Source organism: Lemur catta, chromosome 1, assembly GCF_020740605.2.
Source record: "Lemur catta isolate mLemCat1 chromosome 1, mLemCat1.pri, whole genome shotgun sequence".
NCBI classification, from domain to species: Eukaryota; Metazoa; Chordata; class Mammalia; order Primates; family Lemuridae; genus Lemur; species Lemur catta.
The window spans coordinates 248,538,500-248,603,660 of NC_059128.1; the positions used below are offsets into that span (position 1 = coordinate 248,538,500).

A 65,161-nucleotide genomic window follows, 5' to 3' on the forward strand; every position below is an offset into this window, starting at 1 on the left:
TTTCATGTGTTTATTGACTGTTTCTATATCTTCTTTGGGAAAATGTCTATTCAGATCCTTTGTCTAACTGTTCATGGGATGATTTGTCTTTTTAGTATTGAGTTGTAACAGTTCTTTATAAATTCTGTATATAAGTCCATCATCAGATATATGATTTGCAAATATATCCTCCCATTCTTCCAGTTGTTGATTCACTTGCCTGGTGGTATTGTTTGCAACACATTTTTTTTATTTTGATTAATTCCAATGTATATATTTATTTTCTTTTGTCACTCATGCCATTGGTGTCATATGTAAGAAAGTATTGTGTAACCCAAAGACATAAAGATTAGTCTGTGATCCATTTTGAGTTAGTTTTTGTGTATGATGTAAGACAGGATTCTAAAGTCATTGTTTTACAGGTAAATACCCGGTTGTACCAGTATCATTTGTTGAAAGACTTTTCTTTCCCACATTACATTGACCATGGTCAAAAATCAATTGGCCAAAATGTGTTGGTTTATTTCTGCACTCTCAATTCCATTCCACTAATACATATGTCTATTCTTATACCAGTTGCAGACTGTACTGAGCATTGCAGCTTTGTAGTAAGCTTTGAAATTAGAAGTATGAGTTCTTAAACTTCGTTATTCTTTTGCAAGATTGTTTGTGCTATTCTGGGTCTCTTACATCTCCACAGTAATTTTAGGATTAGCTTGTCAATTTTGTAAGGAAGTCAGATGGAATTTTGATAAAGGATTGTACTGAATTTGTAAATCAACTTGTGGAATATTACCATTTTAAAAATATTAAGTCTTATATGCACTAGAATGTTTATAGCAACACAATTTGCGATTGCAAAGATGTGGAAACAACCCAAGTGTCCATCAATACATGAGTGGATTAATAAAATGTGATATATGCATACCATGGAGTTCTACTCAGCTACAAAAAGCAATGGTGATCTAGCATCTCTTGTATTATTCCGGGTAGAGCTGAAGCCCATTCTACTAAGTGAAGTATCACAAGAATAGAAAAACAAACATCGCATGTATTTGCCATCAAATTGGTATTAATTGATCAACACTTAAGTGCACATATAGTAGTAACATTCATGGGGTGTCAGGCAGATGGGAGGGGGGAGGAGGGGACAGTTATATACACACCTAATGGGTGCGGTGGGCACCATCTGGGGCATGGACATGCTTGAAGCTCTGACTCGGGTGGGGTAAAGGCATTATATGTAACCTAAACATTTGTACCCCTGTAATATACTGAAATAAAAAAAAATTTAAACATATCTATGTGAAGTATGCATTTTATAATGAAAGTAGGATCATATTGTGATATAGTTTTGCAACTCTCTGTTCTCCTTACAAGTTTAGACTGAGCCTATATTATTTTTTGCATTTCTACTTTCTTTCTTTTCTTTTTTTTTTTTTTGGTGATTGCTGTCCCTTCATGCACCATGAAACCTTCTGAGGGAGGGATTTTTTCTTATGACTAGCCTTACTCTTAACTTTCAGAGGGGGTAAATAAAATCTGAGAATGTGAAAAAAAAATATTAAGTCTTCTAATATATTAACATGTGATATCTTCCTATTATTTAGTTCTTTAATGTCTTTCAATTATGTGTTTTAGGTTTCAGTGTACAAGCCTTGTACTCCTTTTGTTAAATTTATTTCTTAGTATTTTATTCTTTTTGATGCTATTATCAATAAAATTATTTTCCTAATTTCATCTCCAGATTGACCATTACAAGTGTATATAAGTATAATTGATTTTTGTATATTGATCTAGCATTCTGAAACTTCGCTGGACTCATTTATTAGTCCTAATACTTTTAGTTTTGGTGAATTTCTTAGGGCTTTCTATATAAAAGATCATGTCATCTGCAAATAGGAATAGTTTTACTTCTTTCTTTCCAATCTGGCTGTCTTTTTTCTCTTTTTCTTGCCTAACTGCCCTGGCTGGAACCACTACACAATGCTGAGTAGAATGACATAGTATTCTAAAATCAAGAAATTTCACACACAAAAGAATCTAAATATATTCTTTTGGGAAATCAGAAGTCTGGAAATATTGGACTTAACAGGAGCTGAGTAGTCACTGTGCATTTAGGTGGGACAGGTGCTCTTCACTTAATTCCCACTATTCTCAACAGCATAATACTTGGCCAGCTTCACTAATCTGTTCACTGCCTGATTTTGTGGGCATTTAAGTTTGCAAATTCTGCATTATAGAGATTAACATAGCAACTTATTCGTATTAAACAGTGTATATTTAGTAACTGATACACAGAATGACTGTCACTAATGAATGAACAACTGAACAAATGAATTTTTACATCTGAGCTCAAGAAGTCCTATTTCCCCTAACTGCAGGCTCCTGAGCAACTAGATCCCATCATAATTCTGCATTTCTCTTCTACCACCCATCTCTTATCAGATTCATAAATTAGTGTCATTCTGTTATGACAGTTTTCATTTGTATCTTCTCTTTGTTTTTATTATTAGCAAATTTACTGACACAATATCTCTCTTTTAATATAGTTCCTTTTATTTTGAAATTGAAACAGTGGAATAAAGTGGTTTACAGTTGAGACCACCTTCCTGGGAAAGAAACTAGAGTGCTCATCTATCAAAAGAATAAACCCCAAAGTCTGGACTAGACAAAGAAAAGAAGAGATTAAAGGGTGAGAGGAAGTATAAAATTAAAATCGGAGTGGTAGTGGCTGGCAGATTTCTAGTAAAGTACAATTTTCACAGCTGCCACAATTAAAGGATAGGGTAGCACTTGATTTTTAAAACAATCACAAGCAGGGATACCCCCTGCAGCCCTTACCCTGATTTGTATTCATAAAAATTAATTTTTACCTCCCCTGAGTAAGTGATGTGTCAGGACTGGAAACCAATCCACTTTGCTTCAGGGAAGGGGTCTCTTTTGATTTATTCTGGTTTCTGGGGCCAGAATCAAGATTCTAGAGAAAGGGGGAAATCCCAGTTGTGATAGAGGATGTTTATTCATTATGCTAACTCATTACCTGCTGAAATTCATTTGGAATACCTTTACATAGCAGTGGGTTACATAAAATTTGCACGGAAATGTTACAAGTGGCTCCCCAACCCCCACTTGAGAAAATGGCGAGTCAAGATTTAAGCACCCCTAACACACACAAAACCTTTGTTCTTGGTGGGGGTGAGGCAGGCCAGAGGGCAGACTGCTAAAGCTGTACCTGTTGGAATAGTTAGCGTGTTATCTTAAACTAGTGAAGAAAATCACCAAAGTGTGAAGCTTATTTACGAGGGGAAAAAAACTAAGGTTTGGGAAATTAAAATAATCCAAGGGGTCACTGGAAAATGTCTCCATCTCTTTAAAATTTTAGTTTGTTTCTTTTTTTTTTTTTTAAGAGACAGGGTCTTGGTCTGTCACCCAGGCTAGAGTGCAGTGGTGATCACAGCTCTGTGCAACCTCAAATTCCTGCCCTCAAGTGATCCTTCCACCTCAGCCTCCCAAAGTGCTGGAATTACAGGCATGAGCTACCATTTTTAAAGTATTTTTAAGGTAATTTTTTTTTTTCTTTCAGAAAAAGAAATCTTTTTCCCCACCTAACCTGGCAAATGGAATTGCCACCACCCAACTTGTCTCTGTTGTTTTGTTAAGAGATAGATAAGACAAAAGTGGAACTGGGCTCCTACAAGGAGGTCTACTAGAGGGTGGGCAGCAGCTGGGATCACCCAGTGGAACGCCTCAGCTACAAAGATGGCTTGAGTGAGTCTAGAGGACCAGTCCCTCCACTCTCTCAGGGCAAAGGATCCTGCCCTACCTCTTCTCCTTCTATGGCCAGCTGTCCCCTGAAGACTGAGAAGAGGGTACATTGAGACAGAATATCTCAAACAAATCCAGGTGAAGAGGTCTCAGTGCTGGCTTCCCCAGGCTTCTTGACTTTGGGTCTGAGTAGCAGGTTCTGGGTCAAGCCAAGATCTCAGCTCCAGCCAGCCCCCTCTACAGAAGGGAGGAGGCAATTCCTTTCCTCACCATCTGGTCTACCAAAGTTATAGCAGGTGAGAGAAGGACAAACTGGAGGGAAGGGGGTGAAACATGGGACCTCAGGGCAAGAACAGCAAAAAGGGGAGACCTAATGTCCAGCCCTCCCAACCCAACCTATATGAGTGGGGAATTTCATCAGATCTGCCTGTCCCCAAGGACAAACCTTTTGTGGCACAAGCATCAACTCACTTCTCCTGGCTAGGCTTCACACCCTTATGCACCAGTCCCTGCCCTTGATTCCAATCTTCTTGTAAGAATTGAAGTAGTTAATCCATCTATGCTCGTAGCATCTCTCATCTGTAGTTACTTAAAACACATGCCCCTGAGGACCTTTTTGCTCTTTTATTTCAGAAAAAAAAATATCTTTTCTTTTGTCTTGTCTTTCTGGATTCAATCATACTAAGGTGCCAGTAGTAGCACCATCAGACTCTGCCCCAAGGAGGTGCACAGAACCTTCTTGTCAGGGTTTTCTCCAGTTCATTCTCCACACTGTTGCCAGAGTGATAATTTTAAAAGTCTGGATTTTCTCCTTTTTAAGTTTTAGGTTTCCAGCCCCATTTTCCACAGTACTCTCAGCCTGCACAGGATAGTCCCTCAGAACAAGGAATTGTCCAGCCCCAAATGTCAATAGTGCTACTGTTGAGAAATTCTGCTTTAGAGTCTATCCAACACTGGCCGGGCTCATCATGCTTCAGATCCACCTTCAGTCATAAGGCCCCCTCTCTGTCCTGTGCCCAACATGGAAGTCTTACGCATCCAAAGAGAAGTTTTCAGCTGGTGTTATTTCAAGTCTGACTTGAAAGAGAAATGTTCTGCATCTAAATCATGGAAATATTTGGAAGGGAAATGGATTCTATGTCCCCTGGCTTTGATGAGGATTCTTCTTCAGTCTTCCTGCAATTACTGTGTCAAGCTGTGCTGTTTTCCTTCTACCAGTTTTCAACAAACAGGCACCATTGTGATTTGAATGTCAAAGCCACTAGACTCTCCCTATAAACACTTCAGGGGAAAGAAGGTCACCTATTCCTGGATAAGCAGTAGGAGGAAAGGGTTGACTGGAGGCACCAGATTCTCCAGTGAATCAGGAAGGTTCAAGTGGTCTTCCTGGGGCTCTGACAGGTAGGTCAGAACATGGCTGGTTCCCAGTTTAGCAGTGACTATGTCTGCGGTGGGAGGAAGAGAGGGCAATCTTGTGACCTGGTGGTTGCCTCTCCTCACTGGACAGTATCATTTTAAGTATCTAAGTAAAATCTTGCTGGTGAACTTGTTTTCTTAAACAAGCGCCAGTGGCAGTCTTCATATCGTCTTTACTGTCTAGTTACCCAAACACGTGCTTGAAATTATTGTTCCATTCCTCAGGGATAGGACAAATTGTTCACTGTAGATTAGATACTTGAAACACATTTGTTTTTACCTGAGTCACATCTTTATGAAAACTTTCACAGGATCAAATCTGCAAGAATCCATGACTGGCATTTATCATAGTTATTAAGCACAATGAAATCCAAACTGATTTGAGTTCATCTACTATATCAGCCTCAAGAGCTCCATTTTGTATTCTGAAGGTCTGAGTTGTGAATACTGCTTTTAGCTGAGACCCAGTTACTCTTAGTTAGAGATTTCAGTTGAGGAAAGTCAGTCTATTTAAAAGCCATTTTAAGTTCACTTGGTCAGTTTCTGCTTCATTTAAAATAATATTTCTTCAAAACTATTTTACTTTAAATCTTTAAAGATTTTACTTTCAAGAAGAAAACAGTCCAATGCTATATTTTTAGTAAAATTGTTGTCATTCTAAAATATAGTATTAAATAATTATATTTCATTCTTGAGGTATAATCCTATAAAGGAGCAGAAACCCAAAGATATGAGCCCAGCCAGTCTTACTATAGTCTAAAGCAGAATTTCTCAACAGTAGCACTTTTGACATTTGGGGCTGGACAATTCCTTGTTCTGAGGGACAATCTTGTGCAGGCTGAGAGTGTTGCAGAAAATGGGGCTGGAAACTTAAAAATTAAAAAAGAGAATATCCAGACTTTTAAAAATTATCACTCTAGCAACAGTGTGGAGAATGAACTGGAAAAAAATAAATTTGCTTTTGTAATGACCATGTTACTCACCTTCTTAAACAGAGTTCACCTAGGAGGATCTTGCAATGGGCAAATCAGAATTTCAGCAGCATCTAAATTGATACAATTTCTCATTTACACATAAAAGAGGTACCTGCACAACCTACTCTAATGGCACAAGCTAAGTGTAAGGATGGTGGCAATCAAGAAGATGATGAAGATGGTAACAGACAACATTTATTTAAACTCTCACTACATGCCAATCATTAATTCTCAATACTACTTAGAATTATTCACTACTTTACTCTCAGCACGACTAACTCACCTCACTCTCATGCGGTACATTGCAAAAGGGCCACAATTTCCACCCATCCTTGAACGTATGCTCATTTGCAATGTGAATTTGCACTCCTCCTATCAGAGGTGGAGACCGTTTATCCACATCTTCGATGTGGGCTTGATCATGGAACTTGCTTTAGTCAAACACACAGCAAACATAGTAAAATCAGAGGCTTGAAAATGGACTTGCTCTGTTTTGCTGCCCTGAGACGGGCATGTGAAGAAGCCTGGGCTAGCCTGTTGGATGGTGAGAGGTGCACTGCCCTCACTGCAGATGGTATCTGGCCGTTTGGCAGACATGGGAGTGAGGACCCTAAACCAATGCCTGCCAACCACCAGACATGTAAATAAAACCATCCTAAATCATCCATCCCAGCCAAGCCTTTCCAGATCAGAAGAACCTCCAAGCCAATCCATAGAGTTACGAGGAATAATAAATGTTTATTGTATAAAGATACTAGGTTTTCGGTAGCTTGTTATACAGCAGAAGCTTACTGATTACCCTCCCTGGAATCCTAGGATATGGGTACTAAAATAATTGTTATTTTAGGGAAAAGTTGAGATATGTAAAGGTTAAGTAACTTGCCCATGGCTATTAAGCTAATAAATGATGGAGACCAGGATTTAAAAGTAGGCTCTCAATTAGCATATATTTCTTTGCTGTTCAGTCTACTTGGCCAGAAAAAAAAATTGTGTAGTTTTTTTTTTTTTTTGAGAGTTTTAACAACTTTATTTGCAAATGGTACATATTAGTAGAATAGAAAACAAACCCTTTTCCTTCACAGACATAAGTTCAGAATCCAGGATTTATTCTGATGGGGCTGATGAAATTAAATGTAGAGTTGCTTGCCATAGGTTTTTTTTTTTTTTATTTCAGCATATTACAGGGTACAAATGTTTAGGCAATATATGCAGAGTTTTCTTAATCAAAGAAACAAATATCTTACTATGACTTTAAAAGAAAATGAGGGTGGGGAAGACAGACAAGAATAAGAAATCCCGGGAAAAATGTAATTAACCAGGTTTGTCACCAAGGAATATAAAAGTTGAAGAGAAGAATGACAACTGTATGGCAGTAATTGTCAAAAACATTAACTTACAGCCCATCAGTCAACTACAAGACTCAGTAGTCTGCAGGGGCTTCTAGGTGGTCCACCTGCCAGTTCCTAGCACTATCATGTATGATATTACAATCTGGCATGGATATATGTATTATATACCTCCACGAAGTGTTATCAAAATGCTTCATAGTTTTTCATATTTATTCTTTCTTTCTTTCTTATTTGGTTGTGGCAAGTGAGAAGGATTTATTACCATGCCATGGTCCCTAGGCCCAAAATATTTGAGACCCACGCAACCAAGCATTCAACAAAAGTTCTCCCAAAATATCCAACCTGTTGGAACAGGAAGCAAGAAGCTCCATGATAATTAAAAAGATAGCAGTGGGAATGTTGTAAAGCATAGGCATGACATAGAATTCAGAGTTATATTGTAAAGGTAAAAAGGAGTAAATTTTGATTTATTGAGCTGCAATTCCACTGAGGGTTTCTGGTGACTCCAGCTTCACACTGGTGGTTATAGTATTCCCAGAACCCCTCAATGGAGTGATTTCCTGAAATGAACAGCTGCCTCTTATTTATTTTATTAACTTTACATAAAAACCATGGGAGCACAGCTTTTACGGTATTTGACTATGATTGGCCTTGTCTTTTCAAGTTTGGGATGGAAGGGGGAAAAAAACATAAAATGCAATGAGAACAGCATTTAAAAACTAAAACTTTCAAAGCAGTGATAAGTAGAAAGACTTTTTGCTTGGGGTTATAATTTAGCAATGAAACTTCTTCAAACTAATCTATGATAATTGATTATATTTCAAAACAGATCAAAATCCAGATTTTATACCATGAAGGACAGTTGTACAATATGCAAACACCTAATCTAAAATACAGGGAAATTGCTGACCTTCTTGGTTATAACTTTCTTATTAATAAGGAGTAAGATAATTTAATTTGTTATAGAATCTATTATGGTCCATTCTTCATTTTTTTCAAGTGTCTAGATTACATCTAAAAAGATCCTTTGAAGTTATCATCATTATTCAAAAACATCACTGCAAAGACTATTATCTTTAAAGTATGTATAAGCTAGACTTCTGAGCCCATTCTCTGGAGCTAAAACAGGACACTAGAATGGAAAAATCAGTTCATTGAGAAGAGTAATAAGTTAAAAATGCATAACTGTTCACTAAACTAATGATACTTTTTTATGGTTTGGGGATAAATATGTATCTTTTAATAAATTCCTAGAGGAACTCTTGAATGAGTGTTTTAACAATTCAGTGTAATTACAAAATATTAGATGCCAATAAACCACAATATAATAGTAATGTCAAAACATTTTCTTACTCAGCTGAACAAGGATATGATCAGAAATTCCTCAGGAAGTCCAACATATGGAGTTTATAGCCCTTCAATTATGTCAACATTTATTAGTTAAATAGAAATCACAAATCTTCTTTAAGGAAGTGAACCCAGATGCCTGCAATTAATATTTCTCAGCCCCACAGAAGATACTATAACTTAATTCCCAATGTCGTTACTTTCAAGGGCTAAAATCTCACAAATAATGTCATTAGAAACAGCAATGGCTAACCAGAGGTTTGTTGTAATGTATTTTCGTTAGCTGAAGCTAATTGGAGCCAAATGAGTAGAACAATGTTCTAAGGGCATGTAGAGAAATACTGGGTCTTTAGGCACTGAAATAAATGAGGGTAATCAGCAGTGTATGCAGAATACACTGCATTCAATTAATATAAATAGGATGGCAGTCAGCTGCGAAGTGCCACAGATCATGGTGGGTTCTGGGGAACAGCAGATGTCATATAACACTGTACAAATACAAACAACATGCCAGACTGAACCAGATCAAATAACAAGGAAGCAGGGAATAAGGAGCTCAAATGAAGGGCTTTGCAAATTTTTCTAGTGCAATTTTACAGAGCATGGTCTGGTCCAGAGTGTCAATCTTTGTATTGAGTGGTAGGAGAGGGGCTGCACAGAGGTTCCCTTTTAAAAACAACATAAAGCTACTACTACATTTCAACCACAACAATTATTTTCACCCATACAGCTGTGTAATATGCATAAGAATTATTTCAACCTTGTATTTGATTTTTATGATAAATTTTGATCTAAAATATAGCAATTGCTGGCTCACGCATGTAATCCTAGCTCTCTGGGAGGCTGAGGCAGGAGAATTGCTTGAGCTTAGGAGTTCAAGAGCAGCCTGGCCGGGCGCGGTGGCTCACTCCTGTAATCCTAGCACTCTGGGAGGCCGAGGCGGGTGGATCGCTCGAGGTCAGGAGTTCGAGACCAGCCTGAGCAAGAGTGAGACCCCGTCTCTACCAAAAATAGAAAGAAATGATTTGGACAGCTAAAAATCTATATAGGAAAAAATTAGCTGGGCATGGTGGCGCAGGCCTGTAGTCCCAGCTACTCGGGAGGCTGAGGCAGGAGGATCGCTTAAGCCCAGGAGTTTGAGGTTGCTGTGAGCTAGGCTGACGCCACGGCACTCACTCCAGCCCACTCACTCCAGCCCGGGCGACAAAGCGAGACTCTGTCTCCAAAAAAAAAAAAAAAGAGCAGCCTGAGCAAGAGTGAGACCCCTTCTCTACTAAAAATAGAAAAAGTAGCCAAGTGTGATGGTACACATCTGTGGTCCCAGCTACTTGGGAGGCTGAGGCAGGAGAGTGGCTTGAGCCCAGGAGTTTGAGGTTGCTGTGAGCTAGGCTGACGCCATAGCACTCTAGTCTGGGCAACAGAGTGAGACTCTGTTTCAAAAAAATAAATAAAATAAAATATAACAATTGCTGAGAAGAATCTCTTGATATATTGACATTCCATTCTTAAAGGGTAAAATTTGAGCATGACTTGTCATGAAAATTCTCTTTTTGATGAATTTGCCTTTCAAAATGAAAAAACATGAAACTCACAATTTGAAAATATTTTGAGCACAGCATGCCTAAGTTTGTTATACTTATTTCAGGTTTTTTTGTTTTTTTTTACAGAACATTCTTACTCTTAAAATTTATGGTTTATCTAAAATAATGACCAGTGTCTAAATTACATACTTCTTTTCTGAATATTTCCTTGATGATATGGCTTCGATTAACAGCTTCTTATTTTACAGAATTTGCTCAAAAAATTCCTTGTAGTTAGACTCTATGTTCCATTTACAATATAACATACCTTCCACAGTGGTCACATCCAACTTCTTTCATTCTTTCATCAATTGAACAATCATTTATGAGAAAATGCATTTAAAACTAACCTTGTAAGCTAGGAATTAACAACTCTGGGACTTGCTCTTTTGCTGAAGGACATAATGGCATCTTTCATGACATAAATTGTATTATATTCTTTTTTTCTTGTTTTCAAAAAGTTTCTGTTATGAAGTGATGCTGAAATTTTTTTTATTTCAGCATATTACGGAGGTGTCATACTTATTTTGGAATTATGACTTTTTCTTCCTCTTTAAATATTCTGATTTATAGAAGCCAACCCTGTTGTCACTATTAAGCAAGTATGTATTAGGTATGTATGTTTTCCAACAGCTGCTGAAATGAAACAATGGCATTTCAAGCAAGTTTATATTGTAGTCATAAATGTCATTGTATAGTGAGAATCTCAGATTCACCACCAACTTTGTGACTTTGTATGTTGCCTTGATTTAGTGTCAGCCTCTCTGGGTTTCAGTTTACTCCCCTTAAGAGGAGAGACTGGTTTGGATAACCTCTAAGGTTTTCCCAGCTCTTGGAGTCTGTGTAAAGTGAGGGCCAGTCAAACTGTATGAAACCACTAATAAGTCAGGCAGAATGGCCCTTTTATTGGTAATTTTTAGAGCTAAGAATATTTTTGAGGCTTCTGAAGTTCTAATCATGAGTCATTACAGGAAGTCATGTAGGAGTCGTAGAGCAAGCCAAATTGCATGCAACTATTCTAAAAAAATTACAAAATACAGGCAAACAGAAAGGAGAAAGTATAAACCAGCCTTAATCTAAACTCCCAAGTATCATGATTCTTAAAATTTTAGTGAGTAGAAGAGAAGAAGACAGAAGAGTGATGGAAGAGATGGTGGAGAGTAGAAAAGAGGGATAGAGTGGGTGATAAAGCTAATAAATGATGTATGTAGCAGGTACAAATATAGACATAGACATGGTACATATTGACATAAATGATGTAAGGATGATGTAGATATAGTATTCTCATTTTTTGAACTTGATTTGCCACTTAAATATTTTTATGTTATTAAATATTTTTGAAAAGCAACATAAGGACTGCTATACATATAAATACTATATATATGTTACTTATATTCCATATGCATATAATATATATTGACTTTTAAAATTTATCTAAATTTTTATATGTACCCATAATTTTTAGGTTAAATTCTTAGACATAAAAAATAGTATGGAAATGCTATGTAAAATTTTAAGACATTAACATGAATTAATACTTTATCAAGAACCTGAAGCACAATTAGGATAAAGTTATGTTGTCTTTAGTACAAAAGGAAGGCAAAGGTGAGGAAGCCTCTTGTCCTATCTTGACCTTAATGGTTTTAAGATTAGAGGTTTGTCTCCAGGAGAAAGATTGGCCCTGCTAAGGTGTGGGAAGTCAGGACTGTTTGTAAAGTGTCCTGATATCAGGCAATAGCAGCTGCCATTCAACTCATCCCCATTCAGTTCTGGATGGAAGGAAGGGAGGCAGGACAAGTTAGCACAACAAAGACTGATCTTCAATATTGCTTTTAGAAGTTCTTCATTTCTCTCCAAAGAAGAAAGCAACAAAGGTAACATAAGCAAGGACTTGGCAAGAATGTAGACAGGCCTTTCAATCAATTCACAAAAAGAAGCTACACTCTTAATTTTTAATTGTCAGGTTCCCTGCCCCAGTTGTAAAATCAATAGCTTCTCACACTCAGCTCTTCAGTTTAGTGTTTCATCTTTGAAGACTCCTATGACTTTCAAAGAAATACATTCATTGACCTTTATTTTTCTGATTTTTAAAAATCAAATATCAAGACTTTTCTGATCAGAAGGTCATCAGTTGTGACAATTTTGCACTGCAGTGTTGGGAATGCAAATGTAAAAGACACCATTCACCTGAAAGGCGGCTTCTTGAAGGGTTTTGGTTTCTGGGATTCACAACTCCATGTTAAGGGGCTTCTTTCTCTCACATCCCACTAGATACCCAGGGTCTTACGTTCATTTTCTTAGACAAATAGGTGACCTAAAGCATTGCAGGAGAGGGCCACTGAAGGAGGGGTCAAAAAAAAAAAAAAAAGAAGCTCTATTTTTTTCTCTTTCTCCTGCCTTTCAAAGCTTACCTAACTTCTGAATCCTATTTCTTTTAAAGCAAACACCAAACAGCTAATTTTCTACATTAAAAGAGTCTGAACCTTCCTTTCCTGTGATTAAGGCAGTAAAGAACTTAAGTAGTACCCAAATTCCCTAGGTAGCTCCATAGAAAGTATGCACGTCATTATGCACTAGAATATGTACGCAGCGTGGAGGTATGTCTGTGAAGGCCACCAGGTCTGTCTAGGAAAAGATCCAGGGACACCTGTTCCCTTAAAGCCCAGAATAAAATCAGCAGGATTTTTTTTTCTTCTTTACTTTTTTTTCCTTTTCTTAATTCGTTTTTCCTTTTTTTTCTTTTTTTATTGTTTTTTAGAAGCGGCATTTTTGAAGGAGAGCAGAGTGAGCCACTCTGTGAAAAAGAGAAAAAATCCACAGACAAGATTCTGGCATTGATAGTAGATCAATAACCAAAGGTGTTATCCTAAGCAGGGGAGGGGGCTTAAGGAGGTAGATTGAGTGGGATGGGATGGGGTGAATTATTTTAACTCCTTTGTTTTTTCCACAGAAAGAATTGCAATTGTCAGCTCCAACAGGGAGGGGCTGGTAACACTTGGAGTGCTAGAAGCGTTTCTGGAGGAAATCACAGTGAAGTCACAGTAAGCAAAGGAAACTACAGTAACCGCACGTTGCAAACAAGGAGCACAGTGGCCATGTCCTGACAATATGATGAGCAGACCATACCTGTAAAAGCCATGTGGCAGGTTTCTCCTCTGTGGCTCACTCCACTGTGGGAAGATTTTCTTTTAATCAAGGTTGAAAATTAGAAGTACTTGTTATGGAACACAGATGGTATGAGACAATGGACTTTGGAGTGCTGTATTTCTTTTGTTTTCTTGTATGTGTATAGTATTAATTCTAAATACAGACTTTTATCGAAGCATCATGCCCAACTGTGTGGGTAGAAATTGGCTGAAGTGTCTATTTTCCAGGAGAAAGACCACACTAGATTTCTGATGAAGAACTGACATTTAAGAGGTATTTTATCCTCCAAAAAAGTAGCCCACAGGGTTTTCATGTCAATGGCTTTTTTTTTTTTTTGTCATTAAAAACTAGTAGAGGGGTGGGCGGAGGCGATGGGTGCATACCTACGTGATGAGTGCGATGAGCACTGTCTGGGGAATGGACATGCTTGAAGCTCAGACTCAAGGGGATGGGAGGGCACGGGCAATATATATAACCTGAACTTTTGTACCCCCATAATAAGCTGAAATAAAAAAAACTAGTAGAAATTCAACATAATCAGAAAGGAATACTAAACTGAAAAAATTAGAAAAATGCCATTGTAACTTTATGATATGAGGCACTTGACTCTGACAGTGAAAGGAAATAAGGATCGTGTGGGTTACAACGGTGAATTTGTTAAGCAAGGTAGGTGATACAACCTATCACGACTCAAAAGAGTGACAATGGATGCCATCACTTAGTCTTGCCAAGATACAATGTGACTGCTTTAAAAAAAAAATAGAGTAACAATGACTTTAAAAAAGGGAATATTATACAGGGTGCTCTGTGCTGCAAGTAAGTCCAAAGCCAACCAAAAGTAGCTTAAATACAAATGTACTTTTTCCCCACCTCACATCAGAAGTCTGTCGTAAGACCACTTCAGCATGCATCAAACCAAGAGCGTGAGGATATCATCAAAAACCCGGGCTCCTGCCATGTCTTTTGCCATGGACCCAAAATGACTGCGGAAGGTCCAAGGGCCACGTGTACCGCATGGACATTCGGGGGCAACAAAGAGCAGCATCCACTCGTTCCTTGCTTATTACTACCAACGAGATGCTTTCCCAGAAACCCCTGCAGCAGTCCGGATCTAATCAGGAGATAGGAACCACACGGAAACATGGGAAGTTTAAAATAAGTGTTATTAACCATAGTAAAAGTCACTATAAGATGGGAAAACTCAGGAGTCCAGGACTTGCTGGAAACCACGTGGCTCGGCCCCGGGCTGGCAGCAGGCGGCCCCTTTCCCGGCCCCGCAGCGCCCCCTGGTGCCGGGCAGAGGCCTTGAGGGCTTGCGGGCCGGTGGGGAGGACGGGGCTGTGCAGAGGGAGCGCTACCCTCTGTGCGGATCCCCCCCACAGCCCCAGGGAAGGGGGCCAACGGGAGTGCGGGGCTTAAGATGGTGAATGAGTGGGGTGGGATGGGGTGAATTATTTTAACGCCTTTGTTTTTCCCACAGAAAGAATTCCACAGACAACTGACTCCTTGGGTCACAGGCAGCTGCATTCAGGCCAGCCAGGGCATCGCCAGGCCAAGGCTACGAGGCCAAGGCTACAAGGTCACAGAGAGATCGCGCTCTGGGCCTGTGGCTCAGGCAGTGTCCACCCTGGGTCCCCCACGAGCACACGACTGATCCTCGCTCAGCTCAGGCTGCGACTGCGCGGGGCCTTTTCCTCCTGCGATATCTCTCCGGCGCCCTCTACTGAAAAGGTTTAGCATAGTCACTTTCGAGGGGAAACGGTTAAAGGAATTCCGTTATCGATCACAGGGCACATATCGAACGAAGGGTGCGTTCAGAGCTGAGAGGCAATAAATTAAGAGCTGACACAGCCCCAGATGATCTTCCCTTATAGCTCACTGGCCAGAAGTACATGACATGCACATGCCTAAACCAATAACTGGGTGGAGTTTATCACCGTAACTGGCTTAGATTCATCACGATTTATCCCCTAGGGCTGCAAAGGAGCTCTCTTTCAGGAGCGCAGGGCCCGCAAGGCCATTCAGGGCTCTTTCCTCTGGAAGAAGCCTGAGGATGAACATGGGTAGACGACCGGCAGCGGGTGCCACCCTGCGCCTTCTGTTTTAATGGTTTGGGATATCAAGAGCCAAAAAATGAATGGTTGAAACCTAGAGGCCACTTTCTCCTAAAAATAAGAAAATGATGTCTGAAACATAATAACTATAGCAAAAGTATCTAGAAGCTGATAATACCAGAGAGTAGACTCTTATAATATTTAAGGAGCTGAGGTTAGTCAGAAGACTCCATGGTAGGTTTTTTCATGCTGTGAAAATTATCACTGTCTGGAAACTAAAGCCTTCTTATAAGAAGGAAAAATGTTAATCTTTGTTTGGTATGAAAAGAGAGTGGGAGAAAAATTCAAGTACCCATCAATAAACATTTCTGTGAGCCTCACTTACAAAAGTCTCCAGAAACTATCTGGTCACCTAACCACCATCATCCCACCTGGCTTTTCCTTTTACCACTTGCTGATCTCCCTGTTGCACCTCTCCTCTGACCCCTGCAGCATACACACCTACATGCTTGTCTTGGATGGTCTCATCTTTCCTTTCATTGTCCTGCTTCCTTCATATGATAAATTCACATTTGCCCACATACACATTTACAGTGATACCTTCGTCTCCATTCCAAGGGGGAGTTATACTGAAGATATGCTTAAGAGGTAAGGATGTTGTTGATCACAAATGTTATTCTAGAAATTACATCTGCTTAATCTGAAACATTGTTTAACAAATGTGTAGAAGAACAGACACTGTATTCTGTATAAAATCCCATTTTTAAGATATTTTAATTTTATGTAGTATCACTTTCACTGGGATAAAGTCAACGTTACATTAAAAAAATTTACCAAGTTGCTTTTCCTGCTATAGAATTATATCCTGCCAACTCAATCAATAGTAACTTCTAACACATAAAGGATCTCCTAAAGGGAATAATCTATTTAGAGAAAGTTACAAGAATTCACCACTGAGAGTCATATTTCTGGGTAACACATAACAAAGCTTTGGTAGCAGTCCAGTGTCATTTCCTTGAAGGTTGATGTGGGACAATGTTGTTAAAGAATATTCCAGAGCTGCCAAGACCTTCCTGAAGAAAAGTATAGCACCTATATTTCAGTGATCATGCCTACTTTGGGAGGAGAGGTTGTATTCACCATAAAGTTGGCTGTGAATATTCAATTGTGTATATGTGAGACTGCAAAGCTTAAACTTAATTGTATTTGCATGTGTAACCTAACATTCAGACATCACGTAGCATAGCCAAAATGTATATGAAGCTCTAAGTAAAATGGGAATCAGAGATTTTATATTGGAGCAGATATGACATCTTAAACACATCCTAGAACTGACTCAGGCTCAGTATATCAATCATTTGAGCACTGGAGGGAGTGAGGGTCAGACCTGGGCTGAGACATGAAAGGGGAAGTTTCTTTGTGTTCATCCCTCTGAGCAACTACCTCCTTTCCCTTAGGCTTGCACATGCTTTCACTGTAATACCTAGCCTGGAAACTATCCCCAGTTCCAAAGCTGTCCTTTACTTTCCTCCCATCTTGCTAGTCAAGGACTCCAATCAACATACTATTTTGCAACCAGATGCTGAAGGGACCCAATCAACGTGTATGCATCGAGGACGGAAGGTTCCAGGACTGTCACCTAACAGGACAAGAAGCTCTGGAGCCCAAGCACCTGAATTCAAATTCCTGTTTGATCAACTATTAGCTGTACAACCTTGACAATATTATTTAGCTTCATAGTGCTTCAGTTTATTCTTCTGCAAAATGAAGATAAATATCAGGCCTACTTGACATGGTTGTTCTTAGGTTACATGATCTGATACACATGAAGCCTTTAAAATAATGCCTGGAACAAAGGAAGTGTATATCAAGTCAATACAGAATGTTTTTCACATTGAGGGTGATCAAAAAAAAGTTGCTTTAAATATACATACACTTTAAATAATTTGAGTGTAAATAATTTGTGAATATGAAAGTTTTTACTAATTCTGACTAGTAGGGCAAATGACCAAAGTATTGGAATCCTGAATTATATATTAAGAAATTTTTATTTTGCATATAATAAATGTCTAATTTAAGCATGTCCATCTGGAAAATTTTAAATAAATCAGATAAATTGCATTTTTGTGAAGCATACTGTTAAATTAAGTATTTATTGAATAGCTACTATGCATAAGGTCATTCCAGTTATCTATTATTGTGGAAAAAATTTCTTCAACACTTAATGACATAAACCAACACTATTTTATCATGTCCATTATATCACAAATCAGGAATTCAAGCAGAGCACAGTGGTAATGGTTTTTCTCTGCTCCAGAATAACTGAGGCTCCAGCAGGTTCAAGATGGTTGGAACAGCCCAACTGGGGCCATAAGTCTCAGCCTCATTTTGGGTGGTCAGCTGGGTTTCTTGATTCTTTGCATCCCATCTGCTGAGGCTGCAATGCTTGTGATGGTTTCTTCACTCAAAGCCCATTGCCTGCACTGGGATGGCTGGAACAGATGGCGCTGTCCAGGCATCTCTTTCTTTATGTAGCCTCTCCATGGGGCCAACTTGGTTTCCTTCGAACATGATCTCAGTTTTCAGACTTTTTACATGGTAGTTCATGGCTTCAAGAGCAAATATTCCAAGAAGCCCAAGCAGAAGCTGTAAGACTTTTAATGACTTGCCCTCACGGAAGTCCATGAGCTTCACTTTTGCCACATTCTATTGGTCAGTAAGTCACTAAGGCCAGTTCAAATCAAGGAGGCGATAACTAAAAACCACTTGTCAATGGGAGAAGGGTCCCTTAATCTACCTTTAAACCCAGCAAGTCCTTAACCGTATATTCTTTCCTAGTTACTGCCCTTGACAGTCAACCTTCTCAAAAGAATTGCTTATTCAGGCTGTCTCCACCCACTCCTTAACTGCTTTTAATCTGACTTTAGCTCTCATCGTTCCATTAAAACTCTTCTTGCAAAAGCCATTAATGACCTTCATGTTAGCAAATATAATGGAAAATGTTCAGTATCCTTTTTCTTGATCCCTAAGGAGTTTCTGAAACCACTGAACACTTTTTTTAAACACTCTCCCCTTAGGCTTTTTGACAGCATACTCTCCAGTTCTCTCCCTGCCTGTCTGGCTGTTTCTTCTTAGTCTTTTTGACTTTCTCCCTTTCTTCCACCCATGTCCCTCTTCCTCGTCACCACCACCATCCCCCACTTCCTCCGCAACACCAACATCCATTGTTACTTGTGTTTTAACTAGAACTCAAATTCAATCTTTATCTTTAGTTCTACTGCTACTAATCTAGTCAAAGCCAAAACTCTCTTGTACCTGATCTCCACAGTAGCACCCTAAATTTTCTTCCCCTATCCCCTTCTAATCTGTTCTTAAAATTACACCCTGAAAAATTATTTAGGATGAAAACCCTTGGGTTATTTTCCAATGATCTTAAAATAAAACTTAAATCTTACAAAGTCCTATCTCACCCAATTCCATGCCGTTCTCTTTGCCGACTTACTTTGGTTCTTCAACATACCATCCTCTTTCCACCTTAGGATCTTCCTCCATATTCATGTGTCCAGATGGAAAATCTGCCTCCCTTCCTCCCATTTTCGTCTGGCTTACTCTCACTCAACCTACTTAAAGTCTCAGCTGAAATATCATAGTCTCAGAGAAATCCAGACTTATCTCTCTACCTAAATGTCTCCCCACAATTATTTCTCATAGAAAATTGTCATTTTTCTTCTTAAAATATATTGCTAGTTGTAATTATACATATGTTTGTTTCTTTCTTTTATGCTGTCTCCATTGAGTAGAATGTACATTTAATGAGGGCAGGGATACTATTTTTTTTCTCTCACTGTTGCTAGTATGATGGTGAGAATTTTTGCCTCTAGAGTCAGACTATCCAGTATATATTCTGGATCTAGAAGTACTTGTGACCTTGGAAAGTTATTTAATATCTTATGTTTCAGTCTCCTTATCACAAAATAGTTTCCATTGGCATTTCTATTAAATTATTATTACTTCCTACACAGTACCTGGAACATAGTAAGTGCTGAATAAGTGTTTATTGATTTAAGTAATGAATGAATTATGAAAGTTTAATGTTGCTTTAGAGAAAGGTAATATATTTCTATGTGATGTTCTATATCTCATAAACATACTAGCTAGATATGTTTTAAAAGATAAAATAGTAGTACATGAAAGAACTAAGGAAAAATTATTCTTTTTATATCAGACTAAACATTTCCCTTGCCTCAATTCCTATTCTGTGTAAAAAAATTAAATGTCAATTATTTCTTAATAGGTCATAAAAAGATTAACTTTAGTTAGTCCAAGTTGAATATTTACACATTTTGAATTAATGACATTCTGATTAATGAGTTTTTCTGTATTTATAGTTTATTCTAAATTAGAATTAAATTATACATGCTAATAAATCATTAAATTTGATTCCTATAAGCATTTTTAAATGAGATAATTGAATGGAATTTCTCATGAATAAGAGTATATTTATGGTATAATATTTGACCTATGAATTTAAAAAAAAACATCTTTTTAAGAATAAAAAGAGGAAAAAAGGAAAAAAGGTTTTTTCCTCCTGGCATAATTAATGTCATGAATTTATAATATAATTTGGCTTTGTTTTTAATATTATAGGAAAAGAACCATAAATGATAATCAGACTGAATTTGTAGGAACCATAATAATAATAGTAGTAGATATTATAAAACAAAAAGTATCAGTGCTTATATAATATTCCTTAAAAATAATAAACTGAATCTAATTAAAATTAGTTTGTTTTACATTAGAATCACAGGTGACACAGGTTTATCAGGCTCATCCAATAATTCATAATTTCCCAGCTTTCCTTTTTAATAAATTTTTACTTTTTCTCTTACTAACAAATTTCTTATGAGAAATAAGAGATGGGAATTCACTCAGTTTCAGCTAAATATCTGTAAATTTTTAAAATCAATTATTTATCCATTGCTAAGCGGAAAAAAAACAAATCACGTTTACAGTTAAATCCAGAAACAGATTTACTCCCTTTCTTTTAGTAAATTTAATTTCATGTTCTCTCTCAGAATGGAACATCCATTAAATTCCCAAAGAACATATTCATGGGATCAAATCATTACGTGTGTGCATTTGAATGTGTTTTATATGGGATTTTGTTAAATTATAATGGTACATATAATTAACCATAATTTGCTCAAATATTTTTTGCAAAAATTTCTTCTTATGATAGTTTTTAAGAGTTCTTACATATTTAAGAACATGATGTGAGTGTTGGGTGGAAGGGGAGGCAAGGGTGGTATACATAAATCTTTATTTTTATTTTTTTAATTTTTTCATTAATACTATTCAGGTGATGAGTACAGCCATATATAAATCTTGCTGAGGAAATCTCAGAAAAGACCTAGAAATTTCATTAGGAAATGTTTTCTCAAGAAAGCAATATTTTCTAATTTTCTGTTTTCTTAAACCATGAAAAGTCATGGCAATCCAAGATTTCATTCTTATGCTTCTCCTTGAAAATATCTAAGAATGATAAATTATTTTATCTCACCACAGTCCTTTGTCCAACATGTATGCAATTTATCGGCATCGTGAAAATAGTTGTATAAAATGGTAACTTCATTGTCTTCAAATTTACCAAAAAAGATTAATAGTCATTTTTCAATTCTTTGAAAATTATTAATTCCTGCATTATCAACTTTCACTTAAAAAGGGCATTCTGCTTTTCAAAATAGAGTTTATTTTGGCTTTTTTTGCTGCAATTTGTTTTTTATTTAAATCAACTTAAAATGAAATGAGATTGTACTTACAGTCCCAACAGGAAGAACAATTCCATTCTGGCTGTCTTTCTTACTGGGTCATGTTGTGACTCACAATCACGTTCAAGTGTTGACAACACACAAGTGTGGTAGACAATATTTCCAAAATACCCCCCCCAGAATGGCTCCCCCAACTCCTGTAGCCTGTGAACATAATGTCATTCCTGTGATTATCGACCTTAAGATAAAGCGATTACCCAGTTGGGACTGATATGATCATGTGAGCCCTTAAAGGCAGAGAGCTTTCTCCAGCTGATGGCCAAAGGGGAAGTCAAACAGGTCTGAAGAAAGAGGACTTGATGATACACCACAGCTAGTTTGAGAATGGAGCAAGCCACTTAGGAAGAATGCAGATTGCCCTCAGGAGATAAGAACAGTCACCCACTGATGGCCCCCAAGGAAATGGGTACCTCTCTCTGACAACTGCAAGGAATTAAATTCTGGCAATTACAGAAAATATGGGGAGATGCCTGTGTGTTCTCCTGATGACAGCAGAGCTAGCTGATACCTTTCATTCCACTATGTGAAACAGGGAGCAGAGAATACAGCCATGCCATTCATGTATTTATGACTTACAGAACTAAGACAAAAAAAAAAAAATGGGTTTTGTTGGCTGGATGCAGTGGCTCACCCCTATAATCTAAGCACTTTGGGAGGCTAAGGTGGGAGGATCACTTGAGCCCTGGAGTTCGAAACCAGCCTGAGCAAGAGCGAGATCCCATCTCTACAAAAAATAGAAAAATTAGCCGGGCACAGTGGCATGTGCCTGTAATCCCAGCTACTTGGGAGGCTGTGGCAGGAAGATTTCTTGAGCCCAGGAATTTGAGGTTGCAGTGAGCTATGATGATGCCACTGCAATCAAGCCTGGGCAACAAAGCAAGACCCTGTCTCAAAAAAAAAATTAAAATTAAAAAATGGGTTTTGTTTTAAGCTGCTAAATTTGTAGTGATTTGTTATACAGCAACGTAAAACTAACACAACAGGGAACAATTCTAGCATCCATCAAATCACTGAACTTCCAGTTGTGACTTAGGTCTCAACAAAGTATTTAAATTTATCACGTGTTGATATCCAATCCACTGGCCCAGCATGCACATTAAGACAACTATAGATTGCCTTAGTCTTTTAAACTTTCTTTTTGATAATGATAAACATTTATCATTATTTGAAAAAAACCTTGAACAAAATTCCAACATTATATTCTAATAATGAAACAATATACTGATAATATGTTTGAAGGTTGAAGAAAAATTGATTGAAACTACTCTCCTAAAAGGGAGATTCATTTCCACCCCAGACGAATATTTGGAATCACTTTTTATAGTTTGATAATACTGCTTGTCAGCAGCAGTATACATTCTTGTTCTAAAATACACCGCTATCATCCAAAATATTATTCATGATTACCCACATATGCCTGCCACACATCTGTTTTTAGCTTTTCTCTCTTTACCCCTGGATTCCACTCTAACTTTTCAAGGCATTGATTTCTTAAAATTTCATCAACCACAAATGAACCACCCTACAACCCCCGGCTCCCATTTCCAAGGGATTATCCACACCTGAAGATTTTATAGCTTCATAGTATTTCTCTGCTTGCCTAGTATTTCTCTTAAGACTATTTTCAATAAACCCAACATGCTAAAACAATTTATTAAATAAACATGGATGTGAATGACTCATTAGCAATGGAATTGAAAGAAATTAACAATTGATCTAATATGGAAAGTGAATAGAGGGAGAAATAAAAAAACACCTAAGTTTCAAGATAAGGTGACTTGAAGGAAGAGGAAACCTGTAACAATGATAATAAAAATACAGAAGAATAAGTCAAATCTGGAAGGCGATGAGAAGTTGATCTTGGATATATTGAGATGTTTATTCAAATACTAACAGGAAAGATTTGTACCACAAGATTTAAAATGTAACCTTATTTTACAACTTTATACTCCATCCTAATCTCCTCTCCTGCATTTTGGATTCTTCAACCTGTATTGTTAAATAAGTCTATATTTTTTCTTTACACCTTGAAACTTATTTTTATTTGCATATACTACAACTATTCCTAATGTGAGTACAAGCCCATACTCTCATTTAAGAAATTATCTGTTATGTTTCTCTTTGTAGTTCAGGGAGTAAAAACCCTCTTGAGGGAATATTCTTCCAAACTTTATAGCTAGTTTGCTATTATGACCAAGCAAGGAAATTTCACTTCCAAGTGTAACCACAAACCCAGCTACTTTCCTCTGTAAACTATTGTTCCAACATATTTCAGCCTGAAATTTTCCAGCTGTGTTCAAGGGCTTCGCACAACCACATGGAAACTATTTCTTGGGGCTTATTTTTAATTATAGCCTTTATTCTCCTTTGGTTCTTCAGATATTCCTGCTCCCAAGGTTACATGATGCTCCAGAGACATAACATTTGTGACACCACCACTGTACGATATTCTACAATAATGAACATCACAGGACAGATGGAAGCATTACCATAGAATTTGGATTTGTTTTTGTAGTTTATTCAGAAAGACGATGTCCATACTACCATTAATGTGTGTGCTTTGAACTTATCAGATGTTATTCATCCAGTTAGATGCCCATAAATACCACACAACTAGGATCCCACAAAATGTCATGCTAAGCAAGATCCATACCCTTAATGACAGAAGTGGTAACATACATTACACATCCCCTTCCAGCAGGAAAACGTAGTAAAGAATATTGTGTGACTCATCTGTCTTTAAAAGCAACCTCCTAATGACTGATGTGTCTTACCAGCAAAGCTTTTATATAAACTTCCTAGTGAAGTCATGTTCACTTCTCATAAATGACCAAAAAATAAACCAGAAAGTCCAATAAGGTAGGTATAAATATTTTCAGTTCAGCCTGAAATAATCATGGTAGATATATTCATAATTCTGCCTCAAATTATTGGAATCTCAAAAGTTTTGGTTAACTTAAAGGTGAATTCAGAATTTGTGTATTCCACAACAAAGAATTTTTCACCCATCAGTATCATGGAGGTTGAGAAACCAGGCATTGTAGGATGAAGAATTCAAAGATTCCATAAATATTAAAAACAAAATGCATGATTGTCTATAGTATACTCTTCACTAAAAACATTTTTACCTGATTCAAGGGTTGGCAAAACTTTCTCTGCAAAGAGTGATATGGTGAATATTTTAGTCTTTTCAGACCATATGGTCTCTGTCCAGTTACACAACTCCACTGTTGAAGTGCAGAAGCAGTCACAGACAGTAAGTAAACAAATGAGCATTGATGTGTTCCAATAAAACTTTATTTACAAAAACTGACAGCTGGTGAAATTTGGCCTATAAACCATAGTTTGCCAACCCATGGAATAGATCATTCACTTGCTTAATATTGTTTAAGAGACATAGTTACAAGTACTGTGATGTTCAGAAGAGACATTATAGACAACAGAGAAGGCTTCACAGTGGAAGAAGCTTTTAAGCTGAGTCTTGAATGACAGAGGAAGAATATATTAACATTAGTAGAGAACTTAGCCTTATTTTATTGTTTGATTCTCACAATAGTCCTGTGGCATTAATAGAACAGCAGCTGGATAGGTTTGGGAGATAAAATTGATTAGACAGAATGGACAGGGAGGGGGACCATAAAAGAATCTGACTGCTACACGAAAACAAACAAATAAAAAAAAACTCTAGAACTTTTGAAAGATTGTAGGTAATGAAATATCCTGTTTCTATTTGTGATGATTCATAATCCTACAGGACTTGTTTCCTTATAAGAAAAAGAAAAGACATGAGAGAGACTTCACAAGAGTTTGTCTGTCTGTCTGTTCATGTTTCTCTCTGAGAACGCACAGAGAGAAGGCCATGTGAGAACATAGTGAGAAGGAGTCTGCAAGCCAGGAAGAAAGGCCTCACCAGAAACCAATGCTAGCAGCACCTAGATCTTGGACTTCCAGACTCCAGAACTGTAAGGAAATCAATCTCTGTTGTTTAAGCCACCTAGTCTGTGGTATTTTCAGGGCAGCCTGAGCAGACTGATACGCGGAGCATTCTGTAGAGTCCCCAGAAAATTCTTTATATTGGGGCTGTTCTCTATACTGGGGCTGAACCAGTCCTAGAGAATGACTACATTTACCCATCAAAATTTGGCTTAAAATCAAAATTTGGCTTAAAATCAAGACTGACCATATTTGTAAGTAATGTAACTGCCTGCCAGAACAAAGTACAGAACTTATTTGAGGAAGACAACAAAATCCAGCACTCAACAATAAGAAATTTACAATGTCTAGCTTTCAATAAAAAAAACTATTAAAAATGTCAGGAATCAAGAATATATAAACCTTAACCCAGAAAAAAATACTAATCAATATGAACAGACCAAGAAATGACAGAGATGATGAAATTACTAAACAAAAACTTTAAAACAACTATAATAACTATTGTAAATATGCTCTTAATTTAAAAGAAAACTCTAATGAGGAAAGGAATAAAAGATAAAAATAATCAAATGGAACTTATGGAAGTGAAAAATATAGTATCTGTAATGAAAATTTCACTGGGCAGGGTTGTCAGCAGATTAAACTGGGGGGAAAAAAATGAAGAGAGTCCTGTGGAACAACACCAAGCAGCCTAACCTATGTGTTATTGAAGTCTCAGAAAAAATAAAGGGTGAAGAGGAGGTGTGGAATGGAAATAATATTTAAAGAATAGAAATTTTCCCAAATTTGATAAAAACTGTGAACCCAGAGATTCAAGAAGCTTAACAAATACCGAATAAAATTTTAAAAAAGAAAAAAAGAAAATTGCACTGAGAACATCACAAATTACATTGCTGAAAACAAGAGATAAAGAGAAAATCTTAAAAGCAGCCAGAGGTGGGGGAAATATATTATGTTAGAGGGCAAAGATAAGAATGACTTCAGACTTCTCACTGTCAGAAATAAGAGAATGGAGCCACATCTTTAAAGTGCTGAAAGAAAAAAAAAATCAACCTAGAATTCTGTCCCAGCAAATAGCTTTGAAAACTGAAAGTGAAATGAAGAACATTTCAAACAAAAGTCGAGCAGACATGGAGTATATAAAAAAAAATGATAAAGGAAATTCTACAGGTGGGAGAAAAATAGTATCAAATGAAAATCTGAATCTACACTAAGGAAAGATGTGCATCAAAAATGTTAAATATGTGTGTAAATACAAAAAATCTTTACCTCAGATTTAATTTCTTTAAGAAGTATTTTTTTAAAACATTAAGCAAATTAATCTTTCCCAACCTGTTTGTTTTTTAAACAAATTTCTCATACATCTATTTCCATAAATTTTCTACTTTTTATCCTGACAGTAGATTGCAAGTGGAGTCAGTTTGAGAGAACTATATATCTTCATTGCATCCCTATAATTAATATCCACTCTCCATCATTCCCTTTCATTTCCCTTTATATTGAAGCTCTGCAGCTGATAAATGTGGATAGTATTTAACTCATTAAAACACATGTAGCCAATTTTGATGCACCCCAGTCACTTCAGCACATAACAATCACCCCCAAGGACACACTGTGTGGTAAGGAAAGTGCTAGAATTCTCAGAGAGTGCATAAGGATGGTAAATAGTCTGCAGAGAGTGAGATAGCAAATGCATTTGAGAGGGAAGGACTTAGGCTTCCTGACTGTGCCCAAAGACACTGGGTTTTGCTTAGAGTAACTACATTCCTTCCAATTACATATAGAACACAATGTCTGGGATTTTTTTTTTTTGCTTCCCCCCCCAAATAATAAAGCTCATGAATATTGGTAAAATATAGTTTAATAGTTAATAATCCATTATTTTTTCTAAATAAAGGTAAATAAATTCCTTTCAACTATGAAATTACACAAACTCATTGCTGATTGGAAAGTGATGTTGTAATATAAAAGTAGAATATTATAATCAGAATTAAACATTTTCAGAGATGTGTGTGTGTGCATGTTTAACCAAAAAGCTCTATGCCTTAAACTTCAAGCATCCCATCTCCAAGGGTTTTCCTGGGAAAGAAATATAAAACCAAAGAAAAAATAAAGCTAATAAAAAACAGTTTTTACGGTTTTTAATGCTCAGGGTGAAATTTACATAGAATATAGCAGGAAGCAAAAATCTAATCTTGCTCTCCTCTCATCAACCTTCCAATGGCTTCCCACATAACTTGGAATAAAATCTATAATCCTTGTCATTTCCCTCAGGGGCCTGAATGTTCTGGTCCCTGCTAACTGGGCGAGTCATCTTCCATTCACCCCACCCTTCTCAAGCCCTGTGAACTAGGTAACATTGCTTCAGTTTCTTGACCTTGTCAAACTTCTTTCCCCCTCAGGACCTTCTCAAATGCTGTTGCCTTTGCCTGGGTACCCTCTTTACCTGGTTAACTTCTTATCACCTCCCTCCCTCCTCTCTTCCCCTGTCAATAAGTTTATACCATTTCACTGTTTCTTCATTACGTTTATCTCACATAGTAATTATGTATTTGTAATTATATCTTTTTAATGTCACTCTTTTCCACTAGGCAAATATCAAGTCTATTTTGCTTCTCTCTGCATATCCGGAAAGAGTGCATGACACAAGAGTAGGCACTTCACATTTGTGTAATGAATGAACAGCTAGATTTGCACATGAATTCACGAGTGTCTTTTCATTCTTGGAAGAAACTCATGAACTGTGGTAGTATTTGCTATGTTTTATATGCTCTAATGGATCTTTCAAGAGCACTACATATTGAAATTGGGTTATTTAGCATTACATGGATTCCTGGTTGTAGTATGGAGGATTAAATAGTTAAAAGTATCATGTTACATGTGAGCATTTAGGAGTACCAGATGCATACAAATTCTAATGTTCCCTACCAAGAAAAGAAAGTGTGCCACACACATTTATGAAATTATACTAGAAAATGGAAGCTCTAGCTTATGGTAAGATATTGTAAAATAGAAAAGAAAATCAGGGCAGGCAGTGGAAATCCATGTTCCAGTATGAGAACTCAGCATTCCTTTGGCATTCCAAGGTGAATCTGTGTGGCAACATCTCCACACTGTGGCCAGATTCAGAATTGTTTACTACTATGTAGGAACATGATTTTCAGGTCCTATTGGTAGTGCACCCAAGCATTTATTCAATACTAAATGGAACTAATTTAAATAGTCTCCTGAAAATTAATTTTAGTCTAAAATTGTACTAGTATCCCTTAATCATGATTGCTTAATATAAAGTTAGCACAGTTTACTTGGTTTCTTTTCTAATGGTCCACATCTGCCTTTAATCTTGCACCTAACCAAAGTAATTTTTAAATTCAAATACATTATTTAAAGGGAAACTATACTATATTTCTCTTCCTCTATTCTCAGTAATTTCCTTTATTTACCATAATACCCCTCCCCAAAATTTATCTGATCTTCAATAGCCTGAGATGCTAGCCTGAGTTAAGCATACATTGTATATAGTTTTTTTTAACTTCATGCCATTAGATTGAATAGCTAAGATCTACTGTTTTCATATGCACTCACTTCAAAGTGCCTTTGTGCATAACCCTCTTTTTCTAGTATTGAGTGAGAATTAAAGAGATTTCCGAAATGAAGGGAAATAGGGGGAAAAAATCTTGCTAAATTTCCTAATCCTCTTCTCCAGCTTTTTTGACAATAAAATTATGTTGGTCCAGCACTTGATAAAGGATTTGATTGCTTTGTTTAAAAATATTAATCTGTAATGTCCCTTGATGGCTTATCTGTTACTAATTTTAACAGGTAATAAAGAAAAATTTTGTTGACTAAAATCATTTAATCATTCTTCCTTCTTCCAACACTGACAACTGTCTATATTAGATTCTATAGATGGCACAGCAAAGATTTTCCCCAAGTATTTACCTCCTAGCGAGAAGAACAATGTTATCTCCTGATGATGTTTCCTCATCAGTTCATAATATGGTTTGATGTCCATAATGGAAATCCGATACGTTTAGAATGACTGAAATAGGCAAGTAAGTTTTTAATCATTATATTATGTTTTATCTTTGAAGTTGTATAACATCGATTCATGTATGATATCTTAACATGCCATGTAACTTTTACCTTAGTCCCCTAGTTTTTCTGAGATTCTCATTCCTCATATGGCAAATGATGCAGGTTAATAGTCTCCAAAATCTCTTCTAGATTTAAGAGGTTATGATGATTCTGCACGTGAAAATAATAAATGAACAAATATAAATTTTCAAACCAAATGCTAAATATTTAAAATTGATTATGACTTTTTTCAAAGAAATACTCTAAGGAGAAAGCAACTATAACTCAAGACATGAATTAGATCTGTGGTTCCCATCCCTTGGGCAGTGGACCGGTACTGGCCCATGGCCTGTTAGGAACTAGGCCGCACAGCAGATGAGCAAGTAAAGCTTCATGTGTAGTTATAGCTATTCCCCATCGCTCCCGTGACTGCATAAGCTCTGTCAGATCGGCGGTGGCATTAGATTCTCATAGGAGCACGAATCCTACCATAAACTGTACATGTGAGGGATCTAGGTTGTGCGCTCCTTGTGAGAATCTAGTGGCTGATGATCTGAGGTGGAGCTGAGGCGGTGATCCTAGCGCTGGGGAGGGCTGCAAATACAGATTATCATTAGCAGAGAGGTTTGACTGCACAATAAATGTAATGCGCTTGAATCATCCCAAAACCAATGCCCCCACCCCCGGTCTGTGGAAAAATTGTTTCCTGTGAAACGTGTCCCTGGTGCCAAAAAGATTGGGGACCACTGAATTAGACCATACACATGTTCCAGAAAAAAGACATGAGTACATGGAATACCAAATGGTATTGTTCTATCTGAAGGACTACCTATGACATAGGCTTGACAGATTGATGACTCTAGTAAAAAATAAGAAACTAACTCCATTAATTTTATGGATGTAGCTAAAATAAGCAAACATAGTAGCCATTATCACTAAAATCACTGGAGCAAAGTCATTTCCAAAACCTTGGGGCTTTGGAAGATACTTCTGTCAATGGAAAAAATGAAGCTACAGTGTTTCACTATACTTCATTTGTCCTGTAACTATTTCTTGAAACTATTCTATGGTAAATGCCCAAGAGGTAAGAAAATCTCTGGAAGAGTGCTAACTAGGAAGGGAAGTAAGACAGAATCAGTCAAAAAATTGGAACCCAATGTCACAATTAAAATACTATCAGAAATTTTGCTTAGAAACTAAGTTACAACCAGAATTTAGAGGGTTTTTTTTTAACAATGTATTACATTTTTAGCCATTCTATTAAAACTGCTCCCTCAATAGGTATGAATGACCTATGAATCATTAAAATCAGTTTCACTTCCATTTCTCTGGATAACCTTAACTGATACAGTGACTATCTTTAAGAAATACTGTGTAAGAAATTCTTTCATTACTTTCTGGGAGGAATCGGTAATCTCTAAAATCACTCCAAACTCTAAACTACATAATTACATGATGAAATGCATTATTTATATTAAATGGGACTTTTAATTTAACATATTTAAATAACCAACATAATTTTCTCACTACACTCCAAATAGAAGAATATAAACAAATATATATTCATGCATAAACATTTGTTAAACATAATGACATTTAAAAAAGGTCTATCTCTATATATCACAATTATGATATTAGAAATACAGGTTTCAAATTATTAAATCAAATCTTACATATAATCACTATAATCACCATGGACGATTTGCTGCATTACTACTGATCTCCTAATACCAGAGGCACTATATATAAATATATCAAAATTACAAACCATAGCAGGCACCTCTCTTTCTAATGCCAATTGATTAGGAATGGTGCCTCACAAAATGTGTTCAAGAATGTGTGACCTCCTTTGAGCTCAGTGGGAAAGAATGGGAAGATTGATTACTGGTGTTTTCTATGGGTTGGGGGTGAAAGAGGGAGGAGTTGTTGTGGAATCAAGCATTTGCCAATCTTATTGCGGACTATTAAGCATCTGCATTCTACAAACCTTTCCGTCTACATTTCCACCACCTTGTCTAGCTATAAAATCTTTCCTCATTCATATATAAATTGCTAGCAGTTCTTCAAAATAATTTCTCTTCCAGCAAAGTAATGGTTACTTTTGGTGGGCAAAATCACTTTTTTTCAGATTTGCAAAAGACAGAGTGACATTCCAGAATTTCATTTCAGCAAGTAGCTATCATCCATCAACAGTATAATATTAATGAAGAGGGACTGCAAGGAGAATCCAGAGAACATCACTTTGGAAAACAGAAACAAGAATGATGTGGGTAACAGGGCCAAACAAAAAACAATTTCGAATTCGATGTCCCTCCGTCCCCCTGTCTGGGTCCAAAGGTGTGCCGTGACTATTACTGAGTCATGATTAAAATTCCCCTTGCTGCAGCCTTAGGCACAGCTGTTAACTCCCACTGCTGGCATCTGCCCCAGGACTAGTCTTCTGGTCGTCCCACAGCCAGCCCCTCCTGGCAGAGAGGACTTCCCTCATTACAGTCACAGTGGTCCCTGTGGGGGACCTTTCAGTCAAAAGAGAACGTGAGCAATCTGGTCTGGAAGGCAGAGAACTTCACAGAAAGATTTACCATTGTGCTTCTTTAAATAATAGACTTCTCTACTGAACTTGACATCTTATTTTATTTACCAAATGCTAAATATATATAATTCCCAGTTAGTTTGCTTGACTATAGTAACCATTTCACTATATATATGTATCTCAAAACATCATGTTGTACATCTTAAATATATACAATAAGTACATAAATGAATGAGTAGAAATAATAAATAAAACATATACAATGTCATTGAATCTATACCTACCACTATTTACAAACTCCTCTTTGCAACTAGAAATTTTACTTATACTCCTTTAGTTTGTACTTTTATTCCTGGTGCCTCATAGAATTTTATCACAATGTGACATATTTTGTGCTTAAAACACTTATTGATCACTGTACAATATTTGTATGCTGGCCAGGTGTGGTGGCTCACTCCTGTAATCCCAGCATTTTGTGAGGCCACGGAAGGAGGATTGCTTGAAGCCAAGAGTTCAAGACCAGTTTTGGCAATAGGAGACCTCCATCTCTACAAAGAAAATGTTTAAATTAGCTGGGCATGGTGACTGACTGAGGTGGAAAGATTGTTTGAGCCCAGGAGTTCGAGGTTACCATGGCCACTGCACTCTAGCCTGGGTGACAGAGCAAGGCCCTGTCTCTAAGAAAAAAAAAATATATATATATATATTTATTTATTTCTATGCAACAAAAATATGATCATAATTTTTTAAAACTTCCCCACAATAGTTTAAGAGGTAAAATATTTCCCCCAGGCTGGGTGCGGGAGCTCACCTCACACTTGTAATTTTGGGAGGCTGAGGTGGGAGAATTGCTTGAGCCCAGGAGTTTGAGACCAGCCTCAGCAAGAGTGAGACCCTCCCATCTCCACAAAAAATTGAAAAATTAGCCAGGCATGGTGGCACACTCCTGTAGTCCCAGCTCCTCTGAAGGCTGAGGCAGGAGGATCACTTGATCCCAAGAGCGTGAGGTTGGAGTGAGCTATGATGATGCCACTGTACTCTAACCGGGGTGACAGAGCAAGACCCTGTTTTAAAAAAAAAAAAAAGAAGAAGAAGAAAAGAAAAATAATTTCTTTTGGATTGAGTTATTATAACTGTTAGTATTATATAATTGAGCAAAATAACATAACTAGTTTACTCACTTTACTGGAAACCCATAGTTTCCTCAGCTGGTTTAATATTTTTATTGCTTAAATAAGTCAGGGTTTGTCATCAATTCTATTCTTATTTTTTCTTGGGTTTTTTTTTTTTGGTATAAACATGAGAAGTCATGCTTACATTAATAAGTAGAGAGGAATGAAATTATAACATCACCCAATATTTGAAAACATTCCTAATTAGGACTTGTACATTTTAATATGCAAATTTTAGATCAAAAGGAAAAACATCAAATAGTGATTTATTGCCAAAATTTCTTTTTAATGAGCAGTCTATCAGGTAGAAACTTAATTCAATTTTTCTTTAACTTTGTTGAAATTAAATGATTTTAAGGAAAGTTTAGCAACCATCTGACTTGCAAAATTTTTGTTGAATAATCATTGTAGTGATTCCTTTTCCCTACACAAACACTAATAATTCAAAATTCTCTTTGTTTAGCACCCAGAGGTTTTTATGCCACAGGACAAAGCACTATAGTGAGACTCAGGAGGGGTGAAAAGATCTTTCTTTTGTAAAATGAGAGAATGGTAATGGTTAAAAAAAAAAAAAAAGTTTGGGGAAGTGGTATAATGCCTGGGACCACAGGTGCAGTCCAGTCAGTTAAGGGAAGTGCAAAACACATTGAAGATTAGGAAATTGACTGCCTTAAAACTCTTTAGATCAGCTTAATTTTCCAGAAAGTCTCCAGGTACCCTCAGAAGTACATGTTTCCCAGTTGGAAGTCCACTACTATAAAGCCAAAACGATGATAGGCATAAAACACTCAGGGAAAAGTCTTGGCCACAAGATGTCACTAAATTCCCACATTCTACTTTAAAATGCTATTAAAGCTTTTCTTCAAAATAATCAGCAGCAGCATCTGGGTTCTGAACAAGAGGAGGATAAAGTGCTCTGATTTCTTTTTAATTTTAAAAGAAAAAAATTTGATAGAGAGGAAAGGATGATGAAGAAAGACAAAGTAGTTTTGCAATATTATCTCATGCTATCTGGGACTTAACAAATTTGTTTCCAGTAAAATGTAATCCAATAAACACGTTTTAATAAAAATAAAATTTAATAATTTAAAGTACATGCACTAAAATGGAAAAACTATTGTAAAAATGAGCCTTTTATTAAAATCCTCAGAAAATCAGTAACTTGTCTATAAAAACAAATCTATCCATTAGAGCAAATTTACCTTAGAAAATGAAGGTTTCTATTCGTCTACATAGCTCTATGAAGCCCCTAAAACTTTTTATTTTTCAAGTTTACTTAGTCCTGAAAATATTACCTATTGCTTAGTCATTCAAGAGTGCTATATATTACAGCATTATACTGTATATTGAAAAGTTGTTTGTTGGCATGTTGAATTTATTATTGGTGAAAGTTAAAAAGATTAATATGGATTAAAAGAAACAAAATTCCTCAAAGTTCTAAATTTTTAACATATGCAGTCTCATTCAAATTAAACATCAAGTTATGAATATTAGCTGTACTTCTTTCCTCAATTCTCAGAGCATTGTGTCATAAATGTTTCAAACGATATTGGTATGTATGTTAAGAGCATTTAACAAATCATTTCAACTCTGGGATAAGAAGACGCAAAATTAGCACCAGACTAAAATAATGTTCTGACAACTCCTGCCGGTAAAATATCATTTTACCAAAACATGAGCAAAATAATTTTTGTTGTTTTTTATTTCTTTCTTCCAACATTTTATTATAAAACCTTTCGAACATAAAGCAAAGGTGAAAGAATTTTAATTGAGTGCACATACATCTACCATAAGATTCTACTGTTAACATTTTAGTATGCTTGCTTTAGTATCATATCTATTCATGGATCCACCCCTTGATCCATTAATCTATCTTATTCAAACTGCAGATATCAGGCCCAGTGTGGTGGCTCACACCTGTAATCCTAGCTCTCTGGGAGGCCGAGGCGGGCGGATCATTTGAGCTCAGGAGTTCGAGACCAGCCTGAGCAAGAGCAAGACCCTGTCTCTACTAAAAATAGAAAGAAATTATATGGACAGCTAAAAATATATATAGAAAAAATTAGCCAGGCATGGTGGCGCATGCCTGTAGTCCCAGCTACTCGGGAGGCTGAGGCAGAAGGACTGCATGAGCCCAGGAGTTTGAGGTTGCTGTGAGCTAGGCTGACACCACGGCACTCTAGCCCTGCAACAGAGTGAGACTCTGCCTCAAAAAAAAAAAAAAAAAAAATTGCAGATATCACCACATTTCCTCCAAAATATTTCAGTATGCAAATTATTAAAATAATTAATTGGGAGGCCATTAGGTTGAGGTGACTCTAGCACCTTGAGTTCTTATGCAAGCAAACGAAACCCAATGCAGTGAGATCAGTCATATGGTAGAAAAACAAAACTTAAGCTTAACCAATCAGAAACTTCCAACTAACCGCTAACTAGGAAATTGACCAATCAGAAACCGTCAGCTAACTCATAAACTAGGGACTTTAAAGCTACTGCTCCACTTTAACCAGTCAAATGTTTTCTGTCCTGATTTTGTGAATACATAAAAATTCTCCCCTGGATCCCCTGTGGTGGAACCTATGGTTTGGCACTGCATGATTCATGAATTGCTGTTTGATCAAATAAACGCTAAAATTTTAATGGGCCTAAGTAATCTTTTAACAATATCATTAACTACAGTTCAATATTTATGTGTATGTTTATGTGAAATTTACATGCACTACAATGCACAACTCAAGTGTATATTCACTGAATTTTGACAAATACATGCATCTGCACTCGGTTAAACCCTTATCAAGATACAGAGCATGACCGTAACCTAAGAAAGTTCTCACACTCTTCACAGTCAATCCCTACCTCAACATTCCTCCAGAGGCAACCGACATTCTGATTCCCCCCTGCCAATAGATTAGTTGTGCTTGTTCTAGACTTTCTTATAAATGGAATCATAAAGTATGTACACTTTTGTATGAATCTTCTTTCATTCAATATCTATGTTGAATGCATGTGTAATTCACTTATTTTTATTGCTAAGGAGTATTCCACTATATAAATATGCTATAGTTTGTTTATTCAATCTCTGATTGATGAACATCTGAGCTGTTTCCAGTTTGGGGCTATTCTGAATAAAGGTGCTATGAACATTCTTGTACACATCTTTTTGTGAACACATGCTTTTATTTCTCTTTAGTAGATGCCTACCAGTAAAAATGCAGACCTTAGGGTATGGTTACCGTTAGTTTTAGCATTTAGCATTTAGTTGTAGCATTGTCCAATCATAAAAAATGTTGAAAGTTCCAACTGTTCCACAACCCCACTGACATTTGATGGTGTTCATCTTTTTAAATTATAGCCAATCTAGTGGTTGCATAGTGGTATCTCATGGTTTTGATATGTATTTCCATAATGACTAATGATGTTTCATACTTTATACATCCTTACTGGCAAGTCATATTTCCTCTTTTGTAAACTGTTCAAACACTTTACCCATGTTTAATTAGGTTATTTGTCTTTCTAGGAGTTCTCTATGTATTCTACATACCAGTCCTTTGTCAGATGTATGCTTTGTGAATATTTTCTTCCAGTCTTAGCTTACCTATTTATTTCTTAAGGTGTATTTTGATCAGCAGAAGCTTTTAATTTTGATGATATCTAATTTATTGATTTTTTTCTTTCATGGTTTTACTTTCTGTACCTTATGAAACCTTTGCTTATCCCAGAGTCATGAAAATATTCCCCTATGTTTCCCTTTAAAAGGTTTATAGTTTTAGCCTTTATGTTTAGATCTATGATCCAAAATTGAATTAATTTTTCTGTACAGTATGAAGTACTAGTCAAGGTTCTTTTTTTTAATATGGATATTTAGCATTCCTAGGGACTTTTCTTTCCTCATTGGGTTGCTTTGTTACCTTTATTGAAAATCAAAAGACTACATAAGTGCAAGTTTATTTCTGGGTTCTTTATTCTGTTCCATTCATCTGTGGATCCTTATGGTAGTACCACACTGGATTACTATAGCTTGATAGCATTTCTTGCCTTCGGCTTTGTTCTTTACTTATAATCTTTTCAGACAATAGCTATTGAAAACAGGTGCATATTTTAATATTCTGTAAGTCTTATGCAAAATAAAAACTAATCACATTGCTTTTTGCTTTTGGGGGGCTTATGAGTCTCAAAGAGTCCTAATTTGGAATGCAGAGAAAAGGAAGCTTTTGGTTTTGCTTAGAAAAAAACAAAACAAAACAAACAAACAAAAACTTGAAATTAAGCAGAAAATTGCCTAAATAATGCCTGTCATTTTCGCTTTTAGAAATTTAATTAAGAAATGTAAGAATTCATACCAAATTCATTTTTCTAAAAGATAAACATTATGCTTTAATTATATAGCTAGACTATTTTACGCCAAATACTGTAACATTGGTTCAGGCTTCCCACTTTATAACCACATCTATTTGCCTTTTTACCTCATTTAAATTAAAGGCTGGCAGTCTAAGTGAAGATCAAAATCCTTTACTCACAGATTCCAACTTCATGCTTCCAGCCAAATTCTTTTTCCTTTACTGTTCCATTTGCTTTAGGCCTTCTTGCAAGATGGTCTTGGTTTTATTTTCAAGCTGGTGCATTGTTTATGCTGGCTGTAAAGCCCTCATTTGCCTCTGGGTCCTAATTTATAGCAGTTTCATCCAACTTGACTCTTACGGATATTATTGCAGAAGTCTACGTAAGCAAAAGGGAAAGTTTTCCAAAATGTCAAAAACAAAGTATTTGTTTTTGTTTTCAGATAGATGTTTTGCATTGAATCCTTGGGAATTATTGGCTATCATTATGGTACAGACTATTTTGACTTGAATGAATTTGTAGGATGGAATTAAATCTAGTTCAACACCACATGACACAATAGCTAAATCCATGAAGAGACTCTATTTTTAATAAAAATTTATGCCAGGGAGAAAATCTTTCCACTTTCTATTAAGCAATTTTCTACAATCTTGAACACAAAGAAGTGTGTGTGTGTGTGTGTGTGTGTGTGTGTGTGTGTGTGTGTGTGTGTGTGGTTTACAAGTGCAAATATAATAGGTAAAATATTCACCATTTTAGTGGTTAGGGGCTGTTATGAGCCTCCCCAAATTTCATATATTGTACCAGTACCTCAGAATGAGACAGTATTTAAAGTAAGGCCTTTAAGTGGTAATTAAAGTTAAATGAGGTCATTAGAGTGGGCCACAATCCAATGTGATTGGTATCCTCATAGGAAGAGGAGCTCAAGACACAGACGTGTGTGCATAGACGAAAAACCACGTGACGACACAGCAAGAAGGTGGCCTGCAAACCAAGAAGATAGGTCTCAGAATGAAATCAACCCTGTCGACACCCTAATCTTGCACCCTAGTCTGCAGAACTGTGAGAAGGAAATTTCCATTGTTTTTAAGTCATTCACTTTGTGGTACTTTATTATGGAAGCCCTAGACAACTATTATAACACAAGGGTATAGATTCCAGAGCTAGGGCACCTGGTTTCAAATCAATGCCACTTACCTACTGTGTGACTTTGAGTGTGTTACTTAATATCTCTATGCCTAGGTTTCTTCATCTGTAAAATAAGTATAATATAGTACCTACTCCACACTATTGTTATAAAGAGCAAATGAGTACCTGTAAAGTACTCAAGCCAATACCTTGCACATATTAAGTCTTATATATCAATCTTAGCAATTATCATTTATTTAGTAGTACATCAAGGCATATCAGATTTTATACAATAGTTGAGCCACATTTCAAAACCTGTATGTCTCAACATCTGATTTTTATGTTCTTTAATGAGTGTTATCAAGATGCATAGTAGAATATGTTTTATGGTTTAGGTTTTGATTTGGTTTATGTTGGCAGGGCTCAGTCTTACACATAAATTCATGTAAGCTGTATGCTGCAGTGATTTGGGATAAAGATTATCATTGATAGTTGTTGCTCCACACCCACATGCAACTGGACTGAAATAATTTTGACACATTCTTGAAGTTTTGTCTGGTGGCCTGGAGTTTCTCATGATGAAAAGCAAGCAGGCTTTTTTGTTTTTTTGTTTGTTTGTAAAAGAGGCTAAATGCAACAACTTATCCTTTATCTTAGAAATAATATCTCAACATGTCTCATGCCACTGGACCCCCTAGACATTTCACTGAGGTAGAAGACCCCTGAATTTTTTTGTTTTGTCTTTTTCTTATGGGCCTCTGCATTCTTATCAGAGTTATTTCCCATCCTCTGACATGCAAATGTCTTACCAATAAGTCTACAGTAGTTGCTACTTCTTGCTTTCTAGCTCCAATCAGCACACTGTCATCAATGTAATGGACCAGTGTGATGGTTTTTTTTTTTTTTCTTTTTAGAGACATGGTCTCGCTTTGTCACCCAGGCTGAAGTCCAGTCTCACGATCATAGCTCACTGAAGCCTCGAACTCCTGGGCTCAAGCAATCTTCACACCTCAGTCTCTCTTGAGTCACTAGGATTATAGGCATGAGCCACCCCACGCCCAGCTCAGTGTGATATCTTGTGGAAGGGAAAGGTGATCAAGATCCCTGAGAACTAAATTATGACATAGAGCTGGAGAGTTGCTATATCCCTGAGTAGGACAGTGAAAGTGCATTGCTGGCCTTGTCAGATGAAAGCAAACTGCTTCTGGTGGGCCTTACATACAAACATGGAGAAAAAGGCATTTGCCATATCAATAGATACAAACCAGGTACCAGAAGATGTGTTAATTTGCTCAAGTAATGAAACAACATCTGGTACAGTAGCTGCAATTGGACTCACCACTTGGGATAGGCCTGTGATAATCCACTGTCATTCTTTGTCTTCTGCACAGAATAAATAAGAGAATTGAATGTGGATGTGTTGGAAATCACCCCCCTTACCCCCTGCTGTCTTCAAGTCCTTGATAGTGACACTAATCTCTGCAATCCCTCTGGGAAATGCAGTGTTGCTTTGGATTGACTGTTTTCCTAGGTAGAGGCAGGTCTAATGGCTTCCGTTTGGCCTTTCCCACCATAATAGCCCTCACTCCACAGGTTAGCGAGCCAACTTGGGATTCTGCCAGCTGCTAAGTATGTGCATTCCAATTATGCATTCTGGAACCAGACACGTAACCACAGGATGGGTTTAGGGGCCCACTGGACCCACTGACTTGGACATGAACTAAAACTTCATTGATCACCTGACCTCCATAAGTCCCTATTCTGACTAGAGAGCTACAGTGACATTTTGGGTCTCCTCTTCAATGTCAGTTCAGAGCTATTGTACAATAGTTTCCAAAAGGTCTAATTATTTCCCTTTCCCCCGTGCACACTCTGTATAGATCCCTTTGGGGAAGGCTGAGAGACAGATTAAAATTATCCATTTTCAGTGTTATAGTAGTGTCCTTCCTCAAGAGGACCTGACTTCCCCTCATTCAAGGGATCCTGGGCCTGCAAATTGGCTAAAGTCTTGGAATTGATTGAGGCTCCATGACTCTCTGTTTTTATGATTCTAGTTAGATGTTTGTTCACTTGATCTAGAATTTTTCTCATTATACAGATGAAATAAGAATTTAGCAGGCTTCTTATCCATTTCACTTCTAGGAACATCATGATCAAATAACCAATGCCATAGGTCTCCATGAGTCAGGCTATTCTAATTGCTGTTTTTACTCTACTGTTACAGTAACCAAGCCCACTTTGCCTTTGGCAGTTGAGTGCCTCCAGGTGGCCCTTGCTACCTGGGATTCAATTACTCCCCTTGCATTTAGGTTTCCTATTCAGTGGCCATGACTCCCACTGTAAGCTCTGGCCTACAGAGAAAAGCAATCATGGAGCTCTTCAAGGATGCTGGGTCTCCCTTCACAAATCTGTTTCTCAAAGTATTGGTAAAAGGTATGTCTTCTGGACTCTTCCAATGTGGGTGAGTAGGTCTTAAGTAACAAATCCACCCTACCATTTCAATCTCCCTAAGCCTTTGAATCCCCTCCTGAACATAAAAACCAACAGAAATCAGGCATTTTCCACCCACTCATGATGGGCTAATGTTTGATCTATGTTTCAGCCAACCAACCAAATTGTTAGAGCCCTTTCTAACTCTCTAAGCTGCAACATTAAATGCAGAATCAGTATTTAGTGTGCCCATATCAATAAATTTGCCCTGATCAAACTTTACGTTCCTTTTATCATTATCCTATACCTTTAATATCCACTCCTACACATGTTCTTCAGCTTTCTGTTTATATGAGTTAGAAAACTCAAGTATTCTTTTGGAGTATAGTGCACCTCTTCATGGATCACGCTTTATATCTCATCTTTAGGGGCCTTTTGGGACATCAGTCTGGCTATAGGTCTAGAACAAGGAGGGGTGGACGGTGTGGGGTCCTGAGGAGAATCAGCATTATCTTTCTTGGCAACTGCCTCAGGAGAGCCATTATCATTTCCTTAGGCAAGGCAGGGGCAATGCCCTCAGATGAGTGTGGAACAGCCAGTACCGCTGTGGTTGGGGAGGCTGCTACTATTAGGGTTGAGAAAGCCACTACTACTGGCAAAAAAGACCCATCAGAATTTAGGAGCTCAATGTTCAGAGCTACATGAGGGTCTTCGCACATGTCCCCATCTCAACTTACAGGATCCCATTCTTTCTCAACCAATGTCTTAGCTTTCTTTTTTTTTTTTTTTTTGAGACAGAGTCTCACTCTGTTGCCCAGACTAGAGTGCTGTGGCGTCAGCCTCACTCACAGCAACCTCAAACTCCTGGGCTCAAGAGATCCTCCTGCCTCAGCCTCCCGAGTAGCTGGGACTACAGGCATGCACCACCATGCCTGGCTAATTTTTTCTATTTTTAGTTGTCTATATAATTTCTTTCTATTTTTAAGTAGAGAAGGGGTCTCGCTTTTGCTCAGGCTGGCCCCGAACTCGGAGCTCAAACGATCCGCTCACCTCAGCTGCCCAGAGTGCCAGGATTACATGCGTGGGCCACCGTGCCTGGCCAATGCCTCAGCTTTAACTGTAGACACTTTTACTGTAACAGTAGATATTGCCAGGCTTAAAGTTCAAATTTCACGTAATTCAGCCAATCACATGATCAGGACTTGTGCTTGATTTTCAGCTATTTCAATCATGTGGATACGGGGCATAAGATTTTCCCTCAGGGCACACCTAGAAGCTCCTAGGTCATATATGCATTGCTTGAGCTGGGAATCTGAATCCCTGAGCTCATCCTTTTTTTCATTATTTTGTCCAGCTACATTAGGAGCAACCAACTAACATCATTACATTCCTTAGTGCCATGGTTTGGATATTTGTCCCCCCCCCAACCTCATGTTGAAATTTGATCCCCAATGTTAGAGCTGGTACTTAATGGGAAGTGTTTGGGTCATGGGGACAGATCCCTCATGAATACATTAATGCTTTCCCTGGGGGTGGGGGAGGTGAGTGAATTCTCACTCTATTAGTTCCTGAGAGAGCTGGTGGTTAAAAGAGCCTGGCACCTCCTCCCTTTTTCTCTTTCCTCCTCTCTTGCCATATGATCTCTGCACATGCAGGCTCCCCTTCACCTTCCGCCATGAGTGGAAGCAGCCTGAGGCCCCACCCCCCAGATGCAAATGCCCAATCTTGAACTTTCTAGCCACCCAAAATCATGAGCCAAATAAACCTTTTGTTATTATACATTACCCAGCCTCAGGTATTCCTTTATAGCAATACAAAATGGACTAAGACACTTAGTTTTCTACAAATGTTTCAAAGTATTATATACAGAGTCATTAATTTCCTGCCTCTTATAAGTGGTTCATTAGGAGTATCCAGTGCAGGTATTTTGCATATCTCTATAAACAGTTCACACTATGGACCATCAGTATTCTCTCTACTATTGAAAATAGAGTCCTTAGCATTTTTAAGTCTAATCAAATTAGAAAATTAGAAAGCCAATTCCAGAAACCACCAAATCAATTCAGGCAACTTATCTGTAAAATTCTGTTCTGCTAGAACCACTCCTGGTACCAAAATCTGTATTAGTTAGGGTTCTCCAGAAAAATAGAACCAACAAGATATTAATACATAAATAGATTGATATAGAAACATGAGAAGGGATTTATTAGGGGACTTGGCTCACATGATTATGGAGGCTGAGAAGTCCACAATATGCTATCTGCAAGCTGGAGAACCAGGGAAGCTGGGAGTGTATGTGGCTCAGTCCAAGTCTGAAGGCCTGAGACCCAGGGGAGCTGACAGTGTAACTATCAATTCAAGTCCAAAGACCTGAGAACCTGGGGGCCATTGGTGCAAATCCCAGAGTCCAAAAGGTGGAGGACCTGGAGTTCTAATGTCCAAGAGCAGGAGAAGATGGGTGTTCGGCTTCAGAATAAGAGAGAAAGTGAGCAAATTCAACAAAACATTTTTGTTCTATCCAGGCCATCTGCCAATTGGATGGTGCCTACCAAACTGGGCAAGGGTCAAGTTTCCATACTCAGGCCACTTGATTCAAATGCTAACCTCTTCTGGAAACACTCTCACAAACATATCCACAAATAATTCTTTACCAGCTATGTGGGTATACCTTAATCCAGTCAAGTTGACTAAAATTAACCATCACAGGCATATAGGGCTGTGTATAGGAGGGGTCCAAACATGGAGTTTTCAGTCCCTCTCCTATGGAGTGATGGATGGCTATACTCACCCTGGCCTTTGGTGTTCAGAGATTTTTATCAAAGTTTGGTCACCCATTGTTTGTGTAGCTGACCTTTAGTTTACAGTTCCTCCCAGAAGTTGGGCTAATATCTTTGATCTCCATTTCTTCTAGAGGTAGAAACTGGTATGGCATGGCACAAAACCCCCATCATAAATCACATTGTTAGACTGGCTCATGGCCAAAGCCCCCAGGAGTAACACTCCTATCTGGCAGAACATAATAAGCACCTAGAGATATCTTCCTAGTAGCCAAGGGCAAAGGTCAGACCTCTCTTTGGCTATCAGCTTTCACTAACTGTGTTTATCATTTGTTTATATTTGCATCTGTTTTGACTAGATAATACATGCAGATGGTATAAAATTCAAAAAGTATATAGACATATGTATGTCCATTCTTTCTGACATACACAAATAGTATTTTTTTACTTGCAAACGGTCATATTATTAAATTTTGCACCATAAAAATTTTTCTGAAAACTTATGATAGTGAATACAAAGAATATAAAAATTATCTGATGAAAATCTTCCCTTTCCCCAAAATAGTGCAAAACATGTCCTAACTCTACACACTTCTAGAATAATGTCCACTGATAAATGATGTTATTCTACAAATGTTAGTAATTATAATTCATAGAAGGTAAACAAAAGAAAAAAATTTTTTAAAGATTTCTTACTCTAGTACCGAAAATGTTTTAAACTGAGTGGATGTTTGGGTGGAAAGTAAAAGGAGATAGTGAAGCAATCACACACTAAATTGCCTGAACACCAGGGTTATGAAAAGACACAAAATAAGAGCATAATGTGGTTGTTAAATGCATAAGGTGATTACTCCAGTCCAACTGCTTGTGTGAAAAGTGATAACTGCTTTTTTTTTTTTTAAACAGTATACAAAGTCAGGTCAGCATGAGCTTTTAGTGTACAACTTTTTGAATTTTTATAAGAATGATAAACAAGCAGCTTTATTTCCCCCCAATTCTGTCCTACATTATAATACAGAAAGAAAAAGCTTGTCACTCCTCTGGTATTCTAAGAATAGACATTTTTTAATTGATCCTCAAGTAAAATTATTTTTTCATCATATACTTTCTCTCACAATAATCTTTTTACCTAGGGTCACCAAAAGAAAAATCTACTTGCAGATGGTGTTAAAAAGGTTCTCAATCTGTCCTTTGCAATCAGCTCAGGGAAGCATTCTTTCAAGCTATGTTGCACTATTTGAATGTGGTTTTCAATAAGCACCAAAATATGTTTCTGTGGTGAGCCAAAAGAATCAGATGAGGGCTGGGGGGGATGAAGCTCTGTAGAACTGAGCCATTTGCACACGAGTTATATAATCTTAAAATAATCTGATTTCCTTGCCATTAAAATTCACATTATCGACTTGGAGTAATGGCTCAAGACAGTGGATTGCTTGATACCTAAAATCAAGGAAAATTCCTTTAATAACATGAACAATGTCTCAAAGAAATGTTTTTAATCTCTGCCCTTATCTTAAAACCTCATGCGAACACTTTTCCTCTAAACAGGCAGAACTGAAGGGAAAAAACAGTTTTGTAACTTCCTGCCCAGTTTTTCATACAGCATTATAAAATGATGTAGACTTAAGGAATCAAAGTTTTGATTATATCTACTCCCTTAAACACTGAATCACCATCTTGATGGTTTATGGTTGATATTTAACTGCTCTTTTTAAGAAAGAGATGTGTTGATTGGCTTTTTTGCACAGTAGTCCTTTTATTTACCTAACAATCATTGCTGCCCAAATGGCGTTCCATCATTAAAGGTCATGATACATAGTTTCTAGTCCACACAAAAACTTATTTCCCAGTGTAGCCTTCATTTTCTATATCCACAGGTTTTCAGGGATAAATAGAATAAGAAGTTGTTATGGACTTCTCATACATGTAACTGACATATGGCAAATAATGATTCATACATTGCACATCAGTGGTTTTGTCTGAATATTAAAGTATCTTCTAAAATGCACACGAAAAGGATCGTTCTTCCACATTGTCACTGAATTATGCAATAGAACTTTTCCAATAGTTATTGTTCTCTGATTATATTTGTTATTAATGTTGAGACTGTTTTTACAAGCTTTTCAGCAATGATATCTTATACTATATTGGTTTAAGGAACACAACTCCATATGATGCTTCTATAATTTTGGACTCACCTGCTATAAATTTGGACTACATAATATTGCCTAACAAATTTTAAACTGGGATGTATTATTTTACACTTCTTCATAAAGTATTACTTAACTAAAATCATTTACCAAAGAAATCAATGTACTTTAAAAATGATGACAATTTTGATGGTGATATGTAAATATTTGACAGGTAATATACTATTGACCAGTGGCAAATGAAGTACAGGCCAAAAAAAAGTTCATAGTTATTATTATCCTTCCTTCTCCATTTTAGCTGATGTTTGGGAAAAAAAATCACAGAATCTGTTGTACAGCACATACATATTCTAATTCTATATTCACAATGAAGTTTTTTCCATTATTTACATTTGGTATTTTTATGAGTGATGGTATTTCTTAATATTTTCATCATTTTTCAATAAGCCAATTTTGTGCATTGGAGATATAAGACTATCAATCATGAAATACAAATTTAACAAGCATTAAAATTACCCACAAAGAACATTAGTAAGATGAACACCCTGCTGGCTTCATGCTGTCTGAGGTTAAACTGACCAACACAGTCCCCATTGCACATATGCATCTGCTGTAACACAGTTAAAAACTTACTAGGATTCTTATGAAAATATCTCACATTTAAAATTTGCAAAATGTATGTGAATTATGTGGGGAAAAAAATCTCAGCATATTTTTTTTTTCTTTGAAGCTGCCAAACTATTTAAGACTATCAAGGATCACCATTCTTTTAGCATTATTGCTCTAGTCGAAAGGTTAGGACTTTACCTACGTTTCAGAAAAACACTGAAAGATGAAAATGGTTAAAGTAGTAAGAAAGACATCAATAAGACATCCCAGAGAAGCATTTTCTAATAAAATAAACTCTTTATTAAACAGTAAAAATTACTTTATACAGGTTAAAGTGAGACTTGCATAAGAAACTAGAATAAGCTACTTGAGGTACAAGTGCCTTCTGTTAAAATGCCTGACACATACTAAGCGCTCAATAAATTTTTGCCAAATTGAAGAATGCTTAAGAGAAAACATTGACGCATTTTTTAAAATAAACTGTTTCATCAATCTAAAACTCTTGCTCTAGCATAGGTTGCTCGTAAAATTAAAATTATGGCTTATTCTGCAATTTCTCTTAATTCTTAGGAGTCTATTGATGTACTGTGATTTTCATTGTTCTGACAATTCCCATATTAAAGTTCTTGACATGCTTAAATTTTCTGTTATCTTGTTTCTGTATTCCAGGTTCTATCATAAATCTGAACTACTATAATCAGTGCTGTCATTACAGCAAAATCTTCCGTTTTTGCTAAATAAATGTTTCCATTCAACTTCCTGGAATAACTTAATGACTTTATGAGCAGCACCCATCCAGGGCCACACTTCCTACAGAAAAAAACCTATCCTGAATTCTTTGTTTGTCTCCAACAGTACTCTTAAATATTTACCCACCCCTATTATTCATTCTCTTTGAAGGAATCATCTATAAGTGATTATTTTTTTTCTTTTATCCCCAAATCTCCACGGCCAAGATAAGTGATTATTTTATTAACATCTTCATTTTTACTAGGGATTACTGGCAGTCTTAATATTTGGCTTTCTGTCAAATCATTTTGTACTTTTGACTAAAACATGGAAATATATTTTGAACATATATAACAAGGCAAAAAAGTTTTACAGAGTAGCAGTTTCAAACAACTTCAGGGTTTCTGGTGATTAGAAAATAGAAAAATATTTTAAAGACTTCATGCTTTTTTCCCTTTTTTGTTCTATTTCTCATATCTATTTCTAGATATGTAGAATATTTTCATCATTGTTTTTTGCTTCTGTAGACAGAAATACACATACTACCCACATGTATATGTAAAATGTATACATGTATATTTGGTTGAAAAAATTAATGAAAAATATTTTTGAATGATTACTTATGATGAAGCAAAATAATGGAAAATTAATTTAACCAATAATGAACTACAAATTCCTTTAAAAGTAATATTCTTTAATTGCTAAGAAGGCATTCAATCATAATACCATGTGACTTTAAAATCACAGCTGATTTTAGAAATGAATTTATCTAAGCTGGGTGTGGTGGCTCATGCCTGTAATCTCAGCAATTTGGGAGGCTGAAGTGGGAGGATCCATTCAGCCCAGGACTTTGAGAACAGCCTCAGCAATATAGTGAGACCCTGTCTCTATTAAAAACAAAACAAAAAACAAATTGCCTAGTCTAGAGCTGGTTCATTTTTACATGTGAAGAAACGGAGGAGAATTTAAATTCATTCAAAATAAGGTCTGAAGGTGTTGGTTTTATAGTAGTGAGCATAGCTGCCTTTCAAAATAAGGTAGTAGCAGTAGTCAGATTGGAAAAAAAATGCAAGAAACCCACATAGGCTTTGTAGTTTAAAAAAAAAAAAAAGGCCAGAGATAAGATCTCCACAACAATAAAACCATATTAACTTCAGTATGTTACTGAATTTTGGGGGTTTCAGTTTCTTCATCTTTTACAAATGCATAAGACCTAGATAATTCTATCTACCTGAGTGTTACTGATTGTATTAGAGGTCATATATTGTCATTCTGGAAGGTAAGTTTGGCTTTATTCATTAAACACATATTTACTGAGCACCTAATAAATATAATGTGCTAGGCACTATCTTTAACAGATAGGCAAAGGTCTAGGAATAAAAAGTAGCATTCACTTCCTTATTTTCTATCTGTAATAAATATCTATGGAATATGTAGTCTCTGTGCAAAGCAATAAAAATACAGTATAAGTGAAACAGTTATAGTCCCTGCTCTCAGCTTAAAATTTAGTGGGGCAGATAAATAATTAGTAAGTTAACAAATAACATCTGAAGTGCTCAGACCAAAACAAGACACTCTGATAAATACTAAGAGTTTAACTTAAAGAGAAAATATTTAAGCCAAGAAAGTGAAGCAGCCATGTAAAAAGCTTGAGAAAGATGATTCTAGACAGATGATGTTTACAAAATCCCTAGAGAGGAAAAAATACTTGACTTATGGAAGAAATTTCATTATTAAACGGTTTGAATCATAATCCTTTTCTTCCTACATTATCAGACTGCCTGTGACAAAAAATAAAAAAATATATTCCACAGTTACAGATACTGGAGTATAAAAGCAGAGGACTAAGAAAGCACAGGATAAATACAAAGACTAATTGGTACTAGATGTTGTCTGTACCAAACAATGTATGAAAATGAGTAGGGTCAAATCTAAGGGGTGATGGAAATCACAGTACAAAATCTGGACTTTATTTTGGAGGTAATGCAACACTACTGAAAGTTCTGAACATGAAAGTTATGATGAATGCTATACTTAAAAGAAATTTTAATGTCACAAATATGTAAGAAATATTAAAACAGAAATAAAATTATTAAAATTAGTCAAGGTTTAAGTAAAGAGGGCCAATTATAGCAGCAGCTGAAACAGAAAACAATACTACAGATATGCTATACCTGGATGTGGCAAGAAATTGAACATATGGAACAAAGACTGTATCTAACACTAAAAGCACAATGGTGCCATTAACAGAAAGGGAAGACTAGAGATTGTGGTGAGATGGTGAGTTCAAGAAATTTGATATAAATTGTTACATATATTTTTGTTACCCCATTCCTTTATTTTTCCATTAGTAATACTGTTTTATGTAAACATTCAATATATTTTCTCCAAGATGTTTTAAATCACTAAATGAGCAACTCAAGAGATATAATTGGAAGTGGAATACAGTATAAATTAATACTCCTAGTCTGAATTTAGATAAACAATACAAATTAAAGACATCTTTGCTTTGGAAATAAATGCCAGCAAATGACAACTTTCATATTAAAGATAATCAGTAAAAAAGTATTCACCAAAAACCTACTATATATGAGGCAATATAATGTAGTTATTTATCACATGGCTCTTGAGTTTGAATGTCTTGGTCTAAATCTAGGCAATATCATCAGCTCTGACAGCTTGGAAAGTTACTCAAACCTGTTGTCAGGTGAAAGAGATAATGGTACCTACTTCATTTAGCTGTCTGCAGGATCTAAGGAGTTAGAGTACATGCAACAAACATAGAAAAGCAACTGGCATATAACAAACACCCCAAATTTAGCTAATTTTATCCTGTGCAGGGCACTGGGAAAAAGAAGATCCCCCAAATAAGCAAGAATCACCAGTTCTAGAAATTTACAATTTAGGGAAGCAAAAGTAAGTTACATGTAACAATTGAGAACAATTAAGTGTAATACTAATGATTAGTACAGTAAAAGATGAGAGATGGAAAAGATTAACACAAACTTATAAAATGTTTCAAGAAAAAGCCTTTAAGCAGTTATTTTTTGTTCAGAAAACATCAGACAAGTAACATAGTTGGCAGTGGGTGATTTTTCCTTCAATCCTTAAATTAATTCAAACGTAATTAATTTCATACTTCAGAGTTAGGGTATCTACAAGCTGAAGATGAAAACTACTAACTAAAGAGCCTCACTAAATGACTCACTCAAAATAACAAGCCCTATGTGGTAGGCTGGGTGACAGCAGACTTCCTCTTTAAAGACAAATCAAAAACAGTGAGGAGATTTAACAGTACTGAGAATAGAAGTTAGAAGGTACCAAATTCTAGGCCAGTGATTTCAATGACTAACCCAAGAAGTTCTGGAGTCTGGTTTTGTATGTCACGTAAACATCATATTCAATTCAATATTAACCCTTTACAGAAAGACTACTGGGAAGAGTCAGACTAGAAAAAATACAGCTGAAAGCATTTAGCACATTCTGACAAAGTCTGGATACTTTTCCTTCCAATTCTAAATAAAGTGGCCTGTCAAAATATCCTTTATTTTGTATTGACAAAATCTATATGGCTTAGTAGAGCCATATGGCTATTTAAAATTTCAAAGACATTTTTTTTCTGATCATATAAAAGCATCTATCTCAATCCTTTTACAAAGAGCCTAAAAAGGTTTTCACCTTAAGAATACCTAAACCCAGAGATTGAGATTTGAATTCAACGTAAGTTTAGGTAAATAACATATTGATGCATTATTTTATCTTGCACTTGATTCAGTGACTTACAAATAGTAGATGCTCAATAAATATACGCCAAATAAATTTGAAGAGGACCTAGATCCAGCAAGTCTTGTTTCCTAACACTGCAACTGTATTATCTACATCAAAACTGGGTAGATACCAAAGATTATAAATAGGGTTTTAGAGGGTGGGGAAGATGTGGGAGTGTTTGTTATAAGATGAAAAGATCACATACATAAACTCCTGAGAAGAAATGTTCATATTTTTAACATTTCACCAGATTAGCAATATACAGTTAATAAATAAAATCTTCTTACGTAAATTTTTTCTTTTCACATTTTTACCACTTTCTCCAATGTATGTTCATTATTCTCCATTAAATTTATCTTGTCAAAATAAAATTCTGAGTATTTTTATGTTCCAATTGACAGATTTTGGTATTTTGTCTTCATATCTAACATCATTTGAAAAACAAAATTCACAAGTAACAACAACCACAGATTTCCTAGAAGTCCTTTCATTCATAAGATTTAATCCTCTGGCATAGGGATGCAAGGGCACATTTTGTAAAAATAATTTTATTTTTTAATACAGTAGAAGAGCAGTCTGGGGGAAATGTAATATTATGGCAGGGTTTTTTTTAACATGGAGTTTGGCTATAGGATTCTTGAATGTGCTTTAGGGAGACCCATGAACTCACTGAAATATGCAAAAATTGTGATAATATATGTAAACATATTTTTTCTGGGGAGAAAGAACATAGCTCTCATCTTATTTTTCAAAAGGTTGACGACCACCTTCCACAACTCCAGAACCAATGAAGAAAAGGGCATCTAAATTTGTGAAAACAGAAATCCTAAGAAAAACATTACAGTGTGGTTTTCATTCATTTTTCTTATCTACTTAGCTGTGAGAGTTAGAACATTTGTTAGAACACGGTGTTTCTGATAATCTTTAAGAAACAAAACAAACAAAAAAAACCCACTGTTCCTTAAATTCTTTTCTGGCTGATATTACAATTTCTTACTGGTACAAGGCAAGTAGCCTTTAGCACAAAAATGTTACCTTTCTGAAAACCCTGGAACACTTCCTGTTATCTGGTTTGCCATTTGCAAGCTGCTTTAATAAATTAGAAGTTTTGCTACAGCTGGTTTTTTAGTTAATAAGACACATGTGTTATCTGGCATTCTAGATACTAATAAAATACCCTAATGTAACTATTACTTTAAGATTTAACAAAAAAGCATACTTAATATGTATGCCCTGTTATTTGGCTACGGCAAATTAGCCTACAGCAAATAAAATTCCAGATGATCTCCTAGTTTGACCACCCAATTAGTATGAATTATGGGTAGAGTGTTGTATTCTTCTTTAGTACTTTATTCTGGATTTTCCAAATACCAGTTGGGTATAAAAAAGCAAATGAGAGACAATAGAGACCTAAAACTGGGTTGTTTCTCTGTCAACCCTGACATAAACAGACTAATAGGTTGGTAATAAAAGTAGAGTTCAATCCTTGCACTAAGCTTTGGTTGTTCTCAAAACCCTTATCAAGCTTCATGAACAGATTTCAATTCCTCCAAGTCTAAATCTTCCTCCAAATAATTGTTTCTTTATACATTTCCCCTCTAATGTTTTCTAAAGCCCTCAGGTATATTCCACTGACCCTGGGTTTCTGAGGTCAGTATAGTTCTCCTCCCCAATCTGAATTATTTTGGGGATCTAAAAGTTTCTGTGTATTCAGGTATGAAATTCAGACTATGTGACCAAAAAACTACCACTGATGAGAACCAAAGATAAAATCTAGATGCAGAAAAGCCTTTTTTTTTTTTTTTTGAGACAGAGTCTTGCTGTGCTACCTGGGCTAGAGTGAGTGCCCTGGAATCAGCCTACCTAGCTCACAGAAACCTCAAACTCCTGGGCTTAAGAGATCCTACTGCCTCAGCCTCCTGAGTAGGAGTAGCTGGGACTACAGGCATGCGCCACCATGCCCGGCTAATTTTTTCTATATATGTATTTTAGTTGGCTAGATAATTTCTTTCTATTTTTAGTAGAGACAGGGTCTCACTCTTGCTCAGGCTGGTCTCAAACTCCTGACCTCGAGTGATCCACCCGCCTCGGCCTCCCAGAGTGCTACAATTACTGGCATGAGCCACCGCGCCCAGCCAGCAAGCCTTTTTTATAGTATGTAAACTTCTTTTTGCTCACTCATTCACCCATTCACTCCAACATTAGGCTCTACAGTGTGCCCAGATGTAGAAATTCACATGAAATAAAACACAGTCCCAATCCTCAAGCTTAGTCTACCAAGAAGATTTCAAATCTTTAGGGTTAATTAAAACTATGTACAGAAATTGCAGCTTCATTTGAGCTTTACACAAATTCAAAAACCCAATACTGAAGATATCTAGAGGCAATCTCTGCTCATTCTGGGCATCTATAGTAGTTCTGCAGTACTTGACATCAACAGCACAAAGAAAGAGATAGGAATGCTTTTTAATTTTATCTTTTACTTAGGATATTTTCTATTACATTTTATAATGCTACTTCATGCTTAAGGGAAAAAAAAAAACCTTGCCTTTCAAAATCCAAGCAGAACTATAGGTTGCGTAAAGATGGACTTGTAACCTGATTATGTACCTTATAAAACCATAAGATGTAATTATTTTGGGAACTGCCATTTTCTTTACACCTAATTATATTACACTGATAGTGTAACTAAGAGTAGTAAAATCTGCTGCATTTTGGTTAAATGTCTAAAACTTCATCCAAGAGTAAGACAACTGTAAATTAAATCTAAACAATACACTATTCTTACAGCAGACAAAAGGGATTTCCCTCCTTTATTAAGTTCTTATTTTAGGACATATCAATTTGTACTCCTCATAAGAGGCATGGCATTAAAAAAACAAAGATGAGCTTTTTCCTCCTGCTTCCATCAGTCTCCCCTAGATGATTACGAGCAGACTTAAATGTAAAAAGTAACACGTACAACACATCATCACATTTTGCCGTCGAATTTTTCTCTGAATGGTACTTTTATAAATTAAAATTACTAACTAAATCCAGGATCAGCAAATAATTGCTGGGTAATGAGGAATTTAAACTTTAAGCCAACTATGTAAATAATCTGGCAACTCAACCTTGTAACTCAAACTCAGTGACACAAATTAGAGGTGAAAAAAGTTATGACGTGGGGGCACATGTATACATATGTACACACGTATACCTACATTATGAACTTGTGGATATTTTTTTGGACACCTTTGTCAAGATCAATCAAGAGGAAGAACAGTAATTCATTTAAAAGGTAGGAACTGGGCACACCTTTAAAATTTCAACAGTATATTTCCTTCATATGGTATTACAATAAATGTTCTTTAAGACTATTAGTTGAAGCCAAGGTAAGAATAAGGTCTATTTTGAGAACAGCATTTATCACTGCCCAAAACAGTTTGGAAAATGTCGCAGATTATAAAAGATATTTATCTTGGACTACAGCAGACAGCTTTGAAAAATGTTCCTCAAATATTTAAAGAGGCAGTAAGTTTTTCTTTATCTGCTAAATGATTGGACTTTTCACATGTCATTAAAATTTTCTAAACTGAGAATCTTGAGTTTACATTAAACATCTCTAAAATATTTGTTTTAAAAATAATGTAGTGAGATGCATTTGCAAAATATCCAATTATCCAGATTTGATAAAAGTAAATGAAAAATTTAAAGAGGGGAAGCCTTGAACACTATTAGTCCTTTTCCATGTGAACAGTAGATATTATCAGAACATTCCACTAAATAAAATAAGCATATTACCTGGTTTCTAAGGCACATGGTTACCTATAACATCTAAAGTGGGATTTATTTGACGAACTGCATTATGCTCGCAAAATATTTGCTGCAACTCAGATACAGGAAGGTAAATTTTCACATAATATATCAGTCTGTAGTCCAGAAAGGTATTTCAACTAAAATATGTCAATCCTCACGTCTGAAATCACTTACAGTCTAAGTGATGTCTAAATCTTAAACATTACTGATGCAATATCTGGGAGAGTTTCTGTATATAAGGATTTTTTTAGGTGGACATACAGTTCTCAATGTTTTAGAGACTTAGGCAAACTCACTTCTCTTTTGTTCAGCAATGCCTCATTTCCACCACATAAGGCTTGGTCTCCGGTTCCACTATCCAATGCCTGCTTTACATTAAGTCGCACTTCGTTGGTACCACATACAGTGATTACATTATAAAAGGCCTCTAAATCACTTTGTTCAAATGTAATAGCTGGTTTCAGTAATGTTCCAGGAGCAAGGGAACTCTCTCCAACAATTCTCAGGTTGATAAATTTGATTTTCCAAGTATTCTCCACAAAAGGGCAACGGATGAGTCCAAAAATTTGTTCAAAAATACCCAAACAAGTGTTCCCTCGGTGGACAGTCCCAGCAACTCCAACCATAACCAGCCCATGGGGAGAAGAAGCACATTTCAGTCCACGGGAATCTAGGTTGGGGCTGAGAAAAAGAAATTCTTCTTTTACTAATGATAGCAAACGAAGGCTCACGATTTCTGCGCCATGGTAGTCCATCACATTTTGTTCTGATGTGTTGTAATAAAACCTAAGCTTGACGTCATGCCAGAAATGCTGTGGCCCCCATTCATCTTGAGGTGGTCCCAGCAAAGGATTCTGAGAATTAAGAAGTCCAAAGAACCAGTGACAGAATTCTTCTCCTAGGCGACGAAAATCAACTTTTTCAGCTTTTATATCTTCTTTTGCCTGATTAAAATACAATAAATATAAAATAAAACTAAGATTTGCTTCTCATATCTTTTTCTATCTAGCCTGTTTCAGAGCTAAGTTTGAATACACTGCCGGTTACAGCGCAGGGAACTGAACTACATGTGAACTCACTGAACCTGTGACTCAAAGTTAAATCCTTTTTCAAAAAGGAGAAAAGTCATTTTAGAGTTTTCCAGCTTAGATGAAAATTCAGCTAAGAAAGTAAAGCTCAACAAAGTCTCTTAAAGTATCAGCATGAACAGTCAATAATGATTTATATAAGCACTTTCTTTTGACTGTGGCATTGTTTTTACAGGTGTATATATCTGTCAAAACCTTTAAACTGTATGTTTTAAATGGATGCACTTTGCATATAAATCATATCACAGTAAAGCTGATAATAAATAGGCATTTCCATTGCCTTTAAACAGATACTTCTAGTGTAACTGAAATAGATTATTTTCTATGATTGGGATTAATTTTATTTCTTTTTTCAAATAAAATGTTACTGCAAAAATATACCTGATAGGCTAGATCTCATTCATCTAAGTATTCCAGAACACAGTATCTCACTGAGATGGTAAGAGACCTTATGTTTACTGAACACCTGCTAGTTAATACACTGGGCACCACATGTGGCACTTGAGGGCTATTTCCTCTTATCTGCATAACATATCCTATGACATAGATATTACTGTTACGACTATTTTATAAGTGAAGAAAACAAGGCTCAGAAAAGTCAAGGTACCTGCCTAAGTTTACACATCTGGCAGACCCTAATTTGAAGTTGCATCTGTATAATTTCAAAGTCAATGCTCTTTTCAGTATGTTAAGAAAGCCCTTAGAAGATCCTTTCCTAATTTGAAAGCGAAGTTTTCTCACTATAAAAGCTCGTTAATTCAAAAAGTATAGTATGTAGTTTAAAAATCTGCAAATTACCTAGAGATTCATTCAAACATTTAAATATTCATTAGATATCTAAAATGTACAGTGGATATACAAAGAAACAGAAACAGCCAATGTCAGCTGGAGATATTACTACAACAAGATTTTTTCTAGTTAAAAAAAAAAAATCAAATGGGAAAAATACTTCAGTTCCTTTCATGGAATCTTTGCAATTTAATACCAAAAAAGTTTTTAAAATGAGAAAAGATTTACAATAGAATTTTTTTAAAGTGGAAAAATTACAAAGAACTAGAGTCCAAATTAAAATTAACCTTGAAATTTAAAATCCAGTGGTATTCATTTGATATTGAATATCATCAATATCAGTATTATTGATATTGACAAATTTTTTTCCCTTACAAATCAATATATTATATAAGCATCACTAAATGTCAGAAATATTTTATTTTTCAGTTGCTTCATTGGTCTTTCTTCCTTTAAGATGCAAAGGATAGGAAGTAAAGTTAAAATTATAAAATACAAATAGAATATTATTAACCATGTTCCCCCAGATCTAGGATTATTTACAGAGTTTCAGACCAGACAAAGGCTCAGGATACAGTAGTGATGTACATCTGTAAACCCAGCTATTCAGGAGGCTGAGGCAGGAGGATGGCTTGAGTCCAGGAGTTCCAGGCTGCAGTAACCTAGGATTATACCACTGCACTCCACTGGGTGACAGAGACCCCGTCTCTTTTTTTTTTTTTTTTTTAAAAAAAAGGTTCAAAATATAAGATCTACTTCACCTGTTGAAAGAGTTGGATGTCCTCTGTCTTTGTTACTGGCTCTGGTGTTTCTTTCAATTTCAGTTGTGACTGCTTTTGCCAGTAATCTTTTGCATGCTGAATAAGATTGTGTTTCTCAGTAGCTGGAGGTATAACAACCCCCTGTGTTGCCAAGTACTTAAATATGACTTCTCGGTGGACTTTTTTACGCCTCAGAAGTTCTTCTACACTTTGACTGTACACTAATATTGCATGAATGGCATCTAGAAGGAAATTGCAAAGATTAATAGATAATCAAGAGCCACCTATAAATTTGTCTAAGGTCAGGAGACATTCTACCAAATAACATTTATAAACTCTTGTCACAACATTATTGCTTTTTACATGAGATGGCTGTCATTTTTTAAAGAGGAAATGGGTTGTTGTAAGGTTATTTTTTAAAATAATTTCTTTATGCTTTAAACTTCCTTTACCTAAAATGCTCCCTTACTTTCACTTTCCATTGCAACAGTGAAATTCTAGCATTTTCTCTTAAAGAACTGTTTTAAGAAAAAACGCGTGCCAGAAAAATAATTTTTCCTAATAAAGCCAACAGACCTATATTCATGTATGACTTCTAAAAGTAAGTAAAATTACAATATTTTGGATGTCAAGGAATTTTAACCCAATCTCACCCTCCAGATAAAGTCTAGGATACATGAGGTATCAATAAACATATTTCTAGAAAGTGGTAGAACAAGGACTTGTATTTTTTTAATTTTCAAAAATTTTACATTAAACACAAACCAAAGAATATTTTTGACTTGTATAAGGTATATAGAATGGCACTAAGATGAGCTCCCATATAGTGACCTCTTAGCTTGAGACATCGGAAATTTCTAGTAAGTACTCTTGAGATCCTTATTTCACCCCTCCCTAATGTTATTCCTCCTCTAGCTTTTCATCCACTTCACAAGGTAGCTAATATCCTAAATGTTGTTTTAGGATTCCCTTGGTTTTCTTTATAGTAGCACAGTATAAATATGTACCCCTAAACAATTTATTTACTTTGGTGTATTTTAAATGTTCTATAAATCTAATCTATCAATATACAGTATATAGTCTTCTGCAATCAGCCTTTCATTTATTGTTTTTGAGACTAATCTATGTGGATATATGTATCTCTAGTTAATTCATTTTCATTATTGTATCATAATTAATTATATGACTATACACAGGTATCTATTCTTCTGTTTATACTTTGTGTGTGTCCTATTAGAAACACTGCTACTTTGAATATTCTCATTCATATCTTCCAAGTACACAAAGGAGCAAGCAACATGAGCCTCACCTGGGAGCTTGTTAGAAATGCACAATTTCTGGATCTACCCCAAAACTAACGAACCAGAATCCGCTTTGTAACAACAAGACCTCCAAGATATACAAAAGCACATTCAGGTTTCAGAAGTCCTGATCTAGAGCATGTGTCTAATCTTTCATCTTAGGAAATAATGTCAAACTTGTTTTCCAAAGTGGTAGTTTAGTTCTACCTTGCATTCCTTCATTAGTTGTCAAAGAGTTGTTTCACCTGGTCACCAGCACTTGAAGTTTGTATTTTTAATTTTTTGCCAGTCTGGTACATAGAAAAGACAACTCTCATTTTTGGTTTTCATTTCATTGCTTTTTAAAGAGGTTGAATACTTTTCACATGCTTATCGGTTATTTTTTTCCTAAGCAATAATCTTCAAATCATTTAAACGTTTATGTACTGGAAAATTTTTATTTTTTTACTCTCATTTTCTTTTAGATTCACCATCAATTAAATACAGCATTTTATCTATAATAATTTTAGATTCAAACTCACCATAATTCTAAGAAGGTGACTGCCATGCAAAATACATAAATGCTTAAGAACTACACAAGTATAAAACTATTTTCAGTCTAAGTTCTTAGGAATTTTCTTTTAATGTTCATGATTCAAAGTTACAAATGACTGATTTTCTTCAATGGCAAAAATGTAAACCCAAGTTAAAAGCAGAAATACAGTTTTAAAAGGCAGAAAGAACCTTTTGAAGCTACTTAAATCATATGCTAATATGGGAATCAAATGTTCACATTTTAAAGTAAAATTCAGCGAATTTAAAATAAAACTAGCTACGTGATACACAAAATGAAACAAACGCCTTACATTTTTATATGTACTAGTCACAATCAGGCTTAATACTAATAGCTCTTGAAATCTACCAGAATGTTTGACTACGAAAGTATTTCTAGCACACAAAATTATCTCAGAAAAACTATGTCTCCAAAAACACATGGATTCAAACTACCTTCTTTTTTATTACAGTAGTCGTTTTTACCAAACAGACTGATATAAAGTGTTTACGATATCCTCCTCCCCTAAAGCTTGAAGAACAAAACCAGAGTAGCAACTGACATCCTCAGTTGACAGAAAGGAGAAATGGAAAACACTCTGGCTCCCCGGAAACTTAAAAACAACAACAAAATGACTACTGACACACTCCGAATCCTCAAACACGCGTCTGCCATAACATTCAATAGATAAAACCTGAAAACCATGCCATTGTCACCGCCATCCCCACCCTCTCGGGCCGCGCCGCCTAAGTCTACGTCCTGGTTCCAGAGCAACGGAGCAAGGGCGGCAGCCGGGGTTCCGACTCCGAGGATTCTGCCCAAGCGCGGCCAGGGACGACCCGCAGCTAGGCCTCGAACCCCTCCGCTCCCACGCTCCCGCAACCTGGCGTCGGCCGTCCTCCGGTTGAAGAGTTTCCCCTTACCTTGGCGGTCCTCAGGGTGCACCAGGCGGTTGGTGACGGTGTCGCACAGGGCCATGATCTCGTCGTTCTCCAGTAGGCCGAGCAGGTTACGACAGCCCTCCATCTCTGGGGAGCTGAGTCCCGACATTTCGACCCCCGGGAAGGGGGGGAGAGGACGACGCCAAGAACGTCGCCCCTACGGCCCACCCGGCCCGCTCCTTGGCAACAGACACCGGAAGTGCCTTTCTCGTGGTTCGCCGTAGAAGGGCCTCGAGTATTCCAACCCCTGGGCGGAAGTGGTCGCCAAGGAGGTCGACCAGGAAACTGCGGTGCTCCGACTTGTGGTTCCGGGATGTCTCTTTAGTAAACTGCGGTGTGTTTACTTGGAGAACATCGACCTTTCACAGGGGAGCTGGTTACAGTAAGAGAACCCCTGAACTGCTCCGAAGTCCCTCCTCGAAAAGAGCTCCCCAGAGGGCTGCGCGAGTGCGTGAAAAGCGGAAGACGGCCCGGGCGCAACGCCGGCTCCCGTCATGCCGCGGGGCCGGCCAATGGGGGCGGCTCCTCCCCGCCCGCCGGCCCGGCCCCCGGGAGCGCTTGAATTTCCTCTGCGGCCACGTCTGAGTTGGGTGAGCCGGTAGTTTGATATTCTTTAATTACGTGAATTAAAATATCTTGATTTTGTTAAACATTGTACCACAAAAGATTAAAAATCAAAACAAAGATAACCACCTATCCTGTCCACGCCTGCTCGTCTTCCAGCGACTTTCCTCGCGTACACGCTGGGATCCCGTGCTGCCTCCGTTCCCCTGTCGCCAACTTGCCTTAGCAGAGCCGCTGTCGCGTGCTGTTCAAGGTTGGGGGTTCTGGAAGCCTGACTGCCAGGGTTTTACTCCACCATTTACTAGCTGTAACTGTGAGCAAGCTCCTTAGCCTTTTTGTTCCTTAGATCTGTCTGGAAATGGATCTAGTAAAGATACCTACCTTTAGAGGGTTGTAGAGGTGGGGTGAAGAACGGTGCCTGGCGCCTAGTATATATTAGCTGCTATTATTACTATTCGTATGAGACCAATTCGCATTTATGATAGAAAAAACAGTCATGCCCTGCTGGACCGAGGAATCAGACTTAAACACGTTGTCATTACCTCTATCTCCTATTTTTAATTAATATTTTAGATTAGTTAATATTTAAGATATTGCCATTTAGTAGCTGAAATGTACACATCTGAAGATCCCCGTGAGAAAATTTAACATTTTTTAAATCTCATAAATATCCATCATAAAATATACTGTAAATATAGTCTTTAAGACAAGGCATCCAAAAATATGGTTAAATTAATTTGCCAGTGGATGTTATTTGGGGTATCATTTGCTCAACAGATACCAAGTCTTCATTTTTCATTAAGTATTAATGAGTGCTCAACCTTCCTTAAAGGAGCTTTTGGGAATGTTGCAAGTAAAGAGGTGACAAGTGCTCATATGTGCTGGTGCGGGACTACATGGAAGGTATGCCCAGCCTTGTCTTTCATTCATTCATTACTTCATTTTTAAAAAATGTATTTATTGAGCACCTAAACTATTTGCCAGTTACTGTTCTTTGTACTGGGGACAAATGCAAGTCCTCTGGGGCTTGCATTCTAGTGGGAGTAAACAGACAATAAACATAAGAAACTATTATTATTTGCTCTGCCAGGAACTGCTATGGAGAAAAATAACTCAAGAAGAGGGGGATGGAAAGGATGTCACTGTTATATACAGTTTGAAAGGAAAGGCTTCTCTAAATAAGTGACTTTGAAAAACTCAGAAGAAAGTAAGTGAGCCACAGGAGAAACATGTTCTAGGAAGAAGCAACAGTAGAGGTTTTGAGGAAGGAGGCCAGGATACTAGAGCAGCTTCAGGAGTCTATGAGCAATGTGGTTAGAGTTGCAGTCAAGACTGATTCAAGTCTGCATTTCTCAATCATGGCACTATTGACATTTTGGGCAAGATGATTTTTTGTTGTGGGGGTTGTCCTGTGCATTGTAGGCTACTTAACAGTATCCCTAGCCTCTACCCACTGGGAGCCAGTAACACATACTCCCCTCAGTTGTGGCAAACAAAAATACCACCAGACATTGCCAAATGTCCCATGGAGGGCAAAGTCACCCCCAGTTGAGTATTGAGTACCACTAATATAGAACAACCTGTCAAAGCATTTTCTGAGATGATGAAAATGTTCTTTATCTGTGCTGTCCAGTACAGTACCCATCAGCCACACGTGGCTACTGTAGGTTGGGCGTGGAGGCTCATGCCTGTAATCCTAGCACTCTGGGAAGCCAAGGTGAGAGGATTGCTTGGGGTCGAGAATTCGAGAGCAGCCTCAACAAGAGCAAGACCCTGTCTCTACTAAAAATAGAAGAAATTAGCCAGTCAACTAAAAATAGGAAGAAAAAAAAAATTAACCAGGCATGGTGGTGCACACCTATAGTCCTACCTGTTTGGGAGGCTGAGGCAGGAAGATTGCTTAAGCCCAGGAGTTTGAGGTTGCTGTGAGCTAGGCTGATGCCATGGCACTCTACCTGGGGCAGCAGAGCGGAACTCTGTCTCAAAAAAGAAAAAAAAAGGAACCCTACTGTAGACCGCGCATGGGAGGGATCTAGTTTGCATGCTCCTTATGAGAATCCCTGATGATCTGGGGTGCAGTTGAGACAGTGATGCTAGCACTGGGGAGTGGCTGCAAATACAGATTATCATTAGCAGAGAGGTTTGCACAAAAAATGTAATGTGCTTGAATCATCCCAAAACAATCCCTGCCCCCAGTGCATAGAAAAATTGTCTTCCATGAAACCGGTCCCTAGTGCCAAAAAGTTTGGGGACTGCTGTTGTAGGCCATCACATTGACTTTGAATTTTATCTTTTACTTCTGACTTCATTTCCTTGCCATTTGTTCCTTCAATGTGCCATGCAGGTCCATGCCTCAAAGCCTTTGCTCTTGTTACTATGCCTGGTATAATCCCCGTATCTGAATGGCTCTTTCTCTTTATTCAGGTCCCTGCTCAAAAGTCACCTTGTCAGAGAGGCCTTCCCTCATAAACTTGTTTTAAAACCACCAACACCATTATTGTTTATATATTTCCTACCCACTTTTTCTCCATAGCATTTATAACATACTGTATGTTTGTTTTCCCCCAGTAGAATGTGAGCTCTATGAGGCAAGAATTTTTGTTTTGTTTTCATTGCCTGCTACAGAGCCTGGCACATAGTTAAGTATGCAATGAGTATTTGTTCAATAAATGAATAAGCTGTGAAGGCATGGGCAGGTTTTAAACAGGAACACTTTGGCTGCTGCTGTGAAGTTCAGATTGAAGGAGGGTAAGGGTATATGCTTGAAGGTCAATGAAGAGACTACTATTTAATACAACACTCCAGATTAGAGAAGATGGTGGCTTAAGTTAAGGTGGAGGACTTGATTAAGAGTCAGGGATGATTGCAAAATTTTGGTTTGTACAACTAGAGTTGTAATTTATTAATACTAAGAGGAGGAATGCTGGGAGAAATAAGTTTCAATGGGGAAATAGGTGTAATGAAGAGATCAGACTTTCTAGAAAAAGTAGTGATGCCTAAGAAGGATTACATCAAAGAATGAGAGAAGGTGTGGAAAATGGGTGAAGAATTATGAGTAAAGAGAGCAGTAGTGAAAAATGCATGGAATAGAACAGCATGATGATGGTAGGTGGTGTTTTAAATATGGCTAGAGCCAAAGATAGGACAGGAGCCATAATATGAACAAATATTTAGCAAAATCATAACAGGAAGGGCTCGGCACTAGGCCTTCACAGACAATTCTTATAATCTTGGCAGCTGTCCCCTTTTAACATGAGGAAGTCTGAGCCTGGGATGTGGGCTATACAGTACCTAATAACTTAGCTCTCCACAACTATAAAACTGCCATGCTGGAATTCAGGTACAACTGATCTCCACACCTTTTTGCACCATTTCCATTAAATCATTTTCTAGTAGAGTTTCACTTAAGCTGAATACTTTTTGAATCAAAAAAAAAAAATCCCTGGATTTAGAGCAGTTTGGAGTATTAGATCTTACTACTAAAATACCCATTCACCCAACAGTAGTTACTTGAGCACCTATTAATAGGGGACTTCTTTAAATGCCCTGGAAACAGTTTTAAGAAGGCTCTATGAATTTAAGAAGAAACAGTTTACCTTCTAGGGAAATATGAAGAACGTTGTTGCTTTAGAGCTGTAATTTTCAAACCTTAGCTTATATCAGAATCACCTGGAGGATTTGTTAACAAATGGATTGGTCCCCCACCTGACCACAATTTATCATTTCTAGCAAATTCCCTGGTGATGGTGATTCTGCTGCTCCAGAAACCACACTTTAAGAATCACTGCTAAAACATTACAAAACATCAACCAGGTATGTTCGTACCAGACTTCCTTCTTTGTCTCTGAAATCACTGATCCTCAGGCAAGTCTGACTCTATTTGGACGTATTCGATCCACTCATGCTCTATATTTGTAGAGAAAACAGAGTGGCAGGATGGAAACATGGTTTTAGAACACATCTGATTTTAAGTCGTACCTCTACATTTATTAGCCGTGTGATTTTAATCAAGTTAACCATTCTGAGCCTTGGTGTCTAAAGAGAAGTGTTCATATTTACCCTTGAATTGTTTTAAGAATTAGAGGTAACATATATAAAGTAGCTGGTACACAGTAATTTATTAACATAAAAGCCATTTCTTCCCTGGTGTGTAGCACCCATCAACAAAGCATAAACTTCTCTCCCCCTTTAATTTTTATTCCATGTAATATTTTATTGTCTCTATTTCAAGTAAGTTGATTCCTGAAATAAGTATGAATCTTGTATTATGCTATGAAAAGCAACTTAATTTAGTTATTTGG

The 65,161-nt window shown here is 36.8% G+C and overlaps 1 protein-coding gene across 4 annotated transcripts; it reads right to left on the bottom strand.

The window, feature by feature from the left end:
• Positions 1-29,135: 29,135 nt before the first annotated feature.
• Positions 29,136-60,742, bottom strand: C1H3orf38 (chromosome 1 C3orf38 homolog). 4 transcript variants are annotated; one of them, XM_045540443.1, is made up of 5 exons: positions 60,279-60,742; positions 57,523-57,764; positions 55,181-55,828; positions 29,522-29,623; positions 29,136-29,417 (listed from the first exon to the last, which is right to left on the bottom strand). In XM_045540443.1, exons 1-4 carry the CDS (start codon positions 60,403-60,405, stop codon positions 29,549-29,551), a joined length of 1,092 nt encoding a protein of 363 aa, XP_045396399.1. In that variant the 5' UTR covers positions 60,406-60,742; the 3' UTR covers positions 29,136-29,417; positions 29,522-29,548. The 4 variants fall into 4 exon arrangements, 3 of the variants coding, with proteins under 3 accessions (XP_045396399.1, XP_045396397.1, XP_045396400.1); XR_006732716.1 differs by lacking the exons at positions 29,136-29,417; positions 29,522-29,623 and adding exons at positions 33,035-33,049; positions 37,675-37,873; XM_045540441.1 differs by lacking the exon at positions 29,136-29,417 and having other exon boundaries at positions 29,426-29,623.
• Between the last annotated feature and the right edge of the window lie 4,419 nt (positions 60,743-65,161).

Excerpts from the sequence above, each read along its gene's own strand:
- C1H3orf38 (XM_045540443.1), bottom strand. The coding sequence starts at position 60,405 with ATGTCGGGACTCAGCTCCCCAGAGATGGAGGGCTGTCGTAACCTGCTC. Across the intron at positions 55,829-57,522 it reads ACATCCAACTCTTTCAACAG|GCAAAAGAAGATATAAAAGC; the intron begins GTGAAGTAGATC and ends TATTTTAATCAG. Across the intron at positions 29,624-55,180 it reads CATTGCTGAACAAAAGAGAA|AATCATCATAACCTCTTAAA; the intron begins GTGAGTTTGCCT and ends TTTCACGTGCAG.